Source organism: Mustela lutreola, chromosome 8 (assembly GCF_030435805.1).
Source record: "Mustela lutreola isolate mMusLut2 chromosome 8, mMusLut2.pri, whole genome shotgun sequence".
NCBI lineage: Eukaryota > Metazoa > Chordata > Mammalia > Carnivora > Mustelidae > Mustela > Mustela lutreola.
This window is the reverse complement of record NC_081297.1, coordinates 25,527,832-25,594,287: the sequence shown is the minus strand read 5'-3', so window position 1 is coordinate 25,594,287 and position 66,456 is coordinate 25,527,832. Positions and strand designations below refer to the sequence as shown.

General features: G+C 37.1%; 1 protein-coding gene across 1 annotated transcript; it reads left to right on the top strand.

Moving 5' to 3' along the window:
* The first annotated feature begins 8,816 nt into the window (after positions 1-8,816).
* On the top strand, positions 8,817-47,575 carry LOC131838243 (ankyrin repeat domain-containing protein 26-like). The gene is made up of 9 exons (XM_059184052.1): positions 8,817-8,926; positions 13,977-14,190; positions 17,453-17,636; positions 19,738-19,890; positions 32,992-33,261; positions 34,260-34,474; positions 35,713-35,878; positions 46,211-46,256; positions 47,334-47,575. Exons 1-9 carry the CDS (start codon positions 8,821-8,823, stop codon positions 47,471-47,473), a joined length of 1,494 nt encoding a protein of 497 aa, XP_059040035.1. The 5' UTR covers positions 8,817-8,820; the 3' UTR covers positions 47,474-47,575.
* Positions 47,576-66,456: the final 18,881 nt, after the last annotated feature.

Genomic DNA, 66,456 nt, shown 5'->3' with positions numbered 1-66,456 from the left:
TAAATCACCAGGTTTACACATTTCACAGCACTCACTATAGCATATACTTTCCCCAATGTCCATAACCCAACCACCCTCTCCCTACCCCCACTCCCTCCAGCAACCCTCAGTTTGTTTTGTGATATTAAGAGTCTCCTATGCTTTGTCTCCCTTCTGATCCCATCTTGTTTCATTTATTTCTTTCCTACCCCTCAAGTCCCCCATGTTGCCTCTCAACTTTCTCATCTCAGGGAGATCATACGATCATTGTCTTTCTCTGATTGACTTATTTTGCTCAGCATAATACCCTCTAGTTCTATCCATGTCATCGAAAATAGCAAGATTTCATTTCTTTTGATGGCTGCATAGTAGTCCATTGTATGTGTGTGTGTGTGTGTATACCACATCTTCTTTATCCATTCATCTGTTGATATCCATTCATTCATCTTGAAAGAACATCTAGGTTCTTTCCATCGTTCGGCTATTGTGGACATTGCTGCTATAAACATTCAGGTGCCTGTGCCCCTCTGATCACTACTTTTGTATCTTTAGGGTAAATACCCCATAGTGTGATTGCTGGGTCATAGGGTAGCTCTATTTTTCACTTTTTGAAGAATCTTCATGCTATTTTCCAGAGTGGTTGCACCAGCTTGCATTCCCACCAACAGTGTAGGATGGTTCCCCTTTCTTCGCATGCTCACCAGGATTTGTCATTTCCTGACTTGTTAATTTTAGCCATTCTGACTGGTGTGAGGTGGTATCTCATTGTGGTTTTGATTTGTATTTCCCTGATATGGAGTGATGTGGAGCACTTTTTCATGAGTCTGTTGTTCTGCACATTTTTTGACTTATTTGTTTTTTGGGTGTGGAGTTTGGAGTTTTAAAATATTTAAAAAGATTTTATTTGTATTTATAGATCTTGGATACCAGCCCTTTATCTGTAGTGTCAGTTGTGAATATCTTCTCCCATTCTGTTGGTTGTCTCTTTGTTTTGTTGACTGTTTCCTTTGCTGTGCAGAAGCTTTTTATCTTGAGGAAGTCCCAAAAGTTCATTTTCACTTTTGTTTCCTTTGCTTTTGGAGACATGTTCTGAAAGAAGTTGCTGTGGCTGATGTCGAAGAGGTTACTACCTATGGGCTGCTCTAGGATTTTGATGGATTCCTGTCTCGCATTGAGGTCTTTCATCCATTTAGAATTTATCTTTGTGTATGGTGTAGGAGAATGGTCGAGTTTTGTGAAAAATAGAATACTTTTAAAATCTGATGTGTTGCAAAAGGAAGTTACCTGCTATACTGGCACTCTTATTACCAACAAAATTGCTAGTCACTAGGTTTTGGTTTTGGTTCCTAATGAATGAGTGCTCAAATGTTGGGCTCTCAAATTGATCTGAATATTACCAAGAGATTTCATATGGCAACTTGTCCCATGTTCTATACAAACATTTCATTTGATCCCTGTGCTATAAACTAAGATGTTGCTAATGTGTTGAATCTTCTTAAGGTACCATGCACGCGTGCTATTATCCTTCCTTTTTAAAGAGAATCTATTTCTACATGCACCCCACCAAAATTTTCAATAGTAACTTCATATTATAGAATTTATGAGAATTCAATTTACAAAGTAGGAATATTTTCTACATTCTAAACCCCTTGTACTTTCCTTACAGAATTTTAATCTGATTAATGATTTTGGATAGTAGAAGATATCCTAGAGTTAGATGATTTTTATCAAGCATGAAATACTGCTGTTGATATGCATTTCCCTGATGAATAGTGATGTCGAGCCCATTTTTTGGTCCTGTTGGCCATTTGAATATCTTCTGAGGAAAGCTGTCTATTAAGATGCCTTGCCCAGTTTTTAATTGAATTGTTTTTTTGCTGTTGAATTATATGAATTTTTTATATACTTTACATATTAACCTTTTATCAGAGAGTGTGGTTTACATATATTTTCATCCATTTTGTAGGTTGCTTGTTCATTATGTTACTTGTTTCTGCTTTGTTTTTTAGATTTTATTTAAATTCAACTTAGTTAACATATATTGTATTATTAGTTTCAGGGGTAGACTTTAGTGATTCATCACTTGCATGTAACACCCAGTGCTCCTCACAAGTGATGAGCCCACCACACAGTTAGACCGTCTTCTAATGCCCACCACACAGTTAGACCATCTTCTCACCCACCTCCCCTCCAGCAGCCCTGTTTCTTTTTTCTAGTTAAGAGTCCCTTACGGTTTGCTTCCATCTCTGTTTTTATCTTATTTTTTCCTTTCCTTCCCCTATATATTCAACGTAAATGGAACTAGAGTGTTGTTCGTTTCTTTTGCTGTGCAGAAACATTGCTTGTTCCACTGTTTTTGCTTTTGTTGCTTGTACTTTTGATGTCACATCCAAAATCATTGCCAACATCAATGTTGGCAATATCAGAGAGATTTCCCCCTGTTTTCTTGTAGGAGTTTTATGGTTTAAGGTTATATATTTAAGTCTTTAACCGAGTTTTGGTTAATTTTTGTGAGTGGTGTAAGTTAGGGGTATGGTTTCATTCTCTGCATGTGAATATCCAGTTTTCTCAGGATCATTTATTGAAGAGATTATCTTTTCTTCCTTGAGTGTGCTCAGCTCCCTCATCAAATTTTAGTTGACTACATCCATGGGTTTATTGTCCAGTTCTTGATTCTTTTTCTTTGGGTTTTGTGGTGTTTTTTTTTTTTTTTTTTTTTTTTTTTAATGAACGGTCATCCTATTTTGATTTTTATACCTTTGTAACAGTTTGAAAACAGGAAGTGTGATGCTTCCAGCTTTGTTCTTTCCCAGGAATGATTTGCTTATTTGGGGTGTTTTTTTGTTCTATATAAATTTAAGGATTCTTTTGCCTATTTCTCTGAAAAATGTCCCTGGAATTTTGACAAGGATTGCCTTGAATCTACAGGTGGCTTTGAGTCATGTGGATATTTAATGTTGATTTTTCTAAGCTATAAATAATGAGTTATCTTCATATTTGTGTGTCTGATGTTTCTTTGATCAAAATCTCATAGTTTTTAGTGTACATATCTTTCACCTCGTTGGTTAAGTTTATTCCTAAGTATTTTGTTCTTTTTGATGCTTTTGTGAATGGTATTTTTAAATTTCTTTTTCAGATTTTTTGGGTTAATGTATAGAAATGTAATGGATTTGTATATGTGGATATTGTATCCTTCATCTTTGCTAGTTCCAACAGCTTTTTGGTGGTGTCTTCAGGATTTTCTATATGTAAGATCATATCCTCTGCAGACAAAGACAATTTGATTTCTTTTCTGATCTGGATGCCTTTCATTTCTTTATCTAGTCTGATGTTGAATACGAGTGGTAAGGTGGGTGCCTTTGTCTTATTCTTGAACTTAGTGGAAAAACTTTCAGTGTTTTGCCACTATGATGTTAGCTGTGGGTTTTTCCTATGTGGTCTTAATTATGTTCAGGTATGATACTTTGGTACCCACTTTATTGAGAGTGTTTATTATGAAAAGATGTTGAATTTTGTCAAATGCTTTTTCTGCACATATTGAGATGATCATGTAATTTTTTTCATTCTGTTAATGTGTATCAAACTTACTGATTTGATTTGATTGATTTCTATAGGATAATTTTGCTCAGTAAAGTATTCTTGGTTGGCAGTTCTTTTCTCTCAGCATTTTTTTTTTTTAAGATTTTATTTATTTGACACAGAGAGAGGGATCACAAGTAGGCAGAACAGCAGGCTGAAGAGAGGGGGAAGCAGGCTCCCCCCGAGCAGACAGCCCGATGTAGGGCTCAATCCCGGGACCCAGAGATCATGACCTGAGCTGAAGGTGGAGGCCCAGCCCATTGAGCCACCCAGGCCCCCCTCTCTCAGCATTTTGAATATACAATCCCATTCTTCTCCTGGCATATAAGGTTTCTGCTGAGAAACTGCTAATAGCCTTATGAGGGTTCACTCATAGGTGACAAGCTTCTTTTCTCTTGCTGCTTTTATGATTCTCTCTTTGATTTTGATTTTCGATGGTTTTATTATAATGTGTTTTGGAGAAAATCTCTTTAATTAGTTTTTTTGATGACTGAGCTTCATAAACTTGGATTCCAAATGTTTCCCCAGGTTTGAGAGTTCTCACCCATGACTTCTTTAAGCTTTATGTCTTTTTCTCCCTTTTCCTCCTTCCGGAACTGCAGTAATTTACACGTCGTTTCTTTTAGTGGTCTCCCACAATCACATAGGCTTTTCTTATTCTTTTCTTTCTTTTTTCTTTATTCTCCACTGATTGGATAATTTGAAAGTTCTAAAATTTGAAAATTTTAAATTCACAGAATTTTTTTTAATCCATTTTCCTCTCAGTGATTTCTTTTTTTTTCCTCTCTCTCTTTTTAAAAAGATTTTATTTTTATTTATTTGACAAAGAAAGAAAGATCACAAGTAGGCAGAGAAGCAGGCAGAGTGAGAGGGGGAAGCAGGCTCCCTGCAGGGAGCCTGATGCCAGGCTGGATCCAAGGACCCTGAAATCATGACGGGAGCTGAAGGCAAACGCTTAACCAACTGAGCTACCCAGGCGCCCCTTGTCAGTGATTTCTATTGCTTTTTCCCATTACATTCACTATATTATTCAGCTCCAGAATTTTTTTGTTATTTTTTTAACTATTTCTAGCTCTTTTAAAAAATATATATTTTATTTATTTACTTGAGAGAGAAAGTGAAAGAGATCAGCTTGGGGGTGGGACAGAGAGAGGGAAAGAGAATGTCAAGCAGACCTGGGGCTCAATCCCACAATCCTGAGGTCATGACCTGAGCTAAAACCAAGAGTCAGACACCTAACTGACTGAGCCACCCAGGTGCCCTTCCAACTCTTTATTAAACTTCTCATTTTGTTCTTCTAGTATTTTTCTCATCTTATTGAAGTGGCTTTTTTTTGTTTTTTAAGATTTTATTTGTTTATTTATTTATTTTAGAGAGAGCATGTGTGTGAGCCGGGTGAGTGGGAGAGGGAGAGGGACATGCAGACTGCACTGAGCATAAGTCCGATGCAGGGGTGGATCTCATGACCTTGCGATCATGACCTGAAACAGAATCAAAGGTCAGGTGCTTAACAGACTGAGCCACCCAGGCACCCCTGAATTGGCTTTTTGTGTTTTCTTGTAGCTCACTGAGTTTACTTAAAACTGCTATTTTGAATTCTTTTTTGGATAAACTACTGATCTTCATGTGTTTGAGATCAATTATTGGAAGATTATTGTGATCATTTTGTGGTATCATATTTCCTTGACTTTTTATATTCTTTGAAGTTTTACATTGCTGTCTTTGCATTTGAAGTAGTCTTTAATGACTACCTTTCCAGTGTATCCAAACCTGTTTTGCTTTGTTTTGTTTTGTTTTTGTTCTAGTGGTGTGCTGGAACTTTACTGTAAGAAATCTAGTTTTCCAAAAAGGCTCTCTCTTCAATGGGTGATTATCTAAGTGTGTTCCAAGGGCTCCCAGATGTGGTTGAGAGGAAGGGGCTGGAGCCAGTCTGTGGGCTATTGCTGGCTCTATAGCTGGGACTGTAGTGAGTGTGTCTGTTATCTGATGCATGGGTAGGCGAGAGTTTTCCTAGGTCCCACAGCTTGGTTCCACAGCTCCTACAAAGAGGTCCACAGCTGTTTTGTTGCCACAAAGACATTGTATTGTAATTGTATATTTATCAATCTTTGAAGCAAGGGATGTATATTTGTTTATATATGGTTGGACTTCATAACTGTTCTGTGAACTAATAAATGAATTGAGATGGCTAGCAGAATTTTACAAAAAATTGGCTTTTTATTCTTTACCAGTAAAATTATTAGAAAACATCAGTTTAATAAATCTTTTAAAAATCTTTTAAAGGATTTTTTAAAATTTAATTTTTTCTCAGTGCTCCAATATTCATTGCTTATGGACCACACCCAGCGCTCCATGCAATTTGTGACCTCCTTAATACCCACCACCAGGCTCAATCAACCCCCCACCCCAACCCCTCCAAAACCCTCAGTTTGTTTCTCAGAGTCCACCACTCTCATGGTTTGTCTCTGCCTCCGATTTCCTCCAACTCACTTTTCCTATCTCCCAATGTGCTCCATGTTATTACTTGCTCCACAAATAAGTGAAACCATATGATAATTGACTCTCTCTGCATGACCTATTTCACTCAGCATGATCTCATCCAGTCCCGTCCATGTTGATACAAAAGTTGGGTATTCACCCTTTCTGATGGAGGCATAATATTCCATTGTATATATGGACCATATCTTCTTTATCCATTTGTCTGTTGAAGGGCATCTTGGCATTTTCCACAGTTTGGGGATTTGTGACCATTGCTGCTATGAACATTGGGGTACAGATGCCTCTTCTTTTCACTACATCTGTATCTTTGGGGTAAATCCCAGTAGTGCAATTACAGGGTCATAGGGAAGCTCTATTTTTAATTTCTTAAGGAATCTCTGCACTGTTCTCCAAAGTGGCTGTACCAACTTGCATTCCCACCAATAGTGTAAGAGGGTTCCCCTTTCTCCACATCTTCTCCAACACTTGTTGTTTACTGTCTTGTTGATTTTGGCCATTCTAACTGGTGTAAGGTGGTATCTCAATGTGGTTTTGGTTTGAATATCCCTGATGGCTAGTGAAGATGACCATTTTTTCATGTGTCCATTAGCCATTTGTATGTCTTCTTTGAAGAAGTGTCTGTTCATGTCTCTGCCCATTTTTTGATGTGATTTTCTGTTTTGTGTGTGTGACATTTGAGGAGTTCTTTATTAGATCTTGGATATCAGCCTTCTGTCCGTAGTGTCATTTGCAAATATTTTCTCCTATTCCATGGGTTGTCTCTTTGTTTTGTTGATTGTTTCATTTGTTGAAACATTTTTTTCTTGAGGAGGTCCCAAAAAGTTCATTTTCACTTTTGTTTCCTTTGCCTTTGGAGACATGTCTTGAAAGAAGCTGCTGTGGCCTATGTCTAAGAGATTACTGCCTATGTTCTCCCTAGGATTTTGATAGATTCCTGCCTCACATTGAGGTCTTTGATCCATTTCGAGTTTATCTTTGTGTATGGTATAAGAGAAATGTCGAGCATTTATTTAAGAGAGAGGGATAGAGAGTAAGAGAGCGCATAAGAGGGGAGAAGGCCACTGAGCCAAAGGCAGTGGCTTAACCAGCTGAGCCACCCAGGCTCCCAAAAACATTAGCTTTTTTTTTTTTTTTAAGATTTTATTTATTTATTTGACAGAGAGAGAGAGAGAGAGAGAGAGAGAGAGATCACAAGTAGGCAGAGAGAGAGGAAGGGAAGCAGGCTCCCTGCCGAGCAGAGAGCCCAATGCAGGGCCTGATCCCAGGACCCTGGGGTCATGACCTGAGCTGAAGGCAGAGGCTTTAACCGACTGAGTCACCCAGGCACCCCCATTCCTTGATAATTTTAGATATTCAGTGCCTTTGACAGTATCATGAATGGTTATGGATTTATTAGGGACTTTGAATTATCTGGTTATATTTACTTAATATTTGTTTAGATTCTGGGGGAAGGAGGAAGATTTTATTTATCAATCTATCATAGATTATTACTTTTGGTTTATAAAGTTCTAAATTACAAAAGCCGAAGATTCCTGTACCAACAGTGTCATTGACACATATATAGTATACTCAATAAGTGTCTGTTTGGGAATAAACAGTTGAATGAATAAATGAATGCCCATTGATCAGCTTCTGTAGAAGAAGCAAATCTTGAGTTGTTTGAAAGTAGATTTTCAATATTGCCTACATATGTAGTCTTTTTATTTAAAAAATGGTTAAGATTTATGAATTATTATTACAATTATAGCTAACAATGGAATACTAATAGATTCATTTGCTATCCGATTACTTAAAAACACTTAAATATTACTTTCACCATATGCTGTAAAACACGTGTTTTGAAGGCACATTTCCTGGATTTGAATTCTGGGTCTACTCCTGACCACCTGTACTAGCTTTGGGAAGTTACTTTTTTCTGTGCTTCATTTTCTTCCTGTGTAAAATACCTAATATAATTACCTATGTTTTGTAAGATTGTTGTGAGGCTTAAAATAGCTTTAAAACATGTGAAGTTTTCATAAAAATGCATATTATTTACACAATAGTTCCTCAAAACACTAATATCATGATTATTTAAAAAGGGTTTCTTCCATATCAGAACTTAACTTGCAGTTTCCAAATAGTTTTTAGAACCAGTAAAAGCTTGATTTATTGAAAATGACAACAAAAAATGTGGTATATTTCTTTGTATCAAATAATGAAAGTAATGTTATGATTTTCCTTTGCTCAGTTTGATCTGAATTTAGTGCTTTGTTAACATTATTATTAATATAGTTTAGATATGATTTAGATATTCCTTATATTTTAAGTATTTAATATTTGACTGAAAAGAATTGTTTTGTTTTTTTTTTTTTAGATCTTCAAAGAAAACGTTTAGTGTCAAGGAAGAGGTAAATACATATATAGAAGATTTTTTTATTTATTAATTTTTAAATTTTTATTTTATTATGTTATTTTGATAAATAATGTTTATCAGGAATATTATTCCATGATAAAAGATTACTTTAGGAAAGGTATAGTGAAAAAAGAGAAAATCTGCCTTTGTTGTACAGACATATACTTTGAAAAAGTTGTTCAGAAACACTAGGTATTGATAAAGGTCGTTTTGATAAAAATCAGTCCTTTTGAAAGTACCTTTTTTTTTGCTCCTATAAAGAGATATGTGTATTTATCATCTCTCTACACTCAGTATATTTTATCAATATTCAGGGAACATTTTGAAGTAGTATTATTTATTTGTAGGTCAAAAAAACAATTGATTCTATGGATGACTTCAATGACTTAACTTTGTCATCTGAAACAATTTCGGAGGATTTCTACATGCCTGACTGTCATCATATGGCTTGCATGTTGCTAACTGAACAGCATGGTATGTATTGTAAAAGTAAGACCATTGTGTAAATATGAAGCCTTTGTATGTACATTACTATAGTAATATGTGCACTTCTTGTCTAGTGCTGTACCATACAACACTGATGTGTTATAGAGCTACTCATCTCAGAAATACATTTTATATGAAAATAGAGAAATGTTGAATACTCTTAGCAAAGAGCCGTTATTTCCACTATACTTTTCATCATGGGAATGGCACACCTGATGTGTGTTAACTCTCCTCTTCTGTGCCTTCACCCAAGGTCAGGTTACCACTATATTTGTCCTAGAATACTGAAACAACCTCGGGACTGTTTTCCTTGTCATTCCACCTCCAAGAATCTTGGTCTACTCTGCAACCATAGTTACCATATATTTTTAAAAAATTTATATTTCATCACGTGACCCCCTTGCTTAAAGCTTAGCTATTACTTCTCATCATTCTGGGATGAAAGACCACAGTTCTTAGCCTCATCTTGGATTGTTTCATATCCTTCTGTCCATATCTCAGCCACTGTTTTAGATATTTTTCCTTACAATAGAGCTTTTTTCCCCTCAACAGCTTAAGTTAGGACAACTGCACATGTATAAAGTGTATAATTTGATAGTTTTGACATATGTATATGCATATGAAACCATAACTGTAATTCAGGCAGGTAAATAACCCTTAAGTCTCGTGTCTCTTTGTAATCCCTCATTATGAAACTGCCGAATGGTTTTCTAAAGTAGTTGCACCATTTTCAGTTCCCACCAGCAATGTCTGAGAGTTCTGATTTCTCCCTGTATATTCATGAACACTTAGTATTGTCAGTTTTTTAAATCTCAGATGTTCTGATGGGACTGTAGTATATGTATCATTATGGTTTTAATATACATTTCCCTAATAACTTATAATGTTGAGCATATATTTGTGGGCTTATTTGCCATCTGTATATCTTCTTTGAACTGTCCAAATCCTTTGTCATTTTAAAAATTGGGTTTTCTTACCTGTTGAGTTTTGAGAATTCTTTGTATATTCTAGATATAGTTCCTTTATCACCTGTATTTTTTTTTTTTTTTGCAGAGATTTTCTCCCAGTCTATGACTTTTCATTCTCTCAGCAATATCTTTTGAAGAGCAGTTTTTCTTTTTTGATAAAGTCCAGTTTATACCTTTGTTCTTTTATGAATTTTTGCTTTTGGTTTTCTATATGAGAAATATTTGCCTAGCACAAGGTCAGAGGTTTTCTCTCTGCTTTCTTTTAGAAGTTTTGCAGTTGAATAACAAAGTTTTATAGTTTTAGGTCTTACATTTCGATCTGTGATCCGTGAGATCCAGTTTGTATTCTTTTTTTTTTTTTTTTAAGATTCTATTTGTTTATTTATTTATTTGACAGAGAAAGCATGAGCAGGGGGAATGGCAGGCTGAGGGAGATGGAGAAACAGTCTCCCTGCTGAGCAGAGGGCTGGACATGGGGCTCGATCCCAGGTCCTGTGAATCATGACCTGAGCCGAAGGCAGCCACTTAACTGACTGAGCCATGAAAGCACCCCCATTTTGAATTCTTTTTTATTTATGATACAGGGTATGGGTCCAGGTTTATTCTTGAACTTAGTAAGTTTACTTATTAGTTTTAGTAGCTTTTTAAAAAATTCTGTCAGATTTTTCTACATAACCAAAGTTTATCAAACTTTTTTTAAACTACTATTTTACAAATTTCTTAAGGTGGAGCCAAAGGTCATCAGTTTGAGGCTTTTCTTCTTTTTTAGTACATACATTCAGTGCTATAAATGTTCATGTGAGTGGTGCTACTGCAGGATTCCAGAAATTCTTATGTGTTATATGTTCATTTCCATTCAGTTCAGAATATTTTCTAATTTCTTTTTTCTTTACTTCTTTGACCCAGGGGTTATTTAAAATTTTATTTATTTCAGAGAGAGAGAGAGAGAGAAAGAGAGAGCATGAGCTGGGAGGGGGGAAGAAGACTCCCCTCTAAGCAGGGAGCCCAGAGTGGGGATTGATCCCAGGACCCTGAGATCATGACCTGAGCCGAAGGCAGACACTTAACTGACTGAGCCACCCAGGCGCCCTGACCCAGGGTTTATTTAGATGTGTGTTAATTAGTTTGTAAATATTTGAGTATTCTCCAGAGGTATTTTTATTCTTGATTTCTAATTTGATTTCTTTGTGGTCATAAAACACACTCTTATGACTTCAGTTCTTTTGACTTACTTCTCCTATTATAATTTATTTTATGATCCAGAATATCATCTCTTTCAGTAAGTGTTCCATGGATGCTTGAGAAGAACAGTTGTGTTCAAGTCTACTATGTCCTTGCTGATTTTCTGCCTACTGAAATCTCAAACTATAATTGTGAATTTGCTTGTTCTTCTGAAGTTCTGTCAATTTTACTTTATGTATTTTGAACCTGTTAATAAATGCATAAACATTTAGGTTTATTATGCTTCCTTTAGTTGACTGTTTTATCATTATTAAATGAACTTATTTACTGCTGCTAATGTTTTTGGTTTTGAAATCTATTTTGTGTGGTATTAATGTAACCGCTCAGGCTCAGCTTTCTTTTGCCCAGTGTTAGTGTGGTCTGTCATGTTTCTGGCCTCTTAACACATTTGTAGTTTTTACATTTAAAATGCATTTTTTAATAGATGGCAGATAGATGGGTCTTCCTTTTTTATCCATTTTGATGTCTGCCATTTCATTGAGGCTCTTAGACCATTTTTATTTAATGTGATTATTGATGTAGTCGATTTGAATCTGTCATCATGTTGTTTGACTTCAATTTGTCCTTTCAGATGTTCATTGCATTCTCTTCTTTTCTGATTTCTTTCAGATTGAGCAAGTAATTTCTATGATTTAGTTTTATTTATGTGTGTGTGTGTATGTATGTATTTTTCTTACTAGCTGTAACTCTGTAGTTTTGCTATTTTGATGATTAGAGCCTAAAGTATATGACCTAAGCATCATAGTCCTCCATCTAGTAATGTTATAACAGATCATATGTCGTTGAAGAAAATTATAAAGGTTTACTTCCTTTTCTTCACTCCTAGCCAGATCCTTCTGGATCTGTGGGTGTGTAGTTTTCATTAAGTTTAGAAAGGTTTTGGCCATTTTTTCTTTTCTTTTTTAAAAAAGATTGTATTCATTTATTTGAGAGAGAGAAGGAGAAAGAGAGAGAGTGCACGAGCCAGGGAGGAGTGGCAGAAGGAGGGGGAGAAGCAGACTCCCTTCTAATCGGGGAGTCTAACACCGGGCTTGATCCTAGGACCCTGAGATCATGAGATCATGACCTGAGCTGAAGGTGGACACCCACTGACGAATCCACTCAGATGCCCCCGTCGTTTTTTCTTCGAATATTTTTTCTTGTTCCTTTCCTCTGCCTCTTTGGGGAACTGTATATTAGTTACTTGAAGTTTTCTCACAGTTTTCCGATGTCAAATTTCAGTCTTTTATTTTGAGCTGTCTAATTGTGTTTATTCCAATCCAGTGTGTTTTTCATGTCTGACATAATTTACATCTCTGTAAGTGCTATTTGGTTTTTTAAAAATTAGCTTCTATGCCTCCACTTACCTTTTGATGCTTTCATTGGACTTCTAGCTCAGTTAATGACAAACAGTTTGATCCTTTCCCATCCTGCTCTTATGAATTGTTAGGTGAATCCAGAGTAGTGTTCAGCCTAGAGCTCATAATTCCCCACTGCTGAGGCACGAACTACTTAACTCTGTTCATTGTGCTGCGGGTTATGAGTTTTTCCAGCATGGCTAATGAGGATATATACTGCCGCTGGTGCCACGTGAGCTCCAGGAAGGGTTTCCTCTGCTCTTTCTAGATGGGTCTTTCCCCTGGTAGCAGGAGATTTCCTTACGGGCATGCATTGGTTATTACTCTTCTGATCTCCAGGGTTCTTTCTTTGTTCTGCTTTCTCCTCACCAGGGCTTTGACCTCTGATCTCCTCTGTCTTGGTTTCACCAGACTCAGTTTCATCCCCTCAACTCAGGGAGTCTGGTGGAGTCTATCAGTTTTTTCACCTATGTCATGGCCTGGAAATTGTCCCAAGACAGTGAGCTCAGGTATGTGTTAGGCTAACTTCCTGTGTTTTCAGGGATCATTGTCCTTCATTGCCTGAATTCCTTTTTCTTGAAAATGATTTAAAGTGTATTTTACCTGTTTTTGTTTGGCTTTTTTCAGGTAGGAAGATAAATCAGTACCTGTTACTCCATCTTGGCCAGAAACAGATTGCAATAGAACTTTGGCACATGCTGTAGACTGTCTTTAATGCTCTCCTTCCTCCTTTGCTCACATGCTTCCCGCTCCTCCTCCATTTCTCAGAATAGCTCCTCAAGGAAATCTTCCCTTCTTACCATAGATCAAGTTATGTTATGTGATCATAGAACTCTTTTATTATAGGAACTATCTGAATTTATAATTGTGTTCTCCTTCACTAGACTTTAAGCTAAATAAAAGCCAGAGATCTGCAGAGCTTAGTGCAATATGTTTTGCTTTTTTAAAAATTTTATTTATTTAAGAGACAGAGTGCATAAGCAGGGGGAGGGGCAGGGACAGGGGGAGAAGCAGAATCTCCACTGAGTAGGGAGCCCAATGTAGAGCTTGATCCCAGGACCCTGGGATCATGACCTGTGTTGAAGGCAGATGCTTAACCAACTGAGACACCCAGGCATCCCAGTAATATATTTGATATTGAAATCATTCAATATATATTTGTTTAATGTATGAATGAGTGAATGTGAAAGCATACAGTCTTTTATATGCAAAAAGTACTCATATATTTTATTTATTTTTCTTTTTTATATTTAATTAATTTATTTGAGAACGAACATGACTGGGCGTGTGGGAAAGAACAGAGCAGGAGGGAGGAAGGGTGGGTAGAATCTCAAGCAGACTCTGTGCTGAGTGGAGCCCAATGCAGGGCTCAATCCGACAACTCTGGGATTATGTATGACCTGAGCTGAAACCAAGAGTCAGAAGCTTAACCAGCTGAGCCACCCAGGTGCCCTATATATTTTATTTGTTTTTGTTTTTTCTCTGATGTAGATTCTGTCAGTCTATTGAAAATCCAGAATGCGGTTCTTTCATATGAAAGATTAATAGAACATAAAAAAGATCACTGTGAACAACTTGAAAGAAAAAATAAAAAAATGGAAAATATGGCTCAGGGACTACAAAAGAATCTATCAAAAGCAAACGAAATGATATCTAAGTTGGAGCTTCAAAAAATAAAATGGGAGGATGAACTCTGCAGTTTGAGGTATGATATCTTGGTTTTAAGGAAATACTTGTACTATTTACCTTGTGTGTGTGTATTTTTTTAAATAGGCTCCACACCCAATATATGTAGGGCTTGAAGTCAAGAGTGTTATCAAGAGTCACATGCTCTACCAGTTGAGCCAACGAGGCACCCCTTGAATTATCTACTTTTATCTACAGATGCGTAGACATTTTGAAATTGCTAACTTACCTTCTTGGATTTTATAGGGAAGAAAACTTCTTTAGTATTGTGAAGTATGAGATTCTTCAAAATAATATAGCAAGTTCTTAACAGTGAATACTTTTAATAATTTAATGAATATTCCAAATCATAATTTTAATGACCATATAGAAATCCACCATGTGGAAACCTCATTATTTACCAAATTGAATTTTGGGTTTTTTACCCCCATTTTTCTATACTTTAATTAATGCTGTAAGGAATGTTTTTTATATAAATCTGTTTCTACATTTCTGGTTACTTGGAATAAATTCTTCAATGTAGTGTTGTTAAAGTATAAAAATTTTTAAAGAACGTCTTTGATCCTATTTTTAAATTGTTCTCAGGAAATTTTATATTAATTTATATGCCCATCAACAGAGTAGAAAATGGCCATTTTTCTCAAGACAGAAAAATTTTTAAAAACTAGTTTTAAACATATGCGTGATTAAAAGGTGAAATAGAAAATGATTACTATGGGCGCCTGGGTGGCTCAGTGGGTTAAGCCGCTGCCTTCAGCTCAGGTCATGATCTCAGGGTCCTGGGATCGAGTCCCGCATCGGGCTCTCTGCTCGGCAGGGAGCCTGCTTCCTCCTCTCTCTCTCTCTGCCTGCCTCTCTGCCTACTTGTGATCTCTCTCTGTCAAATAGATAAATAAAATCTTTAAAAAAAAAAGAAAATGATTACTGCTAAGTTTTTCAGCATCTCTCTTATATGTTGATGAAATTAATTCAAAAGTCTATGCTGCAAGCACATATTACTATTTATTATTTACTTAATATAGATCCTGTATTGTTATAAAAGGAGTTTTCAAATGATTTATTAAATGGATAATAGGGGAATATATGTTATGCTGAGTGAAATAAGTCAAGCAGAGAGAGTCACTTATCATATGGTTTCACTTATTTGTGGAGCATAACAAATAGCATGGAGGACATGGGGAGATAGAGAGGAGAAGGGAGTTGGGGGAAATTGGAAGGGGAGGTGAACCATGAGACACTATGGACTCTGAAAAGAATCTGAGGGTTTTGAAGGGGCAGGGGGTGGGAGGTCAGGGTACCAGGTGGTGGGTATTATAGAGGGCACAGATTGCATGGAGCACTGGGTGTGGTGCAAAAATAATGAATACTGTTATGCTGAAAATAAATTAAAAATAAATTAAAAAAAGAAAAAAAGATGTATAAATGTGTAATTTGAGTGTCACCTGCGATGAGAATTGACAAGCTGTATATCTGAGTATTCTGTTATCTAAAACTGAAAATTTTCTATAGACCGTTTTCTCCAAAATAATCCATATGTTTCTGTTATAGAGCTACAGTCCAAATTTGCATGTATAATCTTCAACAGAAGGCTTTTCACATACATTTTTTTAATTAATTTGTTTTTTCTTTTATTTTTTAATTTTTTAAAATTTATTTTTAATTTATTTTCAGCATAACAGTATTCGTTATTTTTGCACCACACGCAGTGTTCCATGCAATCCATGCCCTCTATAATACCCACCACCTGCTACACTGACCTCCCATCCCCCGCCCCTTCAAAACCCTCAGATTGTTTTTCAGAGTCCATAGTGTCTCATGGTTCACCTCCCCTTCCAATTTCCCCCAACTCCCTTCTCCTCTCTATCTCCCCATGTCCTCCATGCTCCACAAATAAGTGAAACCATATGATAAGTGACTCTCTCTGCTTGACTTATTTCACTCAGCATAATCTCTTCCAGTCCCGTCCATGTTGATACAAAAGTTGGGGATTCGTCCTTTCTGATGGAAGCATAATACTCCATAGTGTATATGGACCACATCTTCCTTATCCATTCATCCGTTGAAGGGCATCTTGGTTCTTTCCACAGTTTGGTGACTGTTCATTGCTACTATAAACACTGGGGTACAGATGGCCCTTCTTTTCACTACATCTGTATCTTTGGGGTTAATACCCAGTAGTGCAGTTGCAGGGTCGTAGGGAAGTTGTATTTTTAATTTCTTGAGGAATCTCCACACTGTTCTCCAAAGTGGCTACACCAACTTGCATTCCCATCAACAGTGGAAGAGAGTTCCCCTTTCTCCACATCCCCTCCAACACATGTTGTTTCCTGTCTTGCTAATTTTGGCCATTCTAACTGGTGTAAGGTGGTATCTCAATGTGGTTTTAATTTGAATCTCTCTGATGGCTAGTGATGATGAACATTTTTTCATGTGTCTGATAGCCTTTTGTTGGTCTTCATTGGAGAAGTCTCTGTTCATATCTTCTGCCCATTTTTTGATATGATTTTCTCTTTTGTGTGTGTTGAGTATGAGGAGTTCTTTATAGATCCTGGATATCAACCTTTTGTCTGTACTGTCACTTGCAAATACTTTCTCCCATTCTGTGGGTTGCCTCTTTGTTTTCCTGACTGTTTCCTTTGCTGTGCAGAAGCTTTTGATTTTGATGAAGTCCCAAAAGTTCATTTTCACTTTTGTTTCCTTTGCCTTTGGAGACATATCTTGAAAGAATTTGCTGTGGCTTATATTGAAGAGATTACTGCCTATGTTCTCCTCTAGTATTCTGATGGATTCCTGTCTCACATTGAGGTCTTTTATCCATGTAGAAGAATGAAACTCAACCATTCTCTTACACCATACACAAAGATAAACTCAAAATGGATAAAAGACCTCAGTGCGAGACAGGAACTTCTCTTTTTAAATAGTAGCTAAATTATCTTTTCTAATGGAGGAATAATTACAAGTATGTGGAAAAAACAATAATTTTCCATTCTTTCTTGAATAATTTCAAAATTCCTTTCCCTACTGTATCTCCCAGAGATGTCTCCCAGAGATACTAGTACTAAGCAGCATAATGCTTTTTCATTGCTTCTTTTCAACTATATATATATATATTTTCGAAGAGATTGGAGTGAGAAATTACAAACATGAGCCCTAGAAAGGAAAATAATTGAGAACATAGAAATTTCATTTGGATAATAAACCAGCATATGTGGCACCAGATCATAACATGAGCTTTTTATTGTTTACAAAACAAATTTTAAAATAAGCACATTTATTTGCAGATTTACTTTAAAACAAGAAAAACAAAAAAGAATAAATGCTGAAATCTTATTTGAAAAGATTCAGGAGCAACTAACAAAAAGAGAAGAGAAGTATAAGAATGAAGTTGAAATGAAACAAGAACTTGAATTTAATCTTAGAGCACTAGATACGGAATTGAAGACTCTAAGAAATAATTTCAATCAGGTAAGTCTTTGATAAAAATTTCATATGGGTGGTGGTGGATAGAAAGCTGATTAAACTTTACTAAGAATGTGCTGTGGAGAATTGACCTTATTATTTTTCTGTTAAAAAGTAGAAGAGAACTACAAGATGCTCAGCCTTTGGGAATGGCTTACAAATAAATTTTCCAATGCAAAAAAAAAAATTGCATATTTCAATCACTATTATTTATAATATCCTTTTGATTTAATGTATATTACTTAGGTATAAAATAGATAAAAAATTTAGTTTTATACTAATAGGAACTATGATATTTATAGCTAAAATCATTAATTTATTGGAATTCTTGGCTTCTCATATAAACCCTATGTATATTTTCTGAATGAAGGGATGGAGGGTAAATTGAAATAAATATGCATGTTGGCTATTTTTAAAAAAATATTTTATTTTTAGAGAGAGAGAGCATGAGTAGGGGATGTGTAGAGGGGGAGGGAAAATGAGGGATAAGAATCTCAAGCAGACTCTGAGTGCAGAGCCTGACTCAGGGTTGGATCTTAAAACCTTGAGATCATGACCTGAGCTGAAACCAAGAGTAGGACACTTAACCAACTGAGCTACCCAGGCACCCCAGTTTTGGATCTTTTATATTAAAATATAGGCTAAATCACCTTGAGACTATGATGGAATTAGTTAAGTGTTTTGTAAAGAAATTTTATTTCACATACTATATCTACCTGTATATCTATGACAAATTTAGCTGTCATTTAAATTAAAATTTGAGTTATTCATGTAGGATAAAAATCCTTGTATTTTAAAAGGCTACTTCTTTTGAACATTTTTTTAAGTTCTCTTAAGCTTTTGACTTTTCTAATATATATTTATAAAATATAAAATAAAAAAAATATATATTATATATAAAATATATGTATATATATGTGTTTATATATGTATATATATATGTGTTTGTATATATATATTTTCTCCATGTATATATGTATATATATTTTAAAAGCCAATACTGTAAGCATAGAGGATTTTTAAAGCATGCATATTTTGAAATTGAGATTCAATTAAGTGGATTAACTTGACAGTTAGCTCCAGATTTCCCAAATGAACTGAATAAAAAGTACAGTATCTCAGTACTTTTTATACATATATATAAGTATATATTTATAAGTATAAATATATGTATATATGTATATACATATATACTTTTATATATGTATACATTTATGCAAACTATACATAGTCGCTTTATATACATTTTAGGTTGGCATGATTTTATTCTTATTTATATAAATTTGAATTTTTAGTCTGAAATCATGTATCCTTATGACCTTTTAATCCTTTGAAGGCCCTTCCTTTTCATTAAATCATAATTTGGGGCAATTGTGATGAGCTTTAGCAAAACTATATTTGATTTAATCTTCCCACTGCTATTTATAATTTTTTAAGCAATTTTATAAATAATTTGCTCATTTCAAATCTCAGTTACTATCATTTGGGCCCAAGTTTATCCAACAGAAAGAGAATTGTATCTCTGTAATTTATTAATTGGGCATTGGATCTCCATTTTCAGATTAATGAGGGGTGGCAGGATTCTTGTGTAGCAGGAATGGAGGTCAGGGAGAGAGGTGAAAGCCAGGTCATCTAGGGTCTTGAAGGCCATTAGAATGACTTCACTTATGTTCTGAGATAGTTATCTATTAAAAGTATTTGAGCAGAGGATTGAAGATGTGAGGAACTCTGACATTAATTGAAGCCTCTAATAAAAAAGAAGGAAAACATTTCATACTGTAGAATTTACCAATGTTAGTCCCACCTATATACCCATTTCTTTTTGAGACTTCAGTCGATTGGGAAACTTTGGGAAAACTCACCCACAAGGAAAGGATAGTGGGGCCGAATTAATTAACTAAGTAACATAATACTGACTAGGCAGATAACATCTTTTTGTGTATTTAACCAAATTCATTAAACAGCCATAATGTGTACATGTTAGGAAAAGGAGATGAATTGATGTTTGTAGTGAAATTTTCCAAGTACATAGGTTAAAGTTATATATTGTTAACATATCTTAATAGTAAGATGATTTATAAAACCAGTAACAGAAATGTCTTATTAGGTTTCTGTGAGACAACTTCAAGAAGAACTGGTCAATACCCTAAAAAAACTATCTATGTCAGAGGCTTCACTGGAGGTGAAATCACGTTGTTGTACGAATTTAGAAGATGAGGTAAAAGACTTAAAGGAAAAACTGGCTCAGAGTAAGAATCAGGTATGTATGAAATGTAACATGTCAAGTTAATCTGTAGTTGGTTAAATAATATGAAGTGTTTTAGGATGCTTATTTCCATGGACCACTTCCTTCTCTTTTTCATTATAATTAATTTAGTATAATTTTAGTATCTTCACAATATACTTATTTCTTAAACTTTGACTTTCATTCTGTTCTTTGTTTTATACATTTTTTTTCTTATGGTAGTTACCTTAGGAAAGTTGAAACTTATACATCATTCTTCACAGAAATTGGGACTTTTTTCCCTACTAAATAATTTTTTTAAAAGACTTATTTATTTATTTATGGTGGTGGTGGTTGGAGAGGCAGAGGGAGATGGAGAGAATTTCAAGCAGACCCTTGCCCAGCAGAGAGCCCCAAGCTGGCTTGATTCCATGACCCATAAGATCATGACCTGAGATAAAATCCTGAGTTGGATGCTGAGCCAACTGAGCCACCCAGGTGTGCTAAATAATGTTTTTTTTAAATGATCTCTCTGTTTCCATCATGAGCTAAGCCTTGTAAAAGCAGAATATAATGTTTAATAGAATGTTTCATAAAATTGTATTATTTCTCATCTTCATTTTTTTGAATGGATACAGAATCTGTACTGATTTCAGGATAACTTGTACAGAAGAGTGATTTCACAAACCAGTTGAACTTAGGCATTTCCTTCATTTTCTTTTCCTTTTCAATATATAATAAATGCACAGAAATATTTAGATCATGTATACTATATATACCCAAAAGAGAGAATTAAGAAAATTATCTTGGCCTTGCCATTGGATTTTTTTAAAGCTGTATTGAGATGGAATGCACATTCCATACAATTCACCCATTTAATATTTATAGTTCAATGTTTGGGTATATTGATAGAGTTGGGCAACCATTGCTGCCATCAAGTAGAACGTTTTAATTACCCTGAAAAGAAACCCTTAATCCTTGCTCCCAGGCTCAGGCAACCACCAGTCTACTTTCTGCCTCTATAGAGTTGCCCATTCTGAATATTTCATATATGGGGAATCACACAATGTGTGGTCCTTTGTGACTAGCTTCCTTCACTTAATGTTTTTGGGGTTCATCTGTGTCATAGCATATATCAGTGCTTCATTCCTTATTATCAAACAGTACTCCATTATGGGACAAAACCCTTGTTCATTCATCATTTGATGAACCTTTGGGTTGTTTCCACTTTTTGGCCATTAATAATGCTGCTGTGAACGTTCATTTAGTTTTTGTCTGGACATCTTTTTTTATTTTCCTGCCATCACATTTTATCCTCTCAGTTAATTGGGTTGATTTCACCATTTCTCAGTCCTTTTTTTTTTAATTAACATATAATGTATTATTTGTTTCAGGAGTACAGGTCTATGATTCATTAGTCTTACACAATTCACAACATTCAGCATAGCATATACCCTCCCCAATGTTCACCACCCGGCCACCCCATCCCTTGCACCTCCCTCTTCACCAGCAACCCTCAGTTTGTTTCCTGAGATTAAGTTTGTTTCCCTCCCCAGTCCCATCTTGTTTATTTTTTCCTTTCCTACTCCCCAAACCCCCCAAGTTGCCTCTCAAATTCCTCATATCAGAGAGCTCATATCATAATTGTCTTTCTCTGATTGACTTCTTTCACTCAGCATAATACCCTCCCTCTAGTTCCATCCACGTCATTGCAAATGGCAAGATTTCATTTATTTTGATGGCTGCATAGTAGTCCATTGTGTGTATATACCACATCTTCTTTATCCATTCATCTGTTGATGGACATCTAGGTTCTTTCCATCGTTTGGCTGTTATGGACATTGCTGCTATAAACATTTGGATACACGTGTCCCTTTGGATACCTACATTTGTATCTTTAGGGTAAATACTGAGTAGTGTGGTTGCTAGTCATAGGGTAGCTCTATTTTCAATTTCATGAGGAACCTCCATGCTGTTTTCCAGAGTGGCTGCACCAGCTTACATTCCCACCAACAGTGTAGGAGGGTTCCCCTTTCTTTTCATCCTTGCCAACACCTGATGTTGCCTGACTTGTTAATTTTAGCCATTCTGACTAGTATGAGATGGTATCTCAGTGTAGTTTTGATTTGTATTTCCTTGATGCCAAGTGATGTTGAGCACTTTTTGATCTGTCTGTTGGCCATTTGGGTGTCTTCTTTGCAGAAATGTCTGTTCATGTCCTCTGCCCATTTCCTGATTGGATTATTTGTTCTTTGGGTGTTGCATATGATGAGATCTTTATAGATTTTGGATACTAGCCCTTTATCTGATATGTCATTTGCAAGTATCTTTTCCCATTCTCTCAGTTGTCTTTTGGTTGTGTTGACTATTTCCTTTGCTGTGCAAAAGCTTTTGCTCTTGATGAAGTCCCAATAGTTCATTTTTGCCCTTTCTCCCCTTGCTTTTGGGGAAGTTTCTAGGAAGAAGTTGCTGCGGCTGAGGTCAAAGAGGTTGCTGTCTGTGTTCTCCTCAAGGATTATGATGGATTCCTGTCTCACATTGAGGTCTTTCATCTATCTGGAGTCTATTTTTGTGTGTGCTATAGGAAGATGGTCCAGTTTCATTCTTCTGCTTGTGGCTGTTCAATTTTCCCAACACCATTTGTTGAAGAGACTGTCTTTTTTCCATTGGACATTTTTTCCTGCATTGTCGAAGATTAGTTGACCATAGACTTGAGGGTCCATTTCTGGGCTCTCTATTCTGTTTCATTGATCTATGTGTCTTGTTTTTGTGCCGGTACTACACTGTCTTGATGATGACAGCTTTGTCATAGAGCTTGAAGTCTGGAATTGTGATACCTCCGGCATCAAGCCCTGCATTAGGCTCCCTGCTTAGCAGAGGGCCTGCTTCTCCCTCTCCCTCTGCAGCTCCCCCTGCTTGTGTTCTCTCTGTCTGTCAAATAAACAAATAATATGTTTTTAAAAACCCACAAAAACTTAATTATGTTGAGCATCTCATCTTTTTATGTGTGTTATTATCCATTTCTATATCTTCCTTATAGACTGAATCAATTATTTTGCCCATTTCTCTATTGGGTTGTCTTTTCATTATTGTAAGAGTTATTTGCATATCCTAAATACAGATCCCTTATCAGATATAAGATTTTCAAATCTTTTCTCTTATTCAGTAGCTTGACTTTTCACTTTATTGATGGTGGTGTTTGAAGCAAAGACGTTTTTAATTTTGATGAAATATACTTAATCATTTTTTGTCTTTTGGTATCATATCTAAGAAACTGTTGCCAAATCCAGTCACAAATGATACACCTATGTTTTTTTCTAAGAGTTTTATAGTTTTAGATCTTATGTTTTGAGTTAATTTTGTATACATGTTATGAGGTAGAGTTCTAATTTTATTACTTTGCATGTGCATATCCATTTGTCCTAGTACCATTTGTTAAAAAGACTATTCTTATTCCATTTAATTTTTATACCCTCATTGTACATCAGTTCACCATAATGTAGCATATTCTTTTTAGATGGTCAATTCTAATACAATGATATGTCTATCCTTATGTCACTGTCCAATCAAATTTTATGAGACATCTTCCCTAGTCCTCTTGCAAATTACCACTCACTTATGTAATAATAAAAAATCACTGTAGTAGAACTTAACCTTACTCCTGTAGACATTTTTTGCTTCTTAAAAAGGAGAATTTTACCAACTTATGCCTTGCTGACTCCATGATCCGATGAGAAGTTAGGCTCAAAAAGCTAGAGTCTTGTTTCTTTTCTCCATTCATATCTTCAGTCTCTCATTCAATGCCTCCCATATCCATTTTCATCAAATCTTGGTTGTAGGATCTTCTGTCTACTATTTACTTCATTATGTTTTATGAACTTGTTATAAAGTGTAGACTTATCCATAAATTTCACCATCTAGGAAGGAAAAATGAACTCTGGGCCTTTAACTTTCCTGTTTTGAAATCTTGCTAATCCAAAATTGCAACTCACAATTAGATATTCTTTTGACCTGGTTCTTGTGTATAACACTGGTGTTGATCCTGTTCTTGGCACAGATCCTACATTCTCAGAAAACACAGTTGCCTTTACCCGTCTTCTTTTAGTTTAAATAGAAAGATATGTACGTTAATAGCTCAATATATAATTAATGGAATAAAAATTTATTACATTATTTCAAGAATACAGCTGTAAATTATCAGGTTTTATTTAATGGAGCTCTCAGAGACAAATAGTAGATAATCAGTTTGAATAATTTCAAAGCCTGTTTGTTTTATATGGGAAAGCTTTGTGGCACAACATAAAGACGAGATGGTCTTACTTACCTCCCCACATAAATAAGCTTGGAGTAAGATAAAGGAGAAGTTATACTCAATTTAAATAAAGCCAAAGGACAGTACCTTTGGTTTTCTACTGAAAAGATTAAAAATGATTCCATAATGTTCTCTTTATTTCCTCACTGATGAAAGCAGAATAAAGATTGAGTATTAGATTGATTAAAAAATACTCAAAGCTGTCTATTTCTTTTAGAATTTCAGTTAATGGAAATCAGGTAAAAGGTAAAATTTTGGTTATTGAACCATTTCTAGTTTTTCAGCTATTATACTTCAAATCATACGGTCTCTCTGCTTGCAAGTTTTTCTTTTCCCCTAACTTGAGGGGGAAATCTGAAAAGGTGTTCCTGCCAGTTGTAATAATTTGTAATTGAAGGGAAACTTAGAAAAATATCTCAAGAGAAAAGAAGATGGTGGCAGAGTAAGAGGAGCCTAGGTTCACCTAATCCCTGAAGACTAACAGAACAAAGTCCACTATTAGAGAGAAGAGGCCACACCAAAGAAGGTAGGAAGTACAGAGATGTGGTTTAGGAGAGAAACAGATCCTGGATGCTGCAGAGGAGAGGGAGTCATGGTAATGGAGAAGGGCAGGAGCGAGACATGGGACTGTCAAAAAGAACGTTTTCCTGTAGCCACTGGCTACACTGGAAAGTGAGAGGAGCTTAATTTCATGAGTTCTTACAACTAGGGGGGCTTAAAACCTGGAATTCTAAAGGTCATTGGGCTTGGCTGTGATAGAGCTTGTAGAGCACTGTGCTGCTCTTGGAGAAAAGGCAGGCAAACAATCCGGGAGCATACAGCATGGAAACAGTGATCTGAACAGTGTCTGGGGCATACAGTAGGGAAATTACTCACTCTTTTCAGAGCATTTCCCTGAGAGGAAGTGTTCACAGAGACCACTCTCTAGGAACAAAGGAACCAGCTGGTACCATTTCCCTCCAGTGCCCCTCAGCACAAGCACAAGAGCCACCTGAGGGAAGCAGTACAGCTCTTACACTGGCTGCCTAATCTGCCTACACTGAGCACCATCCCCTTGCACTCCAATGGAACTGCCTTGCTCAATCATTCTGATTGAACTGAGGCAAGCCTCAGTTCCACCACAACAGGACTTTCCCCCAGAAAATCAGCACAAGCCCCTGCCCACACCTCATCTGATCAGATTCAGGAGGGCCTCAGTACCAGTGGAGGTGGTGACAGGTCTCATTTCACAAGCACACCAGGGCACACCTAGTTAAAAGTTGCTACATTCAGGCCAGGTACCAAACACTGCCCACAGCAGTGAGGGAGAGCCTCTGCAGATGTCTGGCCTGAAGGATAGAGCAGCCAGAACACAACAGCAGAGTGCATGCTGCACACACTAGACATACTCCCCTAAGCATGAGACCCTGGGTGCTACATGACGTCTTCTGTCATAAGTCCATTACTTTTGGGAGCAGATGACATAACTGGCTTTTCTAACACAGAGAGGCTGGTAGAGACTTAGATAATATGAGAAAACAGAGGAATTTATCTCAAATGAAAGAACAGGATAAAGCCACAGGTCCAAAGATTGAAGTGAGACAGATGTAAATATCATGGCTGATGGAGGATTTAAAGCAGTGATTATAGGGACACTCACTGGAGTTGAGAAAAGAATGACAATATCATTGAGACCCTTACAACAGAGATAAAAGAGTTAAAAAAGAATCATAGTTGAAGAGTGGAATAAATAAGTTAAGAAACACACCTAATGCAATGAACAGCAGGCTGGAAAAAACAGAGGAATAAATTAACAACTAAGAAGTCAAAGTAATGGAAAGCAATGAAGCCAAAGAAGGGGGAGAAAGAAGAATTATGCAAAATGAGACCAGACTAGGGAACTCAGTTACTCCATCAAATGTAATAACATTCATGTTATAGGAGTCCCAGTAGAAGAAGAGAGAAAAAAGGTGTAAGAAAACTTGTTTCTAGAAATATAGCAGAAAATGTCCCTAATCTAGGGAAGGCAACAGACATCAAGATCCAGGAGACACATAAAACTATCAAAATCAACAATAGTAGGCTAACACCAAGACCTATTGTAATTGAATTTGCAAAATATACTGATAAAGAAAACATCTTAAAAGCGGGAAAGCAAGTCAGTAACTTCCACGGGAAACCCCTTAAGGCTAGCAGGAACTTTTTCAGCAGAAACTTTGCAAGCCAGAAGGGAGTGGTATTATCTATTCAACGTGGTGAATGGGAAAAATCTGTAGCCAAGAATACTCTATCCAGCAAGCCTATTACTCAGAATAGGAGAGGTAGAGTTTCCCAGATAAAAACTAAAGGAGTTTGTGACTACTAAACTAGCCCCACAAGAAATATTAAAGGGGACTCTTTGAGTGGAAACAAGAGACCAAATGTGACAGTATAAAAGCAGGAAACACAAAAGTAGCAAAAATGAACATTTATATAAAAAATAAGTTAAGGAACTCAGGAAAAAAAGGATATAAAATGTAGTACTTTACCTAAAGCATGGGGAGAAGAAGAGAAAAGAATGGGCTCAAATTTAAAGACCAGCAGCTTAATATAGACTGCTATATGCAGAAGAGGTTATATACAAATTATATATCAAACCCCACTAATAGTGGTGCCTGTGTGGCTTAGTTGGTTAAACATCTGACTTGATTTCAGCTCAGGTCATAATCTCAGGGTTGTGAGATTGAATCCTGCACTGCACTCTATTCTGGCCATGGTGTCTGCTTAAGATTCTCTTTCCCTCTCCCCACTCCACTCATGCCCTCTCAAAACAACAACAACAACAACAAAAAAAAAAAAAACACTGATAAACAGTCAAAGAGGAGAAAGAAATCCAAATATATCACTAAAGAAAACCAGTAAAACATCGAAGACACAAAAATGATCAGAGAAAATCTCCAGAAACAACCACAAAGCAAGTAGTAAAATGACAAATAAATATCTATCAATAATTACTTTGGATATAAATGGGGTAAGTGCTCTAATCAAAATACATAGGATGTCAGAGTGGATTAAAAAAAGGAAGAAGAAGAAGAAAAAAAACAAGACCCATTTATAAGCCACTTGCAAGAGTGTTATTTTTGTCATAAGGACACCTGCAGATTGGAAGTCAGGGGATGGAAAAAACATGTATCCTGCAAATGGATATAAAAAGAAAGCCAGAATAGTAATGCTTATATTGGACAAAATAGAGTCTAAAAGAACAACTGCAGTAAGAGACAAGAGCACTATATCATAATGAAGAGGACAATCTGACAGGAAGAAGAACTATCTATTGTAAATATTTATGCATCCAACATGGGATCACCCATGTACATAAAACAATTAATGACTAACATAAAAGAACTAATTGATAATAATACAATAATACTAGGGTCCTTTAATTTTATTATATATGTTTTAAATGAAATTCATTTCTTTTATTCCCACTTGAAAAGTATCCATAAAGACAATGTACAATTCGGATATTTTAGGAAGTAATAGAAATAATCAAGAGTCGGGTACTTTAACTCACCACTTACATCAATGGACAGATCAGAAAGTCAACAAAGAAACAGTGGCTTTATATAATGCACTGGACTAGATGGACTAAGGAGATATATTCAAAATATTCCATCCTTAAACAACAGAATACACATTCTGGAAAATTCTATAGAATAGATAATATGTTAGGCAACAAAAAAGTCTTTTTTTAAAATTTTTTTAAATTTTTTAAATTTTTTAAAAATTTTTTTTCAATGTTCCCAAATTCATTGTTTATGCACCACACCCAGTGCTCCATGCAATACATGCCCTCCATAATACCCACAAAACCGGTCTTAATAAATACAAGAAGACTGAAGTCATACCATGCATCTTTTCTGATCACAATACTATTAAATTAGAAGTCAGCCATAGGAAACAATCTGAAAGACCACAAATACATGTTGGTTAAGTAACATTCTACTAAACAATGAATGGACCAACGAGGAAATAAGAGAATAAATTTTTTAAAAATACATGGAAGCAAATGAAAATGAAAACACAATTGCCCAAACTTTTGAGATACAGTAAATATGGTTCTAAGAGGGAAGTATATAGATAGCAATGCAGGCCTACCTCAAGAAATAAGAAAAATCTACAACAACCTAACCATCACCTAAAGAAGCTAGAAAAAGAACAACAAATGAAGCCTAAAGGCAGCAGAAGGAAGGAGATAATAAAAATTAGAGCAGTAGTAGTAGTAGGTAGCTCAGCTGGTTAAGCAGCAGACTCTTGATTTCAGCTCAGGTCATGATCTCAGAGTCCTGGGATTGAACCCTGCTTCTGGCTCTGTGCTCAGCAGGGAGTCTACTTGAGGATTCTCTCACTCCCTCTCCATTTGACCCTCTCCCCGCTTTCTCTCTCTCTCTCAAATACATTTTTTTAAAAAACTAGAGCAGAAGTAAACACTATATAAACCTTAAAAAGACAAAAATAGGAGAGATCAATGAAACCAGGAGCTGGTTCCTTGAAAAAATTAAGAAAACCGATAAGGCTTTAGCCAGAGTTATCAGAAAGAAGAGAAAAAGGACCCCAATAAAATCACAGATGAGCAGAAATAACAATCAACACCACAGAAATGCAAACAATTATAAAAGAATATTATGAACGACTATATGCCAACAATTTGGATGATGTAGAAGAAATGGATAAATTCCTAGAAACATATAAATTACCAGAACTGAAACAAGAATAGAAAATTTGAACAGACTGAAAACCAGCAAAGAAATGGAATCATTAATCCAAAAACTATGAACAAACACAAGCCCAGGACCAGAGGCAAATTCTACTGAGCATTTTAAAGGAAGAGTTAGTACCTATTCTCAAACTATTCCAAAAAACAGAAAAGGAATCTGAGGGGTTTGAAGTGGTGGGGGGGGTGGGAGGTTGGGGTACCAGGTGGTGGGTATTATAGAGGGCACGGATTGCATGGAGCACTGGATGTGGTAAAAAAAATAATGAATACTGTTTTTCTGAAAATAAATAAATTTTAAAAAACCTTCAAAAAGTAGGTTTAGAAGGAATATATTTCAACATAATAAAGGTCATATATAAAAAAATGCACAGGTAATGGCATCCTAAATGGGGGAAAACAGAAAGAAAAACTTCTTAGGTCTTGCTTCTAGTTATGGGCTTTTTCTCATTAGCACTGTTTGTCATTATTAAATTAATCTTAGGGGCACCTGGGTGACTAAGATGGTTAAGTGTCTGCCTTCGGCTCAGGTCATGATCTCCAGGTCCTGGGATTGAGTCCCATTTCAGGCTCCCAGCTCAGCAGGGAGTCTGCTTCTCCCTCTCCTCTTCCTCTCCCCCTGCTTGTTCTCTGTCTCTCTGTATCTCTCCCAAATGAATAAATATTTTAAAATTAAAAAAAATTAATCTTAACTTTTTTTACTTCCCACTTAAATGGAGACCAATTTCCAATATATAAATTATGTATCTTATGAACTCTTTTTGTCATCCATTTTTCTATCTGTTTGTTTTGTCTTAACAAACTCCCCAAAGTTTAGTGGCTTAAATAAATAACATTTATTTTGTTCACAAATCTACTGTTAGGAAAAATGTGGCTAGGACAGCTTGTTCTCTTCCTCTAGCTTCAGGTGGGGCAGCTGAAAGGCTTGGGGCTGGAACTCTTTGAAGATTTGTTCACTCACATCTGGTGGTGTTGATGCTGGCTATTGTCTAGGACTATAGTTGGGGCAGGCAGCCAAAACACTTACACGGGCACACCTAGACACTTTGTGGCCTGAATTTTCTTACAAGATGAAGGGCTAAATTCCAATCCAAAAAAGCTGCCTGAGCTGCAGAGCAAGGCGGAAGCTCTGTTGTCTTTTGTAACCTAGCCTTGGAATATACAGAGCATCACATTCACCATATTCTGTTAGGAGAAAGTCACAAAGGTAGGCCCATGGTCTTTTTTTTTTTTTTTTTTTTTTTTTTTAATGGGATGAATATTTAAAAACCTATGGACACATTTTAAAAGCAGCATGATTTACCCACCGGCCACAGTTTTTTATAGTCCTCCCACATGAAAAATACACTCGCCTCCCCCCTCCCATACCTCCCACAAATCTCAGTTCTCCATTGGGTTTGGGCTTGAGTCCAAGATCTTACCATCTTAAGCAGGTACAGCAGGGACAAGGTGCCTGAAGTATAGTCCCTTGAGTGCAAGTCCCCTCCATCTGAGCACTTGGGAATTAAGGAAGACAGTTCTCTACCACTCAAAATGGAACACTCTGGTAACCTGCTAAGGACTCTCCCATTGAAAGAAGATGGGAGGCACACTAGTCCATAGCAGTTTTGAAACACACCCTGAAGCATGCTGTCAGTTCTTCAGTGAGGACTTAGTCCTAACCATGGGAATGCTTCTCCATGGTTGTTTGCTTTACTTTTTGAGCTCTTGGTTCTGTCCGTTTCATAAGGAATGACCTGTGTTTGTAGCTGCTTTTTCAGTCTGCTTCCTCCTGGTGGAATTCTAAGACTCAAAGGCCTATTTTTAGTTTGTACTATCTTGGTCTCTTTTAGTCCAAGCTCGCAAACAGTGTTTTTGCTACTATAATTCTCTTAGTTTTTTGAGTTTTCCATGAATACGATTTGATTTCATGCCATTAGCAAAGCCATTCTCCTGGGTCTTTTGAAAGAAGTTTTCACCTCAGGTTTCCTGTGCAGCTCTCATTTGACAATGCCTTTCAAATTCTCACACTCTTAAGATCCTTAAAGAAATTTGAGGCACACCTTAAGTCCTTCTCAAGTCTTAATAAAGGGTTTATAGTTCTGGCTTCATCCATAGGCCATATCTACCTGGATTTGCTTTTAACCCAGAAGTCATTTCTTCATTTTAGCATTATTTGATAATACAGCATTGTGGAGAGGCTATAAATGAGGAACAGATAGATGAACCCAGTAAGTCCTGGTTCCTTCATATTGAATAGTCTTTCTTTAGCTTATCTCTCCTACCAGTTTTACTTTCATGTGGTTTGTAGCATGAGTTCCTTTTCCCTCTAGTGTCATTTTCTTCACTTGTCTAGAAGCCTTTGCTCTAAGCCCCTTCAAGGGCCATCAGGTTTCCACTCACAGTCTCTTGGAAGCCCTTTTGGTTTTCATTCTTAATCTTCTCTACTTCTCGCTCTTACTCTTCTTTCAGGTTCCAACCACCTCCTGGTTCAAAGAAGGTTTAGTTTCAGTTTTTTGGTTTTCTTTTTTAATGGCAGCACCCCATTTTAATGGCAGTATCTGTGCTAGTTATTTATTGCTATATAATAAACCATGTCAAAACCTAGTGGCTCAAAACAGCGTTTATCTTGTTCACAAATCTTTGGACAAGGCTGAGTAAGACCAACTCATTTCTTCTTCATTTGGCATTACCTGGGATGACTGGAAGCCGGGAACTAGAATCATCTAAAACCTTGTTCAGGCACATGTTTGGCTGTTGAGGCTGGCTTTTGGCTAGGATGTTAGCTAGGGCAGTCTCAGCTGGAATATTTGCATGAAGACTCACTACCCTGGGCTTTCCCACAACAGCTGGATTCTAAGAGTGAGGTTTCCTAGAATAAGAAAGTCAGATGGAAGCTATATCACATTTTCTAACCTCACCTTAAAAATCACACAGCAGCTCTGCCATATTCTGTTCACTAGGAACCCGTTACATATGAAGGGGAGGGATTGTCATGGGAGAAGTGTCAGTTTATAAATCCACCACATCCACTTGTCTTTCCAGTCATATTTAAAGGAAAGGAGTTCTTCCCAACTCAGCATCACTGAAACTCCAGCAAGTTTTTTGGTTGTTTTCATTGCTTAGTATATTCTCTTATTTTGTGGGAAGTAACAAAGGATTGTAACACTGTCGAGTTAAAGAATTTTTTTATCCAAAAATATATGAATCATCTCACTAAATTTTTCCCCACTACTATTTATTTTTTTTTACTGAGAGATTTGATTTCTTAATCTTGTGAATCATTTCTCCTCAGAATGCAATTCAAATTAGCATAAGACATTTGTAATTCAGAAAAAGGCTTATGGCAATAGAATCAGCATTTATAGATTCATTAATTAGAGTCTTATTTTCAATGTCTTATTTTGGTAAGCATTTATTGGCTCAGACCTACATAAGTCAATATGGTATTCCTAAAACTTCTTTAAAAATTATGGAGTACATGGGCACCTGGGTGGTTCAGTTAAGTGCCTTTGGCTTGGGTCGTGATCCTGGGATGCTGGGATTGAGCCCCATGCTTGGCTTCCTGATCAGTGGGGAGTCTGCTTCTCCCTCTCCCTGCTCTTGTGCTCTTGCTATCTTGCTCTCTCTCCCTCTCAAATACAGAAATAAAATTTTTAAAAATATTATGGAGTGTTAAGATGAGGGAAGGGTTAAGAGACTTTCTACTAAGACGTGACTTACAGTTATTTTATGGAGGAAAAATCAAACAATCAGAAAAATAAAAGTATAAAAATTAAATACAAATGTGTGGCAAAGAGGATGACAGCAGAGATCGATTTTAGCAACTCTTAGTGGTTTGAATTTTGTTCTTCATTTTCTGAGTTATTTGAGGTTCCGCATTCCAAGACTGTACTACAATATAGATAACATTTTGTTGAAAATGAACTTATTTTAAGATTTGAGCACCTGCCCAGAGCAGTCAGTAATGTATGTGACTCTTGATCTTGGGGGTGTGAGTTCAAGCCCCATATTTGGTGCAGAGATTTAAAATCTTTGAAAAAAATTTGGGGTCTTAGTTTTGCATTAGATTCTTTTCACTTTACTTCCAAACTGTATCATTTTATTCATGCAGGTTGATGATCTTACAGCAAAACTGGAAACTGTGTCTTCAAGAAACCAGGTTCTTATTCGGGAATTATCATCTATGAAAGAAATCCAAACAAAATGTGAAAAACTAGAGAAGAATAAAAAGAAGTTGGAACAACAAGTAGTAAACCTCAGAATTTGTATAGAAGTCAACATGTTTGAATATAATAAAATAGAACAATATAAAGAGGATTTTGAAGAAACTACAAGATTGAATGTAGCAGAAAAATTAAAAGAAGTTGATCTATTTTTAGAGGTTAATTTATTTGTCTATAAAATGTTTTAATTCATTTCACTGCAAATTACATTTTGGTTATATGCAGTGTAGAGTTTTCCTCTACTTCCTTTATAGCAATTTGGTAAATTTCTGGAAGCATTTGTTCCTTCCCTTTAAAAATTTCAGTTTTCATTATTATTCACACTAATTGATCTTTCAGAATGATTCACAGTAGAAAGTCATTTTATTTTTTAAGACCAGTTAGTATAAAACAAGGCTATTGAGAGGAAAAGAAAAAAATGTGCTTTAAAAATTTTGATCATGGGAGATTAAGAGTCACTTATGGTTTGTCTCCCTCCCAATCCCATCTTGTTTCATTTATTCTTCTCCTACCCACTTAAGCCCCCATGTTGCATCACCATTTCCTCTGGGGATAAAAATATATGTTTATAAAAAATAAAAAATTAAAAAAATTTTGATCATGGGGTACATGGGTGGCTCAGTTAGTTGCTTGTTTGGGCTCCATTCTGGGCATTCCTACATAAAAGAAATGGTACCATACTTGGATTATTCCTTTTTTTTAATATTAAATATTTATTTATTTGGAAAGCACGAGTAGGGGATGGACAGGTAGAGAGAAAATTCTAGGCATACTTCATGCTGAGTAGGACACAGGGCTTTATCCCAGGACCCTGAGAACACTATCTGAGCAGAAACCAAGAGTCAGACTCTCAGATGACTGAGTCATCCAGGCACTCCAGGTACCTCAATTATTCTTAAGTTGTATTGTTCACTTTTTTAAAATTTAAATGATTTTATTATTCTTTGAATTATCATTGCATGATCTCTAATGTAAGAATGAACATTATTCACATTTAATTCAGTTTCACATTAATGATAAATATTTTACATTTCAGCTTTTTTTTTTCACTTTAAAAATTGCTCTCTGAATCATTGACACAAAACTAAAAGAAAGAAATATACTGTAATTACCCAGGTTGTAACAATTTTAAAACTATGCTTTTGATTTGCTTTAGATGCAAGTAGCATTTCAAGAAACCTTAGCACAGATAAGAGAAAATAATTATGCTTCAGTAAGAAGTCAAATGGAACTCAGAATTAAAGAGCTGGAATTTGAATTATCCAAAATGAAAAATTCTCAAGACGTTACTAAAATAGAATTGGACATATACAAGCACCTCTACCTAGAAGAAGTAACACATCAAATGTCATTGACAAATGAACTGAACAAGTAAGTTAAAACAATCATAGAAAGTAGAGTTAGCTTATTAATTTGCCTATAAACCATAATTTTTATGGAGCCACGATCATGAGATCATTAGTAAGTGAAAGCCAACTAGATAGTATAATTTTGAAAAATGATGTTTGTAAATGAACTTATTGTCGAAATGCTAGTCCAAGTCAGTTTGCATTTCTCTTTTTTGTTGTTGTTTTAAATGATTTTATTTTTTTCCCTTGCATATTTTCAGTTAATCTGATCTCCTAGTCTTTAAACTAATTGTTGGAAGATTTATAATTTAGACAGCATATTATTATAAAATTGTCAGAATTACCCTAAATAGAAATGAGTTGATTAATATTTATTTATTAATGTTAGTTTATTTCTTTATTTCTTTAACCCAAAATGTCAAGATGGAAATGGTAGATTCCACCCCCAGTACCCTGGTATCTGTGTTATAACCTAATTGCCTCTGGAGCTGTTTCAGTTCTTTATGATCACAACTCTGTCCTCTAGCAATTGTTCGTCTAAATTTTTCCTCAGTGCCAAATGCTCAATCTCTCTGAGGTAATGTGTGAAATGTACAAGAGTGGTGAAAGCCAATGCTTGAAAAATGTCTTTGAGGGATTTTTAAAATTTTTATTTTCCTTTAAAGATTTTACATATTTATTTGACACAGAGAGAGAGAGAGAGAGAGAGAGAGAGAGAGAGCAAGTGAGCACAAGCAGAGGGGAGCAACAGGCAGAGGGTGAGGGAGAAGCAGGCTTCCCTCAAGCAGGGAGCCCAGTGTGGGGCTCAATTCCAGGACTGTGGGGTCCTGACCTGAGTTGAAGGCAGATGGTTAACTGACCGAGCCACCCAGACCCCCAGGATGGTTTATTTTTGCAGCTCTCAACTGGTTTGCTAAATATAAGTATGTATCATGGCATCCCCAAGAATCTTTTAAGTACAACCATTCCAGAAGACAGCAGGTATAACCTGTTAGGCCATGGACATCACTGATAGCCATTTCTCTCCCTCCTTAATTTGAATTACTTGTTAGTTAGGAACCCTAGAAATATATGTACTTCTTTAGAACAGTTTTAAACCAATAATTATACATAGTGGGTCTTCTCTGTCACATTTACCATGTTAAAACACTATTAATGGCACATTCTGTTTACTATTATGGAAACTTAAAAAATGCAAGTAATTTAGACTGATTTGGGGAGAAATGAAATACTAAGCATTGTGTTTTGTTATCTGAACAGGACTAGTGCGGCCAATATGAGGCCAGCCCCAGATCTGCCTTATGGTAGAAATGTTAATAATAATAGTTCACTATTCAATAGAAATGTTGCTGTAAGAGAAAACATGGTGACTCGAACCTCAAACTCAAGGCGTTCAAGTAATGACATTGATACTTACATCACCAAGGTTAGTTATATTATTTTTCCTCTTTTTCCTTGGGTTTCAGATTCCTGATATAATTTTTGTTTTTAATTTGGTAAAATTCTGAGTTGTTTAGCTAACTAAATACACTCTAAGTAAAAGTCATAATTATTTGTGCTAATAAAGAAATGAGACAGAAATTTTGATTTTTTTCTTAGATCCTGAAGCTCTTACTTTCAAGAGAAACCTATTATAACCTTTATCAATAAATATAATTAAACTGACATATTTTATTATTTTTTCAAGATTTTATTTATTTTAGAGAGAGAGTGTACAAGAGGGGGAGAGAGTGTGAGATTCTCAAGCAGACTTCCTGCTGAGTGTGGAACCCTACATGGGGCCCAGCCTTACAATCCTAAGATCATAACCTGAGCCAAAAACAAGAGTCAGACACTTGACTAAGTTACCCAGGTACCCCAAAATGGACACATTTTAAATTTCTTAAAAACCTACATCTAAATTCAATTTTAGAAAGTAACTATTATTGCTCACTAATGAAATCTATACTTAGATGCTTTGACTAATTTTCTGGTTGGCAATGGTTCATAACAATTTTAAAGTTTGTTATTTCCCATTTTTCCCACCCCTATGGATAAGTGAACAATAAGAATCCAAACACTTAATCACATATGGGTATTTATTATTTAAAAGAGCCTATGATAAGTCCTTTTTATGCATTAAATAAACTTGTAGTGCTAAAGAGATTAGTTTTACTTTTTCAGTTGTAATTGCTGTCATTTTCTCACCTGAGAGTACATCCTTAATTGTTGTCTTACTTGGAGCATTTTTTAAAACTTATAACACTTCTATTTCAATTTTTACAAAATGTCCTGCTGAGCAATTGTAGAGCATTTTCTAAATCGCTAAATCAAGCAAATACAGAATTCTTTTTTTTTTTTTTTTTAGAGAGAGAGAGAGAGTGTGTGTGCAAGCTGGCAGTGGGGGGTGAGGTGCAGAGGGTAAGCAGGCTCCATACTCAGTGCAGAGTCTGATGCAGGGCTCAGTCTGAATGATCCTAAGATCATGACCTGAACCAAAGTCAAGATCAGATCCTTAACTGACTGAGCCACCCAGGTGCCCCACAACTGGAATTTTTAAAATGAAGTCCACGTATATCTTCCTTGCCATTACTTGAATGATTGATGACTAAGATGGGAATAATAGGGTGTCTTTAAGTAGCAGCTGGTTTCTGTTGTATATCATTGTTTTTAAAATATCCATTTCAATCAATGTACATAGGTTTATGGTTTTGAAAGTATATTCATGGTCTTACAAATGCGGACAAAAGTAACATAGGCTCATGGTAAATGAGGCCTCAATCTTGTTCTTTTTTTGGTTTCCTTATTGTCTTGCTCTCTTCCCTCCTAATTTGAGGACTTTCTTTAGTGTTATGCTTGGTTGCCTTTCTTTTTCTTTTTTGTATATTATAGATTTTTGTGATCACAATGAAGTTCATATATAACATCCCATGGATATAGAAGTCTATTTTAAGTTGTTGGTTACTTAAGTTCAAACACATTTTAAAAACACTACATTTTTCCACCCCACCTTGTTTTATGTATTTGATGTCTTAGTTTACATCTTTTAATTTTGTGTATCCCTTAACTAATTACTGTAGATACAATTGTTGTTAGTGCTCTTGTCTTTTAACATTCATACTGCCTATATAAAAGTGATCAATCTATTACTTTTATTGTATGTTTGCTTTTACCAATAAAACTCTTTCTTTCATAATTTTCTTATTTCTAGTTATGTCCTTGTCTTTCTTTCTTCTTTATTTCTTTTTTCCTTTCTTTCTTTTAATGTATTTTTGAGAGCAAGCAAGAGAGAACACAGATGGGAGGGGAGGGCCACAGAGAGAGGGAGAAGCAGACGCCCTGAGCACGGGGCCTGGTGTGGGGCTTGATCCTAGGAGGTCCCTTAACATGTCCTCATTTTAAAAATTCTTTTATCTTTTTGTTTTTTGGCTTGGATGACTTCTGCTGCCCTGTCCTGTAGATCACTGATCTGTTCATCTGTAGCCTTTGATCTGCTGTTGATTCCCTCTGGTGTATTTTTCATTTCAAGTTATTGTATTTTTCAGCTCTGATTGGTTCTTCTTTATATTTTCTTTTGATACTAGTTGGAGTTCCCACTGATTCCATCCATTTAATATAATATTGAGGTATGTGCCCTCTATCCCTACACTTTGAAGAGTTTTGATCAGGAAGGGATGCTGAACTTTTGTCAAATGCTTTTTCAGCACCTATTGAGAGTATCATATGGTTCTTGTTCTTTCTTTTCTTGTAATTTCTTTTATTAATGTGTTGTATCACATTGATTGATTTGCGGATATTGAACCAACCTTGCAGCCCTGGAATAAATCCCACTTGGTCGTGGTGAATAATCCTTTTAATGTACTGTTGAATCCTATTGGCTAGCATTTTGGTGAGAATTTTCGCATATGTGTTCATCAAGGATATTGATAGTTCCCTTTTTTTATGGGATCCTTGTCTGTTTTGGGGATCAAGGTGATACTGGCCTCATAAAATGAGTTTGGAAGTTTTCCTTCCATTTCTATTTTTTGGAACCGTTTCAGGAGAATAGGAATTATTTCTTCTTTAAATGTTTGGTAGAACTCCCCCGGGAAGCCGCCTGGCCCTGGGCTTTTGTTTGTTTGGAGATTTTTGTTTCAATCTCCTTACTGGTTATGGGTCTGTTCAGGTTTTATATTTCTTCCTGGTTCAGTTGTGGTAGTTTGCATGTCTCTGGGAATGCATACATTTCTTCCAGATTGTCAAATTTGTTGGTGTAGAGTTGCTCGTAGTATGTTCTTATAATTGTCTAAATTTCTTCAGTGTTAGCTGTGATCTCTGCTCTTTCATTCATGATTTTATTTAACTGGGTCCTTTCTCTTTTCTTTTTGATAATTCTGGCCAGGGGTTTATCAATTTTATTTATTCTTTCAAAGAACCAACTACTAGTTTCATTGATTTGTTCTATTGTTTTTTTGGTTTCTATTTCATTGATTTCTGCTCTGATCTTTGTGATTTCTCTTCTCCTTCTGGGTTTAGGCTTTCTTTGTTCTTTCTCCATTCCTTCCAGTGTAGGGTTAGGTTGTATACTTGAGACCTTTCTTGTTTCTTGAGAAAGGCTTGTACCGCTATATATTTTCCTCTCAGGACTGGCTTTGTTGTGTCTCACAGATTTTGAACCGTTGTGTTTTCATTATCATTTGTTTCCATGAATTTTTTGAATTCTTCTTTAATTTCCTGGTTGACCCATTCATTTTTTTTTAAAGATTTTATTTATTTATTTGAGAGAGAGAGAGAGATCGCAAATAGGCAGAGACAGAGGTAGAGAGAGAGGAAGGGAAGCAGGCTCCCTGCCCAGCAGAGAGCCCGATATGGGGCTCGATCCCAGGACCCAGGGATCATGCCCTGAGCCGAAGGTAGAGGCTTTAACCCACTGAGCTACCCAGGTGCCCCTGACCCATTCATTCTTTAGAAGGATACTGTTTAGTCACCATGTATTTGGGTGCTTTCCAAATTTCCTCTTGTGATTGAGTTCTAGCTTCAGAGCATTGTGGTCTGAAAGTATGCAGGGAATGATCCCAATCTTTTGATAGCAGTTGAGACCTGATTTAGGACCGAGGATATGATCTATTCTGGAGAATGTTCCATGTGCACTAGAGAAGAATGTGCATTCTGTTGCTTTGGGATACAATGTTCTGAATATATGTATGATGTCCATCTGGTCCAGTGTGTCATTTAAGGCCTTTACTTCCTTGTTGATATTTTGCTTGGATGATCTGTCCATTTCAGTGAGGGAAGTGTTAAAGTCCCCTACATTATTGTATTATTGTTGATGTGTTCCTTGATTTTGTTATTAATTGGTTTATATAGTTGGCTGCTCCCATGTTAGGGGCATAGATATTTAAAATTGTTAGATCTTCTTGTTGGAAAGAAGTATGATATAGTGTCCTTCCTCATCTCTTATTATAGTCTTTGGTTTAAAATCTAATTGATCTGATATAAAGATTGCCACCCCTGCTTTCTTCTGATGTCCATTAGCATGGTAAATTGTTTTCCACCCCCTCACTTTAAATCTGGAGGTGTCTTTGGGTCTAAAATGAGTTTCTTGTAGGCAACATATAGATGGGTTTTGTTTTTTTATCCATTCTGATACCCTGTGTCTTTTGATTGGGGCATTTAGTCCATTAACATTCAGGGTAACTATTGAGAGATATGAATTTAGTGCCATTGTATTGCCTGTAAGGTGACTGTTACTGTATATTGTCTCTGTTCCTTTCTGATCTACTACTTTTAGGCTCTCTCTTTGCTTAGAGGACCCTTTCAATATTTCCTGTGGAGCTGGTTTGGTGTTTGCAAATTCTTTCAGTTTTTGTTTGTCCTGGAAGCTTTTTATCTCTCCTTCTATTTTCAATGATAGCCTAGCTCGATATAGCATTCTTGGCTACATGTTTTTCTCATTTACTGCTCTGAATATATCATGCCAGCTCCTTCTGGCCTGCCAGGTCTGTGGATAACTCAGCTGCCAATCTAATATTTTTATCATTGTATGTTACAGACTTCTTTTCCTGGGCTGCTTTCAGGATTTTCTCTTTGTCACTAATACTTGTAAATTTTACTCTTAGGTGATGGGGTGTGGACCTATTCTTGTTGGTTTTGAGGGGGGTTCTCTGCACCTCCTGGATTTTTCAAGCATCAAAATTTAACATTTTAGGGAAATGCTCTCCAATAATGCTCTCCTAATTTCCCATATTAGGGAAATGCTCTCCAATAATTATCTCCAATATACCTGCTGCTCCCATCTCTTTTTCTATTTCTTCTGGAATCCCAATTATTCTAATGTTGTTTTGTCTTATGGTGTCACTTATCTCTCGAATTCTCCCCTCATGGTCCAGTAGCTGTCTGTCTCTCTTTTGCTCAGCTTCTTTATTCTCTGTCATTTGGTCTTCTATATCACTAATTCTTTCTTATGCCTCACTTATCCTAGCAGTGAGAGCCTCCATTTTTGATTGCACCTCATTAATAGCTTTTTTGATTTCAACTTGGTTAGATTATAGTTCTTTTATTTCTGCAGAAAGGGCTTTTATATCTCCCGAGAGGGTTTCTCTACTATCTTCCATGCCTTTTTCAAGCCCGACTAGAACCTTGAGAATCATCATTATGAACTCTAGATCTGACATATTATTGATTAGGTCCCTAGCCTTTGGTACTGCCTCTTGTTCTATTTTGGGGGTGAATTTTTCTGCCTTGTCATTTTGTCCAGATAAGAGTATATGAAGGTGCAAGTAAAATACTAAAAAGGTGGCAAAGACCCCAGGAAAATACACTTCAACCAAATCAGAAGAGATCCCAAATTGTGGGGGCAGAGGGAGAAAGGGGATAAAAAGAGGTTCAGAAAAAAAATTAAAAGGAAGAATAAATAAAAAATATAAAAAAGAAAAAATATATATATTAGATAAACTAGATAAAAAATGTTAAAAAAAAGAAAAGAAAAGTTAAAAAAAATTTAGCAGCAGAAGAAAAATAATTGAAAAGAAAAAAAAGTTTAAATTAACTGCAAGACTAAAGAACCATGGGGAGAAAGCCATGATCCGTGCTTTGCTTTCTCCTCCTCTGGAATTCTGCATCTCTCCTTGATATTGAATCTGCACTCCTTGGCAGGTGAACTTGGTCCTGGCTGGATTTCTTGTTGATCATCTGGGGGAGGGCCCTGTTGTATTGATTCTCAAGTGTCTTTGCTCCAGGCGGAATTGCACCGCCCTTACAAGGGGCCGGGCTGAGTAATCGCTCGGGTTTGCTTTCGGGAGCTTTTGTTCCCTGAGCGCTTTCTATAGAGTTCCAGAAAACCGGAATAAAAATGGTGGCCTCCTGGTCTCTGGCCAGGAGGATCCGAGAGCCCGGGGTCCCCCTCTTCAGTGCACCCTCAGATAACAGCACCCAATTACTCCTGTCTCCCTGGCCTCTGGCTGCGCTCCGACCTCACAGAGCCTGCGACTGGTTTAAGGTAACCCTGAGCTGAGAGCTCACTCCTCAGCTCTGTCTCTGTAGTCGGCTTCCCCGCTCTAACACCTGCAAGCTCTGTGACACTCAGACACCCCCGATCCTTCTGTGACCCTGCAGGACCTGAGGCCAAGCTGACCCCGTGTGGGCTTCACCCTGGTTTAGCCTCTGGAGCGATGTCCCTCAGCAGAACAGACTTTTAAAAGTCCTGATTTTGTGCTCCATTGCTCCGCTGCTTGTTGGGAGCCGGCCCCTCCCCCCGCAGTCTATCTTCCTGTCGCTTTGGATTTCCTTCTCTGCCAGTCCTTCCTTTCAGAAAGTGGTTGATTTTCTGTTTCTAGAATTGCTGTTCTTCTCTTCAATCTCCCGTTGGATTTGTAGGTGTTTGCAATCTTTAGATAAGCTATCTAGTTGATCTCCTGTTACCTGAAGTAGTCTCAGCCTGCTACTTCTCCGCCATCTTGACTCCTCCGGAGCCTCCTTTTTTTTTTTTTTTTTTAATTGCATCTCCTTAATAACCTTTTGATTTCAACTTGGTAATATTTTTGTTCTTTTATTTCTGCAGAAAAGGATATTCCAGTGTCTTTTATGCTTTGTTCAAGCCCAGCTAGTATTTTTATAATTGTTATTCCAAACTCTAATTCTGTCATCTTACTTATATCCATACTGAGTAGGTCCCTGACAGTCAGTAGTAGATTCTCTTATTTCAGGTGAGTTTTTCCATCTAGTCATTCTGTCTAGAGAAGAACAGAAAATGAGAGAACAGAATACTAAAATAACAACAACAACCCCAGAGAAATATAATCTTAAGCCAATCAGAAGAACCAGAAACCAAAATAAATAAATGAATAAGATAAAAATTTTAAAAGAGAAAGAATATAATCAGACAGGTGATGAGAACAGAACAATACACTAGATTCTGGGTATATTTTGGTCTGTTTGCTGGAGGAAACTACACCCCAAAATTGTAAAGAATGAAAAAATATATATAATCAAAAATAAAGTTAAACACTATGAAAGGACAGAATGTCACTATAAAAATTGAAATTAAGTCCGGAATAGTGATGCCACCAACGTTGGCTTTCTTTTTCAATATCCCTTTGGCTATTCGAGGTCTTTTCTGGTTCCATATAAATTTTAGAATTATTTGTTCCATTTCTTCATCATCAAGACAGCATGGTACTGGCACAAAAACAGACACATAGATCAATGGAACAGAATAGAGAGCCCAGAAATAGACCCTCAACTCTACAGTCAACTAATCTTCGACAAAGCAGGAAAGAATGTCCAATGGAAAAAAGACAGCCTCTTCAATAAATGGTGCTGGGAAAATTGGACAGCCACATGCAGAAAAATGAAATTGGACCATTTCCTTACACAACACACAAAAATAGACTCAAAATCGATGAAGGACCTCAATGTGCGAAAGGAATCTATCAAAATCCTTGAGGAGAACACAGGCAGCAACCTCTTCGACCTCAGCCGCAGCAACATCTTCCTAGGAACAACGCCAGGATTTCATCAAGATCAAAAGCTTTTGCACAGCAAAGGAAACAGTTAACAAAATCAAAAGACAACTGACAGAATGGGAGAAGATATTTGCAAACGACATATCAGATAAAGGACTAGTGTCCAGAATCTATAAAGAACTTAGCAAACTCAACACCCAAAGAACAAATAATCCAATCAAGAAATGGGCAGAGGACATCAACAGACATTTCTGCAAAGAAGACATCCAGATGGTCAACAGACACATGAAAAAGTGCTCCATATCACTCGGCATCAGGGAAATACAAATCAAAACCACAATGAGATATCACCTCACACCAGTCAGAATGGCTAAAATCAACAAGTCAGGAAATGACAGATGCTGGCGAGGATGCGGAGAAAGGGGAACCCTCCTCCACTGTTGGTGGGAATGCAAGCTGGTGCAGCCACTCTGGAAAACAGCATGGAGGTTCCTCAAAATGTTGAAAATAGAACTGCCCTATGACCCAGCAATTGCACTATTGGGTATTTACCCTAAGGATACAAATGTAGTGATCCAAAGGGGCACGTGCACCCGAATGTTTATAGCAGCAATGTCCACAATAGCCAAACTATGGAAAGAACCTAGATGTCCATCAACAGATGAATGGATCAAGAAGATGTGGTATATATACACAATGGAATACTATGCAGCCATCAAAAGAAATGAAATCTTGCCATTTGCGACAACATGGATGGAACTAGAGCATATCATGCTTAGTGAAATAAGTCAAGCAGAGAAAGACAACTATCATATGATCTCCCTGATATGAGGAAGTGGTGATGCAACATGGGGGTTTAAGTGGGTACGAGAAGAATTAATGAAACAAGATGGGATTGGGAGGGAGACAAACCATAAGTGACTCTTAATCTCACAAAACAAACTGAGGGTTGCTGGGGGGAGGGAGTTTAGGAGAAGGGGGTGGGATTATGGACACTGGGGAGGGTATGTGCTTTGGTGAGTGCTGTGAAGTGTGTAAACCTGGTGATTCACAGACCTGTACCCCTGGGGATAAAAATATATGTTTATAAAAAATTAAAAATTAAAAAAAAATTGAAATTAAAAAAAAATTTAAAAACCCGAGTTGATAAAATGAGAAATTGGTTGAAATGGAAAAAGAAAAAGAAAATTAAACTAGAAAGATTAAGGAGCCATGAGTCCTATATAGTATTTTCCCCCAGCACTAGAGTTTTGCAGTTCTCTGTGATTGGTTAAAGTTGATCCTAGTGCTAAGTTCTTGCTGATTTTCTGGGGGAGGAGACTTTGAGCTTTAGCTGATTCTCAGAGGTCTTTGCCCTGGTGGTATTGCAATGCCCTTGCCAGGGGGGCAGGCTAAGTAAGGGCTTCCAGATTCCTCTTTGTGGCTTTTGTTCCCTGACGGTTTTCCACACCACTTGAGAGGATTAGAATGAAAATGTGAGCCTCCCAGTGTCCATCCCTAGAGCTGAAAGTGGGCTCCCTCCACTCTTCAGTGTGCCCTCACAGAAAATCTGTCTATCATTCTTGTTTCCCTGGTTTCTGTATGTGCTCTCTGCATGCCCAACCTTTGAGCATTTTTATCTCAGCCATGCTACCCCCTTTGGAGTTTCCAAACTTCACAGTCTCCTTTGGCATGCATTCATGCTGCTCCTCCGGGGACGGGGGAGGAAGGTCTTGCCCTGGCTTTTCTGTGTGTTGGGTCCCTACTCTAAGAGCAGTTACCCAGCGGGATGGGGTTTGTGGTTAATGGCAACACTGAGCTGAAAGCCTGCTCCTCTGCTCTTTGATTGCAGCTGGCTTCCCTGCTGAAACACCCATACTCAGGCTCCCCATTTGGTCTGTGACCTCGGGAATCCTGAGATCAGGCAGTTCTACCTAGGATTCTGACCTACTTCTCCACCTGAGTGCTTTTCAAGCAGGGATCTCTCTCACCAGATTAGACTTATAAAAGTTTCAGTTTGCATGCAACTGCTATATCACTTTCTGATAGGTGGTTTATGCATCCCACCCCACCAACAGTTTATCTTCTCATGTATCACCTTGGATTCACTTCTCCATGCCACACCTCCTACCTTGCAGAACATGGTCACTTTTCTATTTGTAGAATTATAGCAGTTCTTTTCTTAGATCTCAGGTTGAGTTCACAGGTGTTCAGAATGATTTGAAAACTCAAGCTGAATTCCAGGAACTGGACAAAACTATGGTCCCCTATGCCTCTGCCGTATTCCTCTTCTTCCAGAAATTTTGTATATTTAATATACCAATATTAATTGTACTTTTTATCAGATTTATCTAAATAGCATTACAAGTATTTCTTCTGTTACCTAAGATTAAAATAAATAGGCATTTATTTTATTTATGTGATTATCTTTCTATTCAAGCAATCTCTAACTTAGTTTCAGTCTCCAATAGTGGTTTTTTTAATATTAAAATTTTTTTATTAATTTCTTTTCAGTGTAACAGAATTCATTGTTTATTCACCACACCCAGTACTCCATGCAATTTGTGCCCTCCACAATACCCACCACCTGGCTCCCCCAACCTCCCACCCCCAGTGCCTTCAAAACTGTCAAGATTGTTTTTCAGTCTCTCGTGGTTCATCTCCCCTTCCAATTTCCCTCAACTCCCTTTTCCTCTTGAGAGTCAATTATCATATGGTTTCACTTATTTGTGGAGCATAAATACATGGAGGACATAATAGTGTTATTTTAAGTTCACATTTCATAAGCTATATATAATTCCTACAGTAATGTCTCTTGTTTAACTTGAACATTATAAATAATATTTGACTAATTTCAGGTGCAGCAGGAGTTGGAAGAAACTATAGCTAGAGCAGCAAAGGAAGGTATGTTGCCAAATTTCTGAATTAAGATGGTTATTGATTTCTGAAATAAACTATGAATACTAAATGGCATTGCTTTCCATTGTTTGGATAGTAGGTACTATGTTAAAAATTTTAATATATATCTAATAAAAATGTAAAACATAAATATAATGAGATATATACTTATTCCTCATTTAGTCATTGTGTTTCAGACTTAAAAAAAAATCTCCAAATGCCTATTTATCTGTTATTTCAAGCTGTAATCTTCCTTCACTTCGGCCATCCCTCTGGAACTGTCAACCTAAATATGTGGGCTTTTTCAAATCTTTGTTTCTGCTAATGATATAAACATCCCCCTCCCCAAAAAACAGCAGTCTTGTCTTAGGTAATAGTTAAGCAATTATAGTTCAAATAGCTGTCACTTGACAGGTGACATTTAAATCTCCAGTCGTTGATTTTGTCATTGATTTACCTCTTGCCATTGGGTAAAATTCCAATCTCTATACATGGAATAAAAAACCCCAACTCAGTTTGGTTCTTGCCAGATTTTTCAGCCTTCTCTTTCGCTAACATTTACCCTACTCTGTGGCTTTGCTCTCCCACCTCTTCAGCATCAACTACTTGCAATTCCACAAGTGTTCTTTCTCACTCTGTGTACATTCTTTGTATATGCATCTTCCCTCTACCTGGCTTGCTTCTTCCCTGTCCTTCAGGCATCAGCTTACATATCCCTTACACCAAAAGGCAGACAATATTGATAGAAAACTAGGATTTTCCTTCTGTGCATCTTATGTTCAACTCTGAAAATTGCCTGTTTGATTTTTCAGTCTGTCCTATATGATTGTTCATGGGTGGGCTCTGTTATCATCTTGTAATAAGAAAAACAGAAGCTCTGATGTTTTTCCACAATAGCAATTACCTCAGTGGACAACCATGAGCAAAATACGTTTAAAAGTAATCTTGTATTTTATATTGTAGTTGTATTAGATATTTTTCATTCTTCATAACACTCATTAGGCTTCAACTTTGCTTTTTTTACTAACTTTTAGTTAATAATGAATTATTATAGAGAAAGACTGTAATTCTTTTTCTTTTCAGCGGCTGCTGAATTTAAATCAGGCTTATCTGGTGAGGCCACCTCTTTTGAATCTACTTTTGCAAGACATACAGATTGTGATGACGTAATGAAAACATACAGAGAGAACTCAGAGTTTCTGAAGCAAAAGGATAGCATCTGAAAGATAAATAGTAAAAATTTATTTACTTGATGTTTACACAACATTTTAATTGCTTCCTATGAAATGTTTGATATGCAAAAATCTTGATTAAAAGAAAATATTTCTGGACCATGTGTGTAATGAAAGTTTATATAATATTTTAAGCTATGTTTCTTGGCAGCTAATTAACGTTTAAGCAGATTTTTTATGTGGAAATCAGCATTATGGATTTTACATGCTCCAGGCTGCCCAAATACCAGCTTTCTAAACAGCACCCAACCAACCAAGTTTTCATAAATACTTCAGTCATGTTAATTGATAACTTTTTGGTATTTTCCAATTTTTATTACTACATATGAACCTGGAGATTTAGACAGACATTATTTTGATATATTGCTGCTAAGTTTATTGTCAATGTTCACACATATTCTAATTTTTATAGTGCCATAAAACCCATGTATAATTTTAATTTTAAATACTGATTCTGGGGTGCCTGGGTGGCTCAGTGGGTTGGGCCTCTGTCTTCAGCTAAGATCATGGTTTCATGATCCTGGGATCGAACCCCACATCGGATGCTCTGCTCAGTGGGGAGCCTGCTTCCATCTCTCTCTCCATCTACTTCTCTGCCTACATGTGATCTCTCTCTCTCTCGTCAAATAAATAAATAAAATCTTTAAAAATTTTTAAAAAATAGATAAATAAATAAATACTGATTCATAGCTCTTCCCTCATGGTGAAATAAGATTTGCCTAAGGCTCTTCATCTTTTCTGTTTATTTTTTATTTACTTTTTCAGAACAGTCTTAAAATTAGAAGAAAAAAAAAGAACTTTTACCCCAAAACCATTTGCAAGACATTTGTTAAATTATGCCTGATTCCCATAGTGTTTATATCCTACAAGTCAGTACATTCCACATAACTACTGTACCACCTTGACAATCAGGCAATTAATTCTAATACAGTTGACCCTATCTTGCTAAACTATCTTATTATTTTGTTTTTAATAGTTCTGGAGGCTGGGAAGTCCAAATTCAAGGCCCAGTGAGGGCCTACTTTCTGGTTCATGAATGGTGGTCTTCCTCCTGTTTCTTTGTACTGCACAGGGCCATGGGAGCTCTCTCAGGACTCCTTTATGAGGGCACTAAACCCATTCATGAGGGTTCCACCTTCATGAGTAATCACTTCCCAAAGTTTCCACCTCCAAATACAATTACATTGAAAACTAAGTTTTAACACACTAATTTGGGAGCTGGAGGGACAGAAATATTCAGTCTATAGCAAGGCTGTTCCTCCTTCTTTGCCCAGTAGGCGTCTCCAATATGGCTTTTTACTTCATGAGGCCAGTAAGAAGAATTTCCCTGCAGAGAGGGCTCAGTCTTGTAAGGACTTCACCTGCTTCAAACAGGCTTGCATAGAATAATCCCTTTTTGATTAACTTGAAATTAACAATTATATCTGCAAGATTCCTTTACAGTTGCCATGTTCTAATGGCTAAGGTCAAGTCACAGATCTTGGCTACACTTAAGGGAAAATGATTATAAAAGGTGAGAACACCAAAGAGCATTTGTTATGGGATCACCTAGGGTCTTTATTTGACAATTATATTAACAGATCCCTTATACTATTAGTTTTCTAAGTTTTATCATGGATGAATGTTAAATGAATGAAGGTTTATTTTGCATATATTGAGATAATATTTTTAATAATTTGTCAGTGGTGAATTATATTATATGCTCATGTTAAACCAACTTTGCATTTAAACCATCTTTGCATTTCTCAGGAAAACTGAATTAAGTTGTGATTTCATTCATTTGATTCATACATTGCTACTATTGATATTCTAATATCCTTGTGAGGATTTTCTCCCGTCCATGGATAATGTTAATACAAAGAATTTTGAATACGTTTAACTTAATTTTTTTTAAAGATTTTATTTATTTACATGACAGAGAGAAATCACAAGTAGATGGAGAGGCAGGTAGAGAGAGAGAGGGAAGCAGGCTCCCTGCTGAGCAGAGAGCCCGACGCGGGCCTTGATCCCAGGACCCTGAGATCACGACCCGAGCCGAAGGCAGCGGCCCAACCCACTGAGCCACCCAGGCGCCCTGTTTAACTTAATTTACTTGGCTTCAAATTTATGTGTATTGTTGCTTTGTGTTTTCTGTCTTGTATCTTTAAAAAATAATTGCTATTTTTATAACTTTCATATGGTAGTCTCAATGTTCATTTAAATTGAACTATATATTTAACTTTTTTCTCTTCTTACATCTCAGAATTTCTATTTGGGATTATTTTTCTTCTGTTTGTTTATGTACATACTTTAAAATTTTCATGAGTGAGAACTCCCAGGTAATGAACCTCTATTTAAAAATGTCTTTATTGGGCACCTGGATGGCTCAGTTGATTAAATGTCTGGCTTTGGCTCAGAGCATGATCCAAGGGTCCTGGATCGAGCCCCACTTCAGGCTCACTGCTCAGTCTGGAGTCTTCTTCCACTCTGTCTACCCCTCCCCACAACTTGTGCTCCCTCTTTCTCTCCTCTTCCCTCACTCTCTTACAAATGAATAAAAATTTTTTTAAAAAATATGTGTCTTTATTTCCTCTTCCTCTTGATATACATTTTCACTGCATAGAGAATCCTAGGTGAATAATTATTTTCTTTGATCATACAGAAAATGTCATTCCACTGCCCTTTTTCTTTCATAATTGCTCCTTAGAAATCAGGTGTATACCTGCTTCTCCCTTGAACAAAATCTATTCCCCGCTCTGCTCCTTTCCCCCACTATTTTTGCTTACATTAAAGATTTTACTCAAGGGGAAAAGAAAAACAAGCTTTTTTGTTTGTTTGTTTGTTTGTTTACTGAAGGTATACTCTTATGTGTCTAGATTAGGATGTCTTATTATTTATCTTAATTATTTTCCATAATTAGAATTGCATTTACAATGGCTCCCAAAAAAATGATATACCTAGGAATAAGCCTAACCAAAGAGGCAAAGGATCTGTACTCTAGAAACTACATAACACTTATGAAGGTAATTGAGGAGATGAAATCACATCCCATACTCATGGATTGGAAGAATAAGCATTTTTAACATGTCTATGCTGCCCAGGGCACAATTTACACTTTCAATACAATCCCTATCAAAATACCATAGACATTTTTCACAGAGCTAAAACAAATAATTCTAAAATCTGTGTGGAACCAGAAAAGACCCCAAATAGCTAACAGAATGTTGAAAAATAAAACCAACTGAGACATCACAATGTCTGACTTCAAGCTATATTACAAAGACATAGTCATTAAGACAGTATGGTATTGGCACAAAAACAGGCAGATAGATCAATGGAACAGAAGAGAGAGCCCAGAAATGGACTCTATGGTCAACTAATCTTTGGCAAAGGAAGAAAGAACATCCAATGGAAAAAAGATTGTTTCTTCAATAAATGGTGCTGGGAAAACTCTACAACCACATGCAGAAGAATGAAACTAGAACATTCTCTTAAACCATACACAAAGATAAAATGGATGAAAGACCTCAACATGAGAGGAATCCATCTAAATCCTAGAGGAGAACATAGGCAGTTACCTCTTTGACACTGGCCACAACTTCTTTCAAGATCCCTCTCTAAATGTAGGGGAAACAGAAGCAAAATGAACTTTTGGGACTTCCATCAACATAAATTTTTGCACAGCAAAGGGAACAGTCAACAAAACTAGGGGGAAATCCACAGAAGAGGAGAAGATATTTGCAAATGACATTTTGGATAAAGGGCTGATATCCTACATCTATAAAGAACTTCTCAAATTCAACACCCAAAAAACAATCCAGTCAAGAAATGGGCAGAAGAGGGGCACCTGGGTGGCTCAGTGGGTTAATAACCCTCTGCCTTTGGGTCAGGTCATGATCTCAGGGTCCTGGGATCGAGCCCAACATCGGGTTCTTTGCTCCACAGGGAGCTTGCTTCCTCCTCTCTCTCTGCCTGCCTTTCTGACTACTTGTGATCTCTGTCTGTCAAATAAATAAATCTTTAAAAATTAAAAAAAAAAGATGGGCAGAAGACATGAACAGACACTTCTGCAAAGAAGACATCCAAATGGCTAACAGACACATGAAAAAATATTCAACTTCACTAGCTATGAGGGACATTCAAATAAAAACAACGAGATGCCACCTTACTCCTGTTAGAATGGCCAGAATTAATAAGATAGGAAACAAGTGTTGGTTAGGTTGTGGAGAAAGGGGAATCCTCTTATGCTGTTGGTGGATATGCAAGCTGATACAGACACTCTGGAAAACAGTGTGGATGTTCCCCAAGACGCTAAATGTAGAGGTACCCTATGACCCAGCAATTACACTATTACGTCTTTACCCCAAAGATAAGGATGTAATAAAAAGAAGGGGCACAGCACCCCAATGTTCATAGCTGCAATGTCCATAATAGCCAAACAGTGGAAGAAACCAAGATGCCCTTCAACAGATGAATGGACAAAGAAGATGTGGTTTATATATACAATGGAATATTACTCATTCATCAGAAAGGATGAATGCCCACATTTGCATTGACATGGATGGAACTGGAGGGGATTGTGCTAAGTAAAATCAGTCATGCAGAGAAAGACAATTACCATATGCTTTCACTCATATGTGGAACATAAAGAATAGAGTTGAAGACCACAGGGAAGGGAGGGAAAATGGAATGGGATGAAATCAGAGAGGGAGAAAACCATGAGAGACTCTCGACTCCGGGAAACAAACAAGGGAGTAACTGGGTGATGGGGCGGGCACGTGTTGGGATGAGTACTGGGTGTTATATGCAACTAATAAATCATTGAGCACTACAACAAAAACGTATGGCTTACTATATCCTAACAACATAATAAATTTCATTTAGCTTTTTGAATCTATGATTTGGTGTCTCAAAACATATTCAGACTTTCTTATCTAAACTTCATATCTCAATCTCTTTTTCATGTTTCCATGGTTGTTTTTTAGTCTCTTTCCTTATATTCTCAATTATTTCTTTTATTTTCCTAGTTAATTGTCACCTCTGCCATATCCAGTCTCCTGTCTGACCTATCCATAGGAATTTAAATTGGGGTAATTGCATTTTTAAATGCATTTTTTTGGGTCTTTAAAAAATCTATTAAAAATTATTTTTTCATTATTTGAGAATATGGGTTTTTTAATTCATTGAGGGTTTTCTTTTTTTTTAAGATTTTATATATTTATTTGACATAGAGAGATACAGTGAGAGAGGAAACACAAGCAGGGGGAGTGAGAGAAGGAGAAGTGGGCTTCCCACAGAGTGGGGAGCCCAATGTGGAACTTGATCCCAGGATCCTGTGATGAAGACCTGAGTTGAAGGCAGATGCTCAATGATTGAGCCACCCAGGTGCCTAAGGATCTGCTTTTAAAAAGAAATAAAGGTTAAGGTTAGGGACCACTAATCAGACAATGGGAATGACTACACTTTTGTTCTTTTTAAAAAAAAAAATTAGCTGTAAAATGTACAGTGTGAAAGCCAGAGAAACACCCCACTAAAAAGGAGTACTACAGGTTAGTGACTCTGATGAACATGTCTAGCAAATCAAATTGAATAATACAGTAAAAGAAGTATTCACCATTATCAAGTGGGTTTTATTCCTATGTTGCAGGAGTGGTTCAATATTCACAGATCAATGTGATACACCACATTAATAATAGTATAAGAACCATATGATCCTCTAAACGGAGGCAGAAAAAACACTTGAAAAAATACAGCACCTGTTCTTGATAAAAACCCTCAATGAAGTAGAGATAGAAGGAACCTACCACAATGTCATAAAAGTCATATAAGAAAGACCTACAGCTAATATAATCCTGAATTGGGAAAAACTGAGAGCTTTTCCTCTATGGTCAGGAACAAGATGGATATCCACTCTCACCTTTACTATTTAACAGAGTACTGGCAGCCTTAGCCTCAGCAATCAGACAATAAAAAGAAATAAATTGCATCCAAATTTTCAAGTAAGAAATCAAGCTTTCACTATTTGCAGATGACATGATACCCTATGTAGAAAACCTGAAAGACTCCACCAAAAAAATTGCAAGAACTAATACATGAATTCAGCTAAGTCATAGGACATAAAATCAATATACAGAAATCTGTTGTATTTCTATACACCAATAATGAAGCAGCAGAAAAAGAAATCAAGGAATTGATACCATTTGCAATTGGATAAAACGTAATTAAATACTTAAGAATAAACCTAAACAAAGAGGTAAAATGTCTGTATTCAGAAAACTACAGAACACTTATGAAAGAAAATGAAGAAGATGAAAAAGAATTGGGAAATCATTCCATGCTCGTGGATTGGATCAAATCTTGTTAAAATGTCTATGCTACCAAAAGCAATCTACACATTTAACACAATCCTTATCAAAATACCACCTGTGTTTTTCACAGAACTAGAAAAAACAATCCTAAAATGCATATGAAACCACAAAAGACCTTGAGTAGTCAAAGCACTCCTGAACAAGGAAAAGCAAAGCTGGAGGCATCATGATTCTAGATATCAAGCTATATTAAAGAACTGTAGTCATCAAGACCATATACTATTGGCACAAAAACAGATATGTGTATCAATGGAAGAGAAGAGAAAACCCGGAAATGGATCCACAACTACGTGGTCAATTAAGCTTCAATAATGCAGGAAAGAATATCCAATGGATATTCAACAAATGGTTTGGAAAAACTGGATAATGACATGCAGAAGAATTAAACTGGAGTGCTTTCATACACCATACATAAAAGTTAATTCAAAATGGTTGAAGGACTGAAATTGAAATAGGAATCCATCAGACTCCTGGAGGAGAACATAGAAGGAACTTCTTTGACCTTGGCCAGAGCAGCTTCTTACTAAATACATCACCAGAGGCAAGGTAAACAAAACCAAAAATGAACTATTGGGACTTCATCAAGATAAAAAGCTTGTGTACAGTGAAGGAAACAATGAAATAAAAGGCAGCCTATGGAATGGGAGAAGATATTTGCAAATGGCATACCTGATAAAGAGTTAGTATCCAAAATCTATAAGGAACTTACCAAACTCAACACCCAGAAAACAAATAATTCAGTTAAGAAATGGGAGGAAGATATGAATAGACACCTTATCAAAGAAGACATCTGGGTGGCTAACAGACACATAAAAAGATATTCAACATCATTCACCATCAGGGAAATGCAAATCAAAACCACAATGAGATACCACCTCATGCCTGCCAGAATAGCTAAAATTAGCAACAGACAAAATAATAGGTGTTGGCAAAGATGTGGAGAAAGGGGAACCCCCTTGCACTTTTGGTGGGAATGAAAACTGGTGCAGCTACTCTGGAAAACAGTATGAAGTTTCCTCAGAAAGTTAAAAATAGAACTACCCTATGATCCAGCAATTGTACTAGTTATTTACCCAAAGATACAGAAGTACAGATTCAAAGAGGTATAGTTCCCCTGATGTTTATAGCAGCTTTATCAACAATAGGCAAACTATGGAAAGAACCCAAATGTCCATTGACTGATGAATGGATAGAGAAGATGTTGTATATATGTACAATGGAATATTACTCAGCCATCAAAAAGAATAAAATCTTACCTTTTGCACAGATGTGGATGGAACTAGAGTGTATTATGCTAAGTAAAACAAGTCAGTCAGAAAAAGACAAATGAAACCATATGATTTCACTCATATGTGGAATTTAGGAAACAAAACAGATGAATATATGGGAGGGCAAAGAAGAGATGGAACCAAACCATAAGAGACTCTTTTTTTTTTTTTAATTTAAGATTTTATTTCTTTCTCTGAGAGAGAGAGAGACAGAGCATGAGCAGGGGGGAGGAGGCAGAGGGACAAGGAGAAGCAGGCTCCCCACTGGGCATGGAGCCCAATGTGGGGCTCCATCCCAGGACCCTGAGATCATGACTGGAGCTGAAGGCAGTTGCTTAACCAACTTGAGTCACCCAGGTGCACTTCAAACCATAAGAAACTCTTAACTATAGAGAACAAACACAGTGGTGATGGAGGGAGGTGTGTAGAGGATGGGCTAGATGGATGGTGGGTATTAAAGAGAGCACTTGTTGTGATGAGCGCTGGGTATTGTATGTAAGTGATAAATCACTGAATTCTGCTCCTGAAATCAATATTGCACTGCATGTTAACTGACTAGAATTAGAAAAAAAAAACCCGCTAAAAAAAAATAAAATGTGCAATGTGACGGGTTGATATATGTATACATTGTGAAAGGATTCTCACAATCTAGTTAATTAATGCATTCTGCCCCCCCCCCACATTTATTTATTTATTTATTTATTTATTTACTGAGAACAGTTGTTTTAGTTTCTTAGCAAATTTCCATTATACAGCACGGAATTTTCAACTATAGCCACCATGTTACACATTAGATCTTCAAACCATATTCATGTTATAACTAAAAGCTTATGTACTTCTCTCAACCATTACACATTTTCCCCACTCTTCAGCCTCTGCAACCACCATTCTGGTCTGTTTATATGAGTTCAACTTTAAAAAAAATCTTTTGTAGATTCCACATATACATGGTATTATGCAGTATTTCTCTTTCTCTTGCTTGCTTTATATAGCATAATGCCTTCCGAATCTACTCATGTCTTGCAAATGGTAGGATTTCCTTACTTCGAAGGCTAATTTCCATTTATACATATATATATACATATATATATATATATATATATATATATATATATTTACTTTATCCATTCATCCATCAATGAAAACAGGCTTTTTCCTGTACCTTGGCTGTTGTGAATACTGCTGTTGTGAATACTGCTGTGAACATAGGAAGATACCTTTTTGAGATAATTTAATTTTCTTTGGATACATATACCAGAAGTGGGACTCCTGGATCCTATGGTAATTCTATTTTTAATTTCTTGAGGAACCTCCGTATGGTTTTAAGTGGTAACTGTAACAGTTTACATTCCCACCAACAGTGAATTAGGGTACCTTTCCTCCACATTCTCAGCAGCATTTGGTACCTTTGAGGTTTTTTTCCTTTGGTTCTAGACATTCTAACGAGTATAAAGTTATTTCTCACTATAGTTCTGATCCGTTGCTCTGGTGATTAGTGATGTTGAACACGTTTTCATGTATGTGTTTTTATGTCTTGGAAAAATGTTCAGGTCTTTTGACCATATTTCAATTAGGTTATCTAGCTATCTATTGAATTGCATGAGTTCCTTGTATAGTTTAGATATTAACGACTTATTGATTATGGTTTGGAAATATGTTTTCCCCATTTCATAGGTTGCCTTTTCAAAAAAAAAAAAAAATGTAATCACCCAGTACTCATCACAAGGGCCGTCTTAAATTCCCATCACCTATTTTACCCATTTCCCCACCCACCTCCCCTCTGGTAACCATCAGTTTCTCTTCTCTAGTTAAGAGTCTGGTTCTTGTCCCACAGATTTTGAACCGTTGTATTTTCATTATCATTTGTTTCCATGATTTTTTTCAATTCTTCTTTAATTTCCCGGTTGACCCATTCATTCTTTAGAAGGATGCTGTTTAGTCTCCATGTATTTGGGTTCTTTCCAAACTTCCTCTTGTGGTTGAGTTCTAGCTTCAGAGCATTGTGGTCTGAAAATATGCAGGGAATGACCCCAATCTTTTGATACCTGTTGAGTCCTGATTTAGGACCAAGGATGTGATCTATTCTGGAGAATGTTCCATGTGCACTAGAGAAGAATGTGTATTCTGTTGCTTTGGGATGAAATGCTCTGAATATATCTGTGATGTCCATCTGGTCCAGTGTGTCGTTTAAGGCCTTTATTTGCCTGCCTATCTTTTGCTTGGATGATCTGTCCATTTCAGTGAGGCGAGTGTTAAAGTCCCCTACTATTATTGTATTATTGTTGATGTATTTCCTTGATTTTGTTATTAATTGGTTTATATAGTTGGCTGCTCCCATGTTGGGGGCATAGATATTTAAAATTGTTAGATTTTCTTGTTGGACAGACACTTTAAGTATGATATAATGTCCTTCCTCATCTCTTACTATAGTCTTTGGTTTAAAATCTAATTGATCTGATATAAGGATTGCCACTCCTGCTTTCTTCTGATGTCCATTAGCATGGTAAATTCTTTTCCACCCCCTCACTTTAAATCTGGAGGTGTCTTTGGGCTTAAAATGAGTTTCTTGTAGGCAAGATATAGATGGGTTTTGTTTTTTTATCCATTCTGATACCCTGTGTCTTTTGATTGGGGCATTTAGTCCATTCACATTCAGGGTAACTATTGAGAGATATGAATTTAGTGCCATTGTATTGCCTGTAAGGTGACTGTTACTGTATGTTGTCTCTGTTCCTTACTGATCTACCACTTGTAGGCTCTCTCTTTGCTTAGAGGACCCTTTCAATATTTCCTGTGGAGCTGGTTTGGTGTTTGCAAATTCTTTCAGTTTTTGTTTGTCCTGGAAGCTTTTAATCTCTCCTTCTATTTTCAATGATAACCTAGCTGGATATCGTATTCTTGGCTGCATGTTTTTCTCATTTAGTGCTCTGAAAATATCATGCCAGCTCTTTCTGGCCTGCCAGGTCTCTATGGATAAGTCAGCTGCCAATCTAATATTTTTACCATTGTATATTACAGACTTCCTTTCCCAGGCTGCTTTCAGGATTTTCTCTTTGTCCCTGAGACTTGTAAATAGGTGACCGGCTGTGGGCCTATTCTTTTGATTTTGAGGGGCATTCTCTGAACCTCCTGAATTTTGATGCTCATTCCCTTTGCCATATTGGGGAAATTCTCCCCAATAATTCTCTCTAGTATACCTTCTGCTCCCCTCTCTCTTTCTTCTTCTTCTGGAATCCCAATTATTCTAATGTTATTTCATCTTATGGTGTCACTTATCTCTCAAATTCTCCCCTTGTGGTCCAGTAGCTGTTTGTCCCTCTTTTGTTCAGCTTCTTTATTCTCTGTAATTTCACTAATTATTTCTTCTGCCTCATTTATCCTAGCAGTGAGAGCCTCCATTTTTGATCGCACCTCATTAATAGCTTTTTTGATTTCAACTTGGTTGGATTTTAGTTCTTTTATTTCTCCAGAAAGGGCTTTTATATCTCCCGAGAGGGTATCTCTAATATCTTCCATGCCTTTTTCGAGCCCGGCTAAAACCTTGAGAATTGTCATTCTGAACTCTAGATCTGACATATTACCAATGTCTGTATTGATTAGGTCCCTAACCTTTGGTACTGCCTCTTGTTCTTTTTTTTGTGGTGAATTTTTCTGCCTTGTCATTTTGTCCAGATAAGAGTATATGAAGGAGTAAGTAAAATACTAAAAGGGTGGGAACAACCCCAGGAAAATATGCTTTAACCAAATCAGAAGAGATCCCAAATCATGAGGGGGGAGAAAGGGGATCAAAAGAAGTTCAAAAATTAAGAAAGAAAAAAAAAAAAGAAAAATAAGAAAAGAAAAGAATTTTTTAAAAAAGAAAATGAATAAAGAAAAATATAAAAAAGAAAAAATATATATATTAGATAAACTTTCAGAAAGTGGTTGTTTTTCTGTTTCCAGAATTGCTGTTCTTCTTCTCTTCGATCTGCCGATGGATCTGCAGGTGTTTGCAATCTTTAGACAAGCTATCCAGCCTATCTCCTGCTAGCTGCTGTAGTCTCAGCCTGCTACTTCTCCACCATCCTGACTCCTCTCTCTGATTTTTTTTTTCTTAGATCCTGGAGCTCTTACTTTCAAGAGATACCTATTATAACCTTTATCAATAAATATAATTAAACTGACATATTTTATTATTTTTTCAAGATTTTATTTATTTTAGAGAGAGAGTGTACAAGAGGGGGAGAGAGTGTGAGATTCTCAAGTAGACTTCCTGCTGAGTTTGGAACCCTACATCGGGCCCAGTCTCACAATCCTAAGATCATAACCTGAGCCAAAAACAAGAGTCAGACACTTGACTAAGTTACCCAGGTACCCCCCAAATGGACACATTTTAAATTTCTTAAAAACCTACATCTAAATTCAATTTTAGAAAGTAACTATTATTGCTCACTAATGAAATCTATACTTAGATGCTTTGACTAATTTTCTGGTTGGCAATGGTTCATAACAATTTTAAAGTTTGTTATTTCCCATTTTTCCCACCCCTATGGATAAGTGAACAATAAGAATCCAAACACTTAATCACATATGGGTATTTATTATTTAAAAGAGCCTATGATAAGTCCTTTTTATGCATTAAATAAACTTGTAGTGCTAAAGAGATTAGTTTTACTTTTTCAGTTGTAATTGCTGTCATTTTCTCACCTGAGAGTACATCCTTAATTGTTGTCTTACTTGGAGCATTTTTTAAAACTTATAACACTTCTATTTCAATTTTTACAAAATGTCCTGCTGAGCAATTATAGAGCATTTTCTAAATCGCTAAATCAAGCAAATACAGAATTTTTTTTTTTTTTTTTTTTTTTTTAGAGAGAGAGAGAGAGAGAGTGTGTGTGCAAGCTGGCAGTCGGGGGTGAGGTGCAGAGGGTAAGCAGGCTCCATACTCAGTGCAGAGCCTGATGCAGGGTCAGTCTGAATGATCCTAAGATCATGACCTGAACCAAAGTCAAGATCAGATCCTTAACTGACTGAGCCACCCAGGTGCCCCACAACTGGAATTTTTAAAATGAAGTCCACGTATATCTTCCTTGCCATTACTTGAATGATTGATGACTAAGATGGGAATAATAGGGAGTCTTTAAGTAGCAGCTGATTTCCATTGTGTATCATTTTATTAAAATATCCATTTCAATCAATGTACATAGGTTTATAGTTTTGAAAGTATATTCATGGTCTTACAAATGCGGACAAAAGTAACATAGGCTCATGGTAAATGAAGCCTCAATCTTGTTCTTTCATTTGCTTTCCTTATTGTCTTGCTCTCTTCCCTCCTAATTTGAGGACTTTCTTTAGTGTTATGCTTGGTTGCCTTTCTTTTTCTTTTTTGTATATTATAGATTTTTGTGATCACAGTGAAGTTCATATATAACATATCATCTAAGCCCAAGGCAGTTGCTTAATATGAACCACCCAGGTGACCCAACCCCACATGCCTTTAGGACCTGCATTTGTAGCCCAAGAGACTGAGAGTACCTAATGAGGGCTCACCTAAGAGGGGAACATTTAATAAGTGTGTGTCACTGTCATATCTTCAGGGAAGTTCAAGGATGTTATGTCCTAAGTGTTTGCTTAAACAAAATGAAAGAATTTGGGGGTGGGGCTTCGGTGCTCATTTGTCCAAGATGGCATTAGTCTAGCTCACACAATCTGCCTATCCTTTGGCCCCGTCAAGTCAACATGTAAAACTAGACCATCACACTAAGAACTACAGCTCCCCACATAGAGAACCTCTACCTCCTGTCCTCAGACAGAGCATTCTGGATTCCTGGGGCTTTGGGTTCGGACTGGAACTACAGTACCAGCTTTCTGGGATTCCCGGCTTGCAGACGGCAGCCTGTGGGACTTCTCAGCCTCCATAACTGTGTGAGCCCGTCCCTCATAATACATGCCTCTGTATCTACATGTCTCTTGTTGCTCTTATTTCTTGGAGAACCCTGACTAATACACTTGTGAACGATGGATCTTCTGCTGATTTGGAAATAAAGAGGTAATATATTTAAAGCTTGAATAACCATGGTCTGAAAGAGCTTTTCCTTTTCCTGAGCATGGGTTACAGGCTTCATCAGTAAGGACTTGGTGGGAATTTCACAGGAAAAGAAATGTCTGTGTCACAAATAAGAAAGGGGGATTTTATTGCAGGGTGAGAGGCCAGTCTAAGGTCACCCAGCAAGGCAGGAAGACCAGGCTACTTTTGCAGAAGTGAGGAAGGTTTGACAGAAGTTATCTCTTGGCCTGGCATTGAAGGTTTGGTTGGACAGAACCTCTCAGAAGAGGAAAGTCACCCCGTGGACTCATGTGTAGAAATAATTGTGTTTTATGTTCTTTCGAAGCATCAGCTTGGTCATGTTACCTCCTCAAAGATCATCTGACTACACTACCCAAAGTATACCTCTTCCCTTAAGTTATTGCCTTTCACTAGCTCACATGATCTTTATCTTAATGTAGCTATTCTGCTTACCAGTGGTTACCCTCCTCAGATGAAAATCTAAGCTCCATGAGAACAAGGCTTTTGTTGAGCTCGCCACCATATTCCTGACACCTAGGAAAAAATGTTTGGCACAAAGTAGGTGCTCAGTAATGACTGACCAAAGTGAAAAAGCATGTCTTACCTTGAAGAAATAATTCCTTCTGATTAGTCTAAATAGAACTCTGCACATTGGATTGATTCATGAATTAGCAAGTATTTATTGAATCCTTGCCATGAGCCCAAAGTTTAAGAAGGTAACTCAAAACCCTCTCTAGTCTTACTCTCTCCCACTTTTCTGAATTTTCTTTCTGACTACTCTTTAGAGATCCCACTTCAGATCCCAGACCCTGAGCTGAACTAGAGCTTTCTCTTGTGGGATATTTGCCCACCAAGTGCACACCATGGTGGTGAGGTTCTAGTCCCACCTCTGCTGTGATCCTTCCACAGCACTTCCTGCTCTCTTGCGGGTCAGGTTTGTTCCATCCATTAGCTCCTTGGTGGAGTTATTATAATTACATGTAACCATGCGTTGGAAACCACTGTTTTATACATATAAGTTAGACCATGTATTAAAAAGATGCATAGCTAGATTCCAAAGCAAGTTGGCCCAAAGTTCATGCAGTCTTGTCTGCAACAGTCAAAGCTCTAACATCTGGCACAGCTGTCTCAAATGTTTGTGTAAACTTCTGACCTTTGAAAGCACACTATTCTTGAGTTGTGACAACAGCAATTAAGGTAAAAGTTTATGTGTGCAATAATTCTCCAGGACCTTCTCCTCAAAAGAAGTCATCCTCAGTCATTTAAAATAAACTCAAAATAGCATACCTCAAAATCTGTAATATCTTTTCCACAGAGGTATCTTTTCTTCCCAATGTACAAGTTTTTGGAGAGAACCTCCTTGTGTACGTCTTAATGGCTCCCTTAAGATCCTAACAATGACTTTCAACAATGCCATTGACTTACCTACTGGCCGGTTTATGTAGATTTGACTGGTGGGAAATAATTCATAGGAATGTGAGTTGTTACATGAAATACTAAATTTTGTGCACATATGATTCAAAAATTATTCTTTCACCTATTTTTAAGAAAAGATGTTATATAACAGTGACATTTTTGTCTAATTGACGGTATTTTCATTTCAAAAACATATTTTTTGAGCCACCACTTTGCAAGACTTAGGCATGTGTTCCCCCCATCCCATCTGCTCAACCCCAAGAATCTACCCTTACCTTGGGTGAGGATGTTAGCAGATCTATGAATAGTGATCCCAGGTATATTCCCCCAAGAAGGATGGTGTGTCACAGCAAGGGATGACGGAAAACAGGAACCTAGAGAAATTTAATCAGGGGGCAGGAAAGGAAGGGAAACAAGCCACACAGAAGAGCCCAGATCTTCACTCTGCACACACTGACATCTGACTCTCAGGAATTCCGGAGGAAAAGCAACCAATAGTAGCATAAAAGGCAAGATTCCTAAGCTTACAAAGCATCAAACAAACAGAGCAAAAAAATCTCACAACCCTAGAGACTTTCCCTTCAACCGCTCTGAAATTGATGTGTCACCAGAAGTATGGTTCGTTGGCTGCAAGCCTTATTTGGAAGAATTTCAGTCTTCCCAGACTAATAAACCCTCTCTCTGTGCAGGCAGGTGGCATAGTGGTGAAATGCCTGAGCACAGACTCCAGGCTGACTGGGCTTGGACCCTCTTGGTATGGCCCTGGGTGAGTTAGCTCATCATTACTTGCCTTAGTTTGCTCCTTTGTAAAATGGGACGAAAATATCTGCTCCACTCCTGGGGTGTGGATCCAATGAGAGAAAGGACGGAGCCTGGCTTTGCATTAGCAGTTGTCTGTGTTGTGCCTTTACTCCACTGCAGATGTAGGTTTATTCTGAAGATCACAGGGTTCTTGGCCAGAGGTGGGTAGTTGGCTTCACCTCGCCCCCACTCTGTAAGGTGTTGTTGGGGTCTCCCTTGGGTGCTACAGGCTTCGACTCTCAGATGAAATGGAGACAGTTTTCATCGCTCTTCCTTCCATGACAGTCACTCATGTGCCTCAGCATCTTGGTCACACTCCCTTCTGCTGGACTGTGGACTCAGCAAGACTCCTGGATGCCAGGAACGAAGGAAGCTGATGTCTCTTCCACCAAGGCTGATGCTTCCTTGAGGAAGGCAGAAATTGGAAGTCCCTGGGCCTCTCATGTGGTCTTATTTTACACTCAGGAGAGCGCCAGGTAGGGATAAGTGGGTTTGGGCAGTAGCAAGGGGGCCGAGCACCAGCCGAGAAAGTCAGATGGGAGATAGACATTTGCCCCACCATCTGGAGTCTTTAATGTAATTTACTTACCAGTTCACAGTTTTAAAAATAACTAAGTTGTGAAAATGTGAGGATTATTTCCCTCTTAACAAGGCCATAAAGAGTGAAACATGATCTGGAATTGGTTCTTCCATAAATTTCATTATACCATGTGTTTCGCCAATTTACACTAGACTACAAGGGAGAGAAGAAAGCATTTTATTTTCTCAGTGTCCTTGAAACTATATGAAGGTCAAGCAGGTGCTTGTGGCGGACAGAATCTTGAATGTGACTCTTACAGCATATCTAACCAGGAACTTCGGAGTCATTTCTATCAATCTTCATCCCCAAACACTCACACCTGCACACCAAATAAAATTATGGTCCAGATTTTTCAAAACCTTGCATACATGTAAAAGACTTTAAAGCCTAGGAGAGGTGGTGATCTACTTCCCACTCAGCGTTTGATTGGATGGAAATGATTCAAAGGAGATGTAAGTTGTCAGGAGAATGCCAGATTTTGGTGCATGTATGATTTGCAGTACAAGTACCAGAAATAACACTTGCAGGTGAGAAGTCATACCTGAGTTACAGACATGCGAAATTAGGTGTACCCACCCCGGAGAGTGTGTGGGAGACGTCTAACTGGGTGAGTTGAATTTCAAATCCATTTCAGAAGTTCTAGAATAAAGCTGCATGTGCTAGAGCAAATGATTAGATATCTACTCCACCAAGGCAGTGGCGGGTGTGATCTGGGCATAGTATACTTTCACTGTTTTGCCCGTGCAGGGCATCCAGCCTCCTTTCATTTGGTAACAGAACCAATACTTCCCTACAGAACCTACCCTTCCTCTCCTTTCAATCCAGGAGATTCAGGGTGGACATGTAATCCAGGCTTGGGCAGTCAGCATGGAACCCTGCATCCTTAGCCACCATTCAAAGGTGGGAATGTGATCCTATCATTCTAGGTCAGACCCAATTCCAAAACTTTAAACATATTTGAAACAAGAGAGAGAGAGAGGTGGGTGAGCTTTTCCAACTGAAAGTAATGAGAGGAAAAGACCTCTGGCAGCCATTTTGCCATCATGAGGTAAGAATTTAAGAATGGAGCCAAAAGAGCAAAGCAGAACTAAGAGAGACAGTGAGATGAGCTCGTGTGTCCAACCCATATCTGAAGCTAGCTAACTTCCCTGGGACTTTCATTTGTTAAGTGAATAAAGTGTTCTTTTTCCTTTAGTCATCTTGAATTGGACTTTCTGTACCTGCAACCAAAAGAATCTGGGCGCTGTAGATGGAAATCAGAGCTATAGGGTGCCTACAGTTTGCTGGTTCCAAACATCCAGGTAAATGAAGAGCATGTACCTAACCTCCCAACGCCCACTGACTATGGTCATTATCACCGTGAAGAAAAACTCCCCGGAAGACTAGACTCTTCCAGTAAGGTACTTTGAGGCATTTCCTACGTGGCTAAGCATATGAAAGACATAAAGTAGCAAAACCAGAAACTCTGGACGTGCTGGTCAACCACTGCCTTAAATCTTACTTCATGCCCAGTGAAGAAAGCCCTGCATGTTAATCCTGCGCATATTATTAGATCCTTAATTCTTGTTGTTTTGAAACTTAACCGGCTTACTGTCAGTTTCTCTTTTTGTTTGTCACACCAGGCATATGCATCCCAGACACGGCTAGTGACAGATCTCCCTTTTAACTTCCATGGTGGGAACTGAAATGCTCACCAGCTCACCAAGTGCTCACCGGCTGCCACGACACATGAATGTCTTCTGGGTAGCTGAAAGGTCGTAGCAATCTTTTTGGAGGGTAAGTCACGGAAGCCAGACCTAACTTAGTAAACAGAGGTCAGCCGTGGCTGAAAATGAAGTTTTCAAATGTAAATGTTATCCTGGCCAATAAAAATAGAAATCACCATAAAGAAGCTAATTAAACATAATAAACAGCTCAGGAGGAATGGGAAGCAGCTATTTTTCCTGTCTCCAGAGCTTCTATTACAGGGGAAGGAAGAGCTAATCAGGAACATGAGAAGAATGGGAGACTCATAGTGAGGGCTGAGTGTTTGGCATCAGAGTAAAACAGAGTAAAAAATGTAATCCTCATTGGGGTTTCGGCCCATGCATGGGGGGAGGGGCAGGGGATTAAAAACTGTGCAGATCAGTTATGCACAGTTTAACCACGTAAAAAAGTGAAGTCTATGGCTAACTGGGATTTGCAGGTGGGTGCAGCAGGTAATATACGCCAGAGAGCTTAGAAGACAAAAAAGAAGTTGGAGAAGGAGGTCATGGGGAGGGAGTAGGGGATGAGCAGAGAGGGAAAAGGAGAAGGTGGAGGGAGAATCAGGAAGAAAGTTCTTCCTCCTCTTGAATTAGAGTCGAAGACGACTCATTAAGAAACTGAAAGAAAATGGATGCCAGTCCAAAGACTTCAACAGATTGCAATAACTTAAAAGGACTCAGTATGAAATGGAAGATGCTTTGGGCATGACTTTACAAAGACCCAGGTCCCTTCTCCCCAGTACAGACTCTCACAAAGTTCATGATGGATGA

Coding starts and splice junctions, on each gene's coding strand:
- LOC131838243 (XM_059184052.1), top strand. CDS start 8,821: ATGGATGACTTCAATGACTTAACTTTGTCATCTGAAACAATTTCGGAG. Junction 19,891..32,991: donor TGGCTCAGAGTAAGAATCAG/GTATGTATGAAA, acceptor TTATTCATGCAG/GTTGATGATCTTACAGCAAA. Junction 33,262..34,259: donor AAGTTGATCTATTTTTAGAG/GTTAATTTATTT, acceptor GATTTGCTTTAG/ATGCAAGTAGCATTTCAAGA.